The 72,089-nt window shown below is 48.5% G+C and overlaps 1 protein-coding gene and 1 long non-coding RNA gene across 2 annotated transcripts; one reads left to right on the top strand and one right to left on the bottom strand.

Annotated features, from left to right (window-relative positions):
- The first annotated feature begins 19,117 nt into the window (after window positions 1-19,117).
- LOC138667417 (uncharacterized) lies at window positions 19,118-21,596 on the top strand. The gene is made up of 2 exons (XM_069755633.1): window positions 19,118-20,283; window positions 20,680-21,596. Exons 1-2 carry the CDS (start codon window positions 19,840-19,842, stop codon window positions 21,478-21,480), a joined length of 1,245 nt encoding a protein of 414 aa, XP_069611734.1. The 5' UTR covers window positions 19,118-19,839; the 3' UTR covers window positions 21,481-21,596.
- A 618-nt stretch (window positions 21,597-22,214) lies between these two features.
- LOC138667416 (uncharacterized) lies at window positions 22,215-22,813 on the bottom strand. Its single transcript, XR_011318749.1, has 3 exons — window positions 22,754-22,813; window positions 22,414-22,500; window positions 22,215-22,331 (listed from the first exon to the last, which is right to left on the bottom strand). It is a non-coding gene; the product is annotated as an uncharacterized lncRNA (long non-coding RNA).
- Between the last annotated feature and the right edge of the window lie 49,276 nt (window positions 22,814-72,089).

Below are 72,089 nucleotides of genomic sequence, written 5' to 3'. Positions count from 1 at the left end.
ACATTCCCCGTGCACGCTACACAACAACATTGTGACCCTGCTGAAAGTCAGGTTGCTCTTCCCGCATACCATACCACCTTACACGGGGACAAAGAGGAAGGTGCAGATGAAAGTGCAGGTTCCTTCATCAGGTGGGGGGAGGAATACTAGTTGGTGACGTCACTGGCACAGGGCCTCTCATAGTACGCAAAAGTGTTGCTGCCGGTGGGAGGCGCCCCCGCCGTGCAAACACACCGCTGTACTTTGAGGGGCCCTGTGCCAGTGCCAATGCCAACGAGTGGGCCCCCCCTGCTTGCTCAGGATCACAGCACTTGCAAAGTTGAAATACTTACCTCTCCCTGCTCCACTGCCGTGACGTGGTCCAGATTTCCTGGGCCCACTAATTACTTGAACCAGCCCTACCCACCACAACTTTAGCCAAATGACCCCCAATTTCAAATGCCTGCCAATTATTATAAGGTAAATTACGCTTGATAAGCTTCATTAAGAAGAATGGATGGTTTTGACATTAAAATGGGCACTCTAGGTGTTTTCCTGGCCCCCACTCACTGCCGACTATGCTGCCCCATTGACTTGCATTGGGTTTCGTGTTTCGGTCGATCCCGACTTTACGTCATAATCGGCCGATTTCACTCGACCCGACTTTTGAGATAGTCGGGTTTCGCGAAACCCGGCTCGACTCTAAAAAGGTCAAGGTCGCTCAACTCTAATCCACACAATTCAATATTGTGTTCCTTTCTATCCTCACTGTGCTCTTACTTTAAAAAAAAAAAAAAAAGTAAGAAAGTGTTATTTTTTCTAACATTTTGGGGAGCCCAACCAAATCTGATTTTTGTGCTATTTTGGGTGGATTCCTTTTGATTGCACACAGGTGTAGGAGAGCTCTGCTAAACACCTGTTGTTCAAGGTGCAGGAATTCCACTATTTCACGTCACAAGGATCAGATAGAGCCTACAGAGGAGTGAAGATTTGTGTCCCCAACCATAAAAAGCTACATGTGTCCCATCCAGACGGAGGTCTGAGTATTTCAGTAAAGACACAGAGGACCATCCATTGACGGTTGGATCATTCCATAGGTGAGAAAATGGATTTTATTCATGATTATTCTAAGAAAAGTAATATAGAGTTTACGTTTGTTCATAGCCATACAGATGCACAATTATGGTCTAGTTTGTATAGCCAATGTGAAGCAGAGAATCTTAAAATTGATGAGAGGTTTTTCTCAGTAAAACAAGTTACAGAGAAAGCTTCAAAATGGAATGCACATGGTCCGAGTGTACAATAATTTAGTCTTTGAGAAAACTGAAACACAAATACATAAAGCATGTACTATCACACAAGACATTGGTCATACTGACACACAAGGTAACACACAAGAGTCTGACGGGGTTTACTTCGATTGTCCAAATTGTTTGATATTGTCAGAGCATAATGAACAATTGGAAGATCAAATTGATACTAGAGCAGAATTATTGTCCAAATTGCACCAAGATAAAAAAGGCTTCTGTTGTTACACGATCAAACAAACAGGAAGACAATGTCGCTGCATCATTTGTACCAGACACACAAAATCCAGCTGTTTCAGTAGAAGATTTACAAGCAGATGAACTACAACAGAAAAAATTCCATGACAGAGCTGCACGCATTAATCTGAAAATACATGATCAGTTAATGAAAATTGTAAAAGACATTCCAAACTTCAATGACAAGATGGCTGCCTTTTATAGTGCGGACATTTTTTAATCAAACACAGATAAGTTCAATCTTAATGATGAACAAAAATATAAGATATTCAAAGTATGGTTACCCTCACATATGGGAAAAAGGTTACAGACCACACCCAGATTAAATGATGATCAATTGACGCATAGCACAAAAGAAGACAGACTTAGACAATTATTGTTATTATTATTTATTGTTATAGCGCCATTTATTCCATGGCGCTTTACATGTGATGAGGGGTATACATAATAAAAACAAGTACAATAATCTTAAACAATACAAGTCATAACTGGTACAGGAGGAGAGAGGACCCTGCCCGCGAGGGCTCACAATCTACAAGGGATGGGTGAGAATACAGTAGGTGAGGATAGAGCTGGTCATGAAGCGGTTTGGTCGATCGGTGGTTACTGCAGGTTGTAGGCTTGTCCGAAGAGGTGGGTCTTCAGGTTCTTTTTGAAGAACAATCAATATTGTTTACAACCGGCGAAGCCACTCCTACAATTGATGTTCTGGAAAATGTACGAACTAATATTAATGATGAACCATTTGCATTTTTGGTAAAATTTGAACAGGCCTTTAGGATGGTGATGGCTCTTAGGCCTCATGCGGAGCCAACGTCCATGATCAGATTTTTTGTAAAAAAGTTCAAAAATTTAGATCCTGCCTCAGAGCAATTGGCTAGTGCTCAGCCATCATTACAAGAAGCAACAGTTTTTATTGACTAAAATAGCTGTAGTTCATGAGAAAGAAGTCAGCTGAAACCTAGACCCACAGGAACATCCAAGAACAGAGATTACATTGATCATAGAGGTAAAAATACTACACAAAGGAACAATATCCATTGTTATTTCTGTGGTATACCTGGACACTTAAAATGGCAGTGCAGAAAATTCTTGAGAGCAGACTCAGAGACAGGTACACAAGGAACAGGTAAGCTTGGAAGGGAAAATGGACTCATGCCAAAATCATCCACCAAACCGTCTGCACCTCCATTACATTCTTCTGCACTCGCTCAGACTGACAACAGACAAACGCAGTCACTAGGGTTGAGCGAAACGGGTCGTTCATTTTCAAAAGTCGCCGACTTTTGGCAAAGTCGGGTTTCATGAAACCCGATCCGACCCCTGTGCGGGGTCGGCCATGCGGTACGCGACTTTCGCGCCAAAGTCGCGTTTCAATGACGCGAAAAGCGCCATTTCTCAGCCAATGAAGGTAAACGCAGAGTGTGGGCAGCGTGATGACATAGGTCCTGGTCCCCACCATCTTAGAGAAGGGCATTGCAGTGATTGGCTTGCTGTCTGCGGCATCACAGGGGCTATAAAGGGGAGTTCCCGCCGACCGCCATGTTACTGCTGCTGATCTGAGCTTAGGGAGAGGTTGCTGCCGCTTCGTCAGAAGCAGGGATAGCGTTAGGCAGGGTCCATTAACCATCAAACCGCTTGTGCTGTAGCGATTTCCACTGCCCAACACCACCTCCGGTGTGCAGGGACAGTGGAAGCTACATTTTTTTTTTTTCCCCCTCAGCGCTGTAGCTCATTGGGCTGCCCTAGAAGGCTCCCTGATAGCTGCATTGCTGTGTGTACGCCGCTGTGCAAACCAACTGCTTTTTTCAAAGCACAAATCCTCTTGTTCCTTCCTTTCTGCACAGCTATCTTTTTGGTTTGTACACACTTTTTATTTAATTTGTGCATCAGTCCACTCCTTATTGCTGCCTGCCATACCTGGCTGAGATTACTGCAGGGAGATAGTAATTGAAGGACACTCCCTGTTTTTTTTTTTTTTTTGTGGGAGATTAAGATTGACATTTCTGCTAGAGTGCCATCCCTGTCTGTGTCATCTCTCACTCAGTGGGCCATAGAAAGCCTATTTATTTTTTTGCTTGATTTTGGTTATAAAATCTACCTGAAAAAATCACTACATCAATCAGTGGGAGAAAAATATTGGCCTCAGGGCTTGTGTGCCACTCTTGACTCCTGTGTGCATCATCACTCACTCAGTGGGCCATAGAAAGCCTATTTATTTTTTTGCTTGATTTTGGTTCTAAAATCTACCTGAAAAAAATCACTACATCAATCAGTGGGAGAAAAATATTGGCCTCAGGGCTTGTGTGCCACTCTTGACTCCTGTGTGCATCATCACTCACTCAGTGGGCCATAGAAAGCCTATTTATTTTTTTGCTTGATTTTGGTTCTAAAATCTACCTGAAAAAATCACTACATCAATCAGTGGGAGAAAAATATTGGCCTCAGGGCTTGTGTGCCACTCCTGACTCCTGTGTGCATCATCACTCACTCAGTGGGCCATAGAAAGGCCATTTTTTTTTTTTTGCTTTATTTGGGTTCTAAATTCTACCTGAAAAAATCAATAAATCAATCAGTGGGAGATTAATATTGGCCTTCGGGCTTGTGTGCCAGTCCTAAGCGTGCCATCTCTCTCTCTCGGATAGTGGGCCATAGAAAGCCTATTTATTTATTTTTTTTTTTATTGGGTTTATAAATTTTCCCTGGGAAAAAAAAAAAAGTGGGAGATTAATATTGGCCTCTGGGCTTGTGTGCCAGTCCTGAGCGTGCCATCTCTCTCACAAATAGTGGGCCATAGAAAGCCTATTTATTTATTTTTTTTTGGTTTTATAAATTCTCCCTTAAAAAAAAAAGGGAGATTAATATTGGCCTTTGGGCTTGTGTGCCAGTCCTAAGCGTGCCATCTCTCTCTGTCTCTCAGATAGTGGGCCATAGAAAGCCTATTTATTATTTTTTTTATTGGGTTTATAAATTTTCCCTGGAACAAAAAAAAAAAAGTGGGAGATAAATATTGGCCTCTGGGCTTGTGTGCCACTCCTGACTCCTGTGTGCGTCATCTCTCACTCAGTGGGCCATAGAAAGCCTTTTTTTGTTTTATTTGTTTTCTAAATTCTCCCTGAAAAAATCATTTTATTTTATTTGGTTTCTAAATTCTTCCTGAAAAAATCATTTTATTCTATTTTTTTTTTTCCTAAAGTCTCCCTGAAAAAAAAAAAAAAAAACAAATCAGTGGGAGATTAATATTGCCCTTTCTGCTTGTGTGCCAGTCTTGACTCCTGGGTGTGCCATCTCTCTCTCTCTCTCTCCAATTGTGGGCCATAGAAAGCCTATTATTTTTTTTAGCTTGATTTGGGTTCCAAAATCTACCTGAAAAAATCACTACATCAATCAGTGGGAGATAAATATTGGCCTCTGGGCTTGTGTGCCACTCCTGACTCCTGTGTGCGTCCTCTCTCACTCAGTGGGCCCTAGAAAGCCTATTTTTTGTTTTATTTGTTTTCTAAATTCTCCCTGAAAAAATCATTTTATTTTATTTGGTTTCTAAATTCTTCCTGAAAAAATCATTTTATTCTATTTTTTTTTTCCTAAAGTCTCCCTGAAAAAAAAAAAAAAAAAAAAAATCAGTGGGAGATTAATATTGCCCTTTCTGCTTGTGTGCCAGTCTTGACTCCTGGGTGTACCATCTCTCTCTCTCTCTCTCTCTCCAATTGTGGGCCATAGAAAGCCTATTATTTTTTTAGCTTGATTTGGGTTCCAAAATCTACCTGAAAAAATCACTACATCAATCAGTGGGAGATAAATATTGGCCTCTGGGCTTGTGTGCCACTCCTGACTCCTGTGTGCGTCATCTCTCACTCAGTGGGCCATAGAAAGCCTTTTTTTGTTTTATTTGTTTTCTAAATTCTCTCTGAAAAAATCATTTTATTTTCTTTGGTTTCTAAATTCTTCCTGAAAAAATCATTTTATTCTATTTTTTTTTTTCCTAAAGTCTCCCTGAAAAAAAAAAAAAAAATCAAATCAGTGGGAGATTAATATTTACATTTGTGCTTCAGTGACAGTCCTGCGTGTGTGGCATCTCTCTCATTTGTTGCCACCAACAACAGAGTGTGTAACATTGTGCCTGATTTTCGTTGTGGTCTCACTCACCTGTAAAGGGGTAGCTAAATCATACTGAAGTTATAGCTCACCGTGTAATTTGTGTGACAGCAACAAATACCGTTAGTTTGTTTACGTTTTTAAAACAATGAGGAAGTATGGTGGAAGAGGTCGTGGCCGGGGGCGTTCATTGTCAGCTGGTAATGAGGGTAGTGGTAGTGGTGGAGCATCAGCTGGTCGTGGGAAAAAAAATATTGCACCTAAGTCTGGAGCTGTGGAGCCAGGTTCGTCGTCTGGCTACACAAGGCCTCGAACGCTCCCTTTTCTGGGAGTAGGAAAACCGCTTTTAAAGCCGGAGCAGCAAGAGCAAGTTTTGGCTTATCTTGCTGACTCAGCCTCTAGCTCTTTTGCCTCCTCTCGTGAAACTGGTAAATGTCAAAGCAGCGCGTCGTTAGTGGATGTTCACGGTCAGGGACAAGTCGCTTCCTTGTCCTCTTCAGCAAAAACAACAACAGAGAAGAATGCAGCAGGCGACACAAAGGGTTACTCCATGGAGCTCTTTACACATACCGTCCCTGGCTTAGAAAGTGAAGCAGTTAACAGTCCATGCCCATTACAAGTTGAATCTGACATGGAGTGCACTGATGCACAGCCACAGCCAGACTACTATGCTGGTCCTTTGACTCAGACCACAACATTGCCCTCGCAGGGTGCTGATCAAGAATCAGACCCTGATGAGACTATGTTGCCCCATCACGAACGCTATACCACCGACCGACACGGTGACACAGACGAAGTTGCACACGAGCTACAAGAAGAGGTAATAGATGACCCAGTTCTTGACCCCGATTGGCAGCCATTGGGGGAACAGGGTGCAGGCGGCAGCAGTTCTGAAGCGGAGGAGGAGGGGCCGCAGCAGGCATCAACATCGCAACAGGTTCCATCTGCCGGGCCCGTATCTTGCCCAAAACGCGTGGCAAAGCTAAAACCTGTTGGAGGACAGCGTGGCCATCCGGTTAAAGCTCAGTCTGCAATGCCTGAAAAGGTATCCGATGCTAGAAAGAGTGCAGTCTGGCATTTTTTTAAACAACATCCAATTGATCAGCGCAAAGTCATCTGTCAATAATGTTCAACTACCTTAAGCAGAGGACAGAATCTGAAAAGTCTCAATACAAGTTGCATGCATAGACATTTAACCACCATGCATTTGCAAGCCTGGACTAACTACCAAACGTCCCTTAAGGTTGTAGCACCCTCGGCCAATGAAGCTAGTCAGCAACGCAACATCCGTTCCGGCAGTGTAGGGCCACCATTTTCCGCACCACCTGCAGTATCTGTGCAGGTTTCTTTGCCAGGCCAAAGCCGTCAGGGTCAGGGAATCACCAGTTTCGTAGTAGGAAACACTGCATCTAGGGCACCGGTGGCAACAATACCATCTCCCACCGTCTCTCAGTCTGCCATGTCCACCGGCACCCCCGCTAGTTCCACGATCTCCAGCTCTCCAGTCCAGCTCACCCTACATGAGACTATGGTTAGAAAAAGGAAGTACTTAGCCTCGCATCCGCGTACACAGGGTTTGAACGCACACATAGCTAGACTAATCTCGTTAGAGATGATGCCCTACCGGTTAGTTGAAAGCGAAGCTTTCAAAGCCCTGATGGACTACGCTGTACCACGCTACGAGCTACCCAGTCGACACTTTTTTTCCAGAAAAGCCATCCCGGCCCTCCACCAGCATGTTAAAGAGCGCATCGTCCATGCACTCAGGCAATCTGTGAGCACAAAGGTGCACCTGACAACAGATGCATGGACCAGTAGGCATGGCCAGGGACGTTACGTGTCCATCACGGCACACTGGGTAAATGTGGTGGATGCAGGGTCCACAGGGGACAGCAAGTTTGGGACAGTTCTGCCTAGCCCACGGTCTAGGAAACAATTGGTTGTAGCCGTTCGCACCCCCTCCTCCTCCTCTTCGTCCTCCTGCAGAAGCGAGAGCTCGTCCACAGACCGCAGTCGCACAACCACTCCATCCGCAGCTGCCACTGTTGCACACCAGGTCTCCCATTATGGGGCAGCTACTGGCAAACGTCAGCAGGCTGTATTGGCAATGAAGTGTTTGGGCGACAACAGACACACCGCGGAAGTTCTGTCCGAGTTCTTGCAGAAAGAAACGCAGTCGTGGCTGGGCACTGTAGATCTTGAGGCAGGCAAGGTAGTGAGTGATAACGGAAGGAATTTCATGGCTGCCATCTCCCTTTCCCAACTGAAACACATTCCTTGCCTGGCTCACACCTTAAACCTGGTGGTGCAGTGCTTCCTGAAAAGTTATCCGGGGTTATCCGACCTGCTCCTCAAAGTGCGTGGACTTTGCTCACATATCCGCCGTTCGCCCGTACACTCCAGCCGTATGCAGACCTATCAGCGTTCTTTGAACCTTCCCCAGCATCGCCTAATCATAGACATTGCAACAAGGTGGAACTCAACACTGCACATGCTTCAGAGACTGTGTGAACAGAGGCGGGCTGTTATGTTTTTGTGGGAGGATACACATACACGGGCAGGCAGTAGGATGGCAGACATGGAGTTGTCAGGTGTGCAGTGGTCGAAGGTACAAGACGTGTCAAGTCCTTCAGTGTTTTGAGGAATGCACACGGCTGGTTAGTGCAGACAACGCCATAATAAGCATGAGCATCCCCCTAATGCGTCTGCTGATGCAAAGTTTGACGCACATAAAGGATCAGGCGTCTGCAGCTGAGGAAGAGGAAAGCCTTGATGACAGTCAGCCATTGTCTGGCCAGGGCAGTGTACAGGACGAGGTAGCGGGCGAAGAGGAGGAGGAGGACGAGGAGGATGATGGGGATGATTATATTTTTAATGAGGAAGCTTTTCCGGGGCCACTGGAAATTGGTGGCGCGGCAAGGCCGGGTTCTGGTTTTTTGAGGGACACAAGTGACGTGGATTTGCCTGAAACTGCCCCTCAACCAAGCACAACCGCAGATTTGAGAACTGGAACTTTGGCCCACATGGCGGATTATGCCTTACGTATCCTCAAAAGGGACACACGCATAACTAAAATGATGAATGATGACGATTACTGGTTGGCCTGCCTCCTTGATCCTCGCTATAAAGGCAAATTGCAAAATATAATGCCACATGAGAACTTGGAACTAATATTAGCAACCAAACAATCAACTCTTGTTGACCGTTTGCTTCTGGCATTCCCTGCACACAGCGCCCGTGATCGTTCTCACACGAGCTGCAGGGGCCAGCAGACCAGAGGAGTTAGAGGGGCAGAAATCAGAAGTGGCGTTGGCCAGAGGGGTTTTCTGACCAGGTTGTGGAGTGATTTTGCTATGACCGCAGACAGGACAGGTACTGCAGCATCAATTCAAAGTGACAGGAGACAACATTTGTCCAGTATGGTTACAAACTATTTTTCATCCCTTATTGATGTTCTCCCTCAACCGTCATTCCCATTTGATTACTGGGCATCAAAATTAGACACCTGGCCAGAATTGGCAGAATATGCATTGCAGGAGCTTGCTTGCCCGGCAGCTAGTGTCCTATCAGAAAGAGTATTCAGTGCTGCAGGTTCAATACTAACAGAAAAAAGGACTCGTCTGGCTACCCAAAATGTAGATGATCTAACCTTCATTAAAATGAACCACAACTGGATTTCGAAATCTTTTGCCCCACCTTGCCCGGCTGACACCTAGCTTTCCTATGAAAAGGTCTTGCCTGTGGACTATTCTGAATGCCTTTTCCAATCTCGTAATTTTCTGCACCTGATTGTCCAGCATACGACATGTTTACACCTCACTAAATGGCCAAACTCCCCACACGGGGCCGTGGTATCGACACTTGGCGACAGCACCCGTGAGAGTGCAGTTTGTCTGAAGAGGTGGGTGAGCCCGCTTTTGGTCGACGGCACTGCCACTGGGTCCCTCCTAGTACAATAAAGTGTCTCTGGCGGTGGTGGTGCGCACCCAACATCAGACACACCGTTGTAATATGAGGGGCCCTGGGCCTGTACCGCCGGCCACAAGACAGTTTCCCCCCACCCCAGCTCAAACAGTGCTCTACCACTTGCAAAATTATCTCACAGCTCCACCAATGTTTAGTCTATGCGCTGACATCCTTCAATGCCTGCCACTGACAATACCATTGTATTGACATTTTTGTTATGTTAGGCCTTCGATGCCTGTCTGTGGTCACTCCTTCCACTAGGCCTCCACTGACCACACCACTGCTGCCCGTGTACCCCTGTAACCAATTTAAAATTGCCTACAGCCATGTGTTATTATTTTAGGCCTTCGATGCCTGTCTGCGGTGACTCCTTCCACTAGGCCTCCACTGACCACACCACTGCTGCCCGTGTACCCCTGGAACCAATTTAAAATTGCCTACAGCCATGTGTTATTATGTTAGGCCTTCGATGCCTGTCTGCGGTCACTCCTTCCACTAGGCCTCCACTGACCACACCACTGCTGCCCGTGTACCCCTGTAACCAATTTAAAATTGCCTACAGCCATGTGTTATTATTTTAGGCCTTCGATGCCTGTCTGCGGTGACTCCTTCCACTAGGCCTCCACTGACCACACCACTGCTGCCCGTGTACCCCTGGAACCAATTTAAAATTGCCTGCAGCCATGTGTTATTATTTTAGGCCTTCGATGCCTGTCTGCGGTCACTCCTTCCACTAGGCCTCCACTGACCACACCACTGCTGCCCGTGTACCCCTGGAACCAATTTAAAATTGCCTACAGCCATGTGTTATTATTTTAGGCCTTCGATGCCTGTCTGTGGTCACTCCTTCCACTAGGCCTCCACTGACCACACCACTGCTGCCCGTGTACCCCTGGAACCAATTTAAAATTGCCTACAGCCATGTGTTATTATTTTAGGCCTTCGATGCCTGTCTGCGGTCACTCCTTCCACTAGGCCTCCACTGACCACACCACTGCTGCCCGTGTACCCCTGGAACCAATTTAAAATTGCCTACAGCCATGTGTTATTATTTTAGGCCTTCGATGCCTGTCTGCGGTTACTCCTTCCACTAGGCCTCCACTGACCACACCACTGCTGCCCGTGTACCCCTGTAACCAATTTAAAATTGCCTACAGCCATGTGTTATTATTTTAGGCCTTCGATGCCTGTCTGCGGTGACTCCTTCCACTAGGCCTCCACTGACCACACCATTGCTGCCCGTGTACCCCTGGAACCAATTTAAAATTGCCTACAGCCATGTGTTATTATTTTAGGCCTTCGATGCCTGTCTGCGGTGACTCCTTCCACTAGGCCTCCACTGACCACACCACTGCTGCCCGTGTACCCCTGGAACCAATTTAAAATTGCCTACAGCCATGTGTTATTATTTTAGGCCTTCGATGCCTGTCTGCGGTCACTCCTTCCACTAGGCCTCCACTGACCACACCACTGCTGCCCGTGTACCCCTGTAACCAATTTAAAATTGCCTACAGCCATGTGTTATTATTTTAGGCCTTCGATGCCTGTCTGCGGTCACTCCTTCCACTAGGCCTCCACTGACCACACCACTGCTGCCCGTGTACCCCTGGAACCAACATCAGAAAATATAAAAATAAGTATTTTGCTTATAAAAAAGAAAATACTGGAGAGATATCAAATGCAGACATTTTAACATTAAAAACAAACACATACAACAAAAATCTGGTACAGTACTAAAAATGGCCACCAGCTACAATAACTTTCTCCTGCAAGTAGTTAACTGAAAGGTTTTTTCAATTTTAAACACAGATATGGCATCCACCGAGTGTTGTCCTGTCGCGTCTTCTTTATATTATTGCCAAGAAGATGCAAAACAATGAAAATAATAAAATCATTATTTACCAAAAAAATAGAGTAAGTCAAAACCACATTGCAAATAAACATTCATTACAAATAAAGAAGCAGGGCGCGTCCGAGGGTGAGTATATACCTAATAAGAATATAATCACCCTCGGACGCGCCCTGCTTCTTTCCGACAGCCTTCCTTCCTAAGAATCAGCCCTTCCGTGGTGTAGAGAGAGGGTTTGTTACACTCCAAGGTGTTCCCCAGGTTGCCTTTCCTGAGCTTCGATCTTCCGGCTCTCGTTTAGTAGTTGTTGGAAACTACGCTGCATTGGGCCTACAAATTGGGTATGGGGTGTAGAGAGATGGTGTGTTCCACTGTAGAGAGATGGTGTGTTCCACTCCAAGGTGTTCCCCAGGTTTCCTCGCCAATGCTTCGATCATCATGCTCTCGTTTAGTAGTTGTTGGAAACTACGCTGCATTAGGCCTACAAATTGGGTATGGGGTGTAGAGAGATGGTGTGTTCCACTGTAGAGAGATGGTGTGTTCCACTCCAAGGTGTTCCCCAGGTTTCCTTGCCAATGCTTCGATCATCATGCTCTCGTTTAGTAGTTGTTGGAAACTACGCTGCATTAGGCCTACAAATTGGGTATGGGGTGTAGAGAGATGGTGTGTTCCACTCCAAGGTGTTCTCCAGGTTGCCTTTCCTGAACTTCTATCTTCAGGCTCTCATTAAATTGTGGTTAAACGGAACAACTGCATTTGGCGTACTAGTTGGTTTGGGGCCTACTATCGGTGTCTGCCGCTCCTTGCTGTTCTCCTGGTTTCCTGTCCTGAAATTCCGTTTTCAGGCGCTCGTTAAGTAGTTGTTAATGTTAGACTGCATTTGGCCTACTAGTTGGGTTGGGGCCTACTATCGGTGTCTGCCACTCCTTGCTGTTCTCCTCCACTGAACAAAGCTGTGCCGCCTGTTTACTACTGTTGCCAATTTTGAACTGCATTTCGACTACTTACTGATTTGGGCCTACTCTCTGTGTCAGCCTCTCATTCCAGTTGTCCTCCACTGCAATGCCCCCTGATTAGTCCTGTGTTACCAATTTTGAACTGCATTTAGCCCACTTTATTCTTTGGGCCTATATCTGTGTTTCCTCCTCATCCTGCCCATTGCCCAGCCAGTGATAGATGAGTCTGCTGGTACATTGACCCATAACGCAACATTTCCCGTGCACGCTACACTGCAAGATTGTGACCCTGCTGAAAGTCAGGTCCCCCTTCCCGCATACCATACCACCTTACACGGGGACAAACAGGAAGGTGCAGATGAAAGTGCAGGTTCCTTCATCAGGTGGGGGGAGGAATACTAGTTGGCGACGTCACTGGCACAGGGCCTCTCATGGTACGCAAAAGTGTTGCTGCCGGTGGGAGGCGCCCCCGCCGTGCAAACACACCGCTGTACTTTGAGGGGCCCTGTGCCAGTGCCAATGCCAACGAGTGGGCCCCCCCTGCTTGCTCAGGTTCACAGCACTTGCAAAGTTGAAATACTTACCTCTCCCTGCTCCACTGCCGTGACGTGGTCCAGATTTCCTGGGCCCACTAATTACTTGAACCAGCCCTACCCACCACAACTTTAGCCAAATGACCCCCAATTTCAAATGCCTTCCAATTATTATAAGGTAAATTACGCTTGACAAGCTTCATTAAGAAGAATGGATGGTTTTGACATTAAAATGGGCACTCTAGGTGTTTTCCTGGCCCCCACTCACTGCCGACTATGCTGCCCCATTGACTTGCATTGGGTTTCGTGTTTCAGTCGATCCCGACTTTACGTCATAATCGGCCGATTTCACTCGACCCGACTTTTGAGATAGTCGGGTTTCGCGAAACCCGGCTCGACTCTAAAAAGGTCAAGGTCGCTCAACTCTAGCAGTCACCATATGCACCATTAATCACACAGATCAGAGAGATGACTGTGAAGGAGACTGAGTCCAGGGACAGAATTTCAAGTGCTTTTAATAAGGACATTGGTCTTCTCCCATCTCCTCCATCTTCTGACAATCACAGACTACTCCTGCACCCCATTCATTGGAATTTGTGACTCGTTGCATTGGATGACTGTAGAAGACCATTTATCAATTGAAATTTAGCAGGACAGAATGTTGTATTTCTTATTGATACAGGAGCTCAATTACGTGTTACAAATCTTGATTTGAAGCTACAACCAGATTCACCAGTTTGTACTATTGTTGGTTTTTGTGGAAAGTGGAACTACAGCAACCTTGGTTACCAATGTGACGTTGGAAATACCTAGTTCTTTCAAAACAGGAATTGACATTTGCTATGGTCGTGATTCTGAAAATATACTTGGCACAGATTTTGTGCAGAAATTCGGTTGGGTAGTCGATCTAGGAAATCAAGTGATCTGGGAAAGATTCTAATGGTTGTAAACCTGAAGTCATTGACCCTAGTGATTATAGCCATGTTGGAAGTATTTGCTTAAATTATGTTGTGTCAACAGATCATTTGTGGCCTGAAACTGGTGGTGATGAGGTATTGACAGAAATTGTACAGCTTTTTCCTTTTCTTTGGGCTCTGTTCAGGAATGAGGTTGGTACAATGAAGGATGTTGTTGTAAATGTGGAAGGGCGAGATCTTCCACCACAACGTCAGTATAAATTGCCTCCAGAATCAATTGATTCTATCAAATAAATAAGGCAGCACACTGTAACGCTAAAACATGCAAACATGAAAATTGAACTGCATTACTGCACTAGAAATATGATAAAATGAGAGCGTTTAGCGCTTAAAAATGGCCAATTCATGGGTACCTGGTAGCCACATTAGGGCATCTCTCGTATATCAGGTCCTAAACTTTCCTTTCCTCGCTGAGAATAAACGTCTTCATCTGAATGGGTACCTGTGAAACCTCTTAGACTAAATTTCTTTCTCTCTGTGGAAGAGTAATGTACCTGCTGTGATTAAAACACCTGTGGCTAAGAGGCAGAGTGCTCAGTCAGAAGGATAATGAATACAGATTTCAAAAAAGTTTAGGACCTGGTATAGGAGAGATGCCCTAATGTGGCTACCAGGTACACATGAATTGGCCAATTTATGCGCTAAACGCTCTCATTTTTTCATATTTCTAGTGCAGTAATGCAGTTCAATTTTCATGTTTGCATGTTTTAGTGCTACAGTGTGCTGCCTTATTTATTTGACTGTATATGAGTTGGTGACTCTAGGTTCAGCACCTGTTCACACTTAGTCTATGTTTGGATGTGATGGTCAGTTTTTTGAAATCTGTATTCATTAGCCTTCTGACTGAGCACTGACCTCTTGAAAAGAGTTGTCAGTACAAGTTTGCATTTACTTTCTTGGATGAACAATATCTGTTTTGTAGGTTACTTCAAGGAGCACATTTGTCACCTAGTGTTTTCCATCAGGCGTTGCAAAGGGTATTATCTAGATTTTCTAGACCAGATTGTATTTTGCAATATGTTGATGATATTCTGTTGTCTTCTGAGGATAAAGAATCACATGTTTCTCTTCTGACAGAATTGTTTGAGCTGCTGCATGATGCAGGGTTGAAATTGAACACCAAAAAGGTCAAATTGATGCAAACCAAGGTCAGGTTTTTGGGAGTGTTGTTGAGTCCAGGAAAAAGACAGCTACTACAGGAAAGAATAGAGGCAATTGGTTCTCTACCAATTCCAACATCACACAAGGCATTGTGACATTTCTTGGGTCTTAGGGTTAGAACTATTCAAGGGACTTCATTGACAATTTTGCAGACAAGGCCAGACCCTTGTATGATCTTTTAAAAGGTGAAAATAGTGATTACTTTGGTCCTTGGGGTGATGAACAACAAACTTCATTTGAACAATTGAAAATGAATTTACAAAAGTCACCTGCTTTGTCCACAGTAGATCCTCCGGCTCCATTTGCTTTGCAAGTACACACATCAGAGACATCTGTGTCTGCTGTGCTGCTACAGTTGTAGGGAGAAGAGTGGAGAATTTTGGGCTATTTTTCTAAGCTCTCACCTGTTGAAAGAGGTTTTGAGACCTGTGCAAGACACTTGGTAGAGGTGTACTTAGCAGTCAAAGCACCTGAACTAATTGTTGGGTTCAACAAAATCACTTTTCAAACTCCTCATTCTACACTAAAACTTCTCTTTGAGAATAATATCCCAGGTGTGTCACATCAGAGATTTGCTCATTGGTTATTGTCATTGTCTCCAAAACAAATTGAGGTAGATTATAAAGCCAAATATGTTCTTCCTCCGTTGATGCAATATGAAGGGCAAACTCATGATTGTTTACAGTCTTTTCATGATCCTAGTCCATCGCTTTTCAGACGGAACCCAGAGGCAACAGATGAACCAATTTTTGTAGATGGTTCCAGATTTTATGCAGATGGACACTACTATTCAGGATATGCCATTATTTATCCCAAAGGATCACAGGTTGTAAAACACAAATTACTGTGTAATTTTTCAGCTCAAAGGGCAGAGCTAGAAGTGATAAAAATGGTACTACAGCTGAACGAAGCTGATGATCAATGTCCCATTGTAATCTACAGTGATAGCTCCTATGTTGTGAGATCACTGACATATTATTTGCCAGTTTGGGGAAAAAGAGGCTATGTAGATTCTTCTAATAAGACCCTTGTACATAGTGACACACTGAAAACAATTTTTGTGATGGCATCAAAAACCCTAATGGTTTTGCTATTGTCAAAGTCCCTGCCCATAAAAAATTTGATGAATTATCTGTTGGAAATGCCACTGCAGATAGGTTAGCCAAAGAGGCAGCCCTGACAGGAGAAGAAGTGTTTCACCCTGAAACTTTAGAGATTTTAGCAGTTTAAAGAACAGACAGGCATATCCCTTCTTTTGTGGAAGAACAAGAAAAACACACATCTCTTGTTGCTTCCCGGGTTGATCCAAAACCTCCCTTTGTGAAAACAGGGTTTTGTGTCATGACTTAAACGGGGAGTTGCGTCCTGTTGTACCAAAAGTTCTACAGGTTGAGTTCACAAAATATAATCATGAAAGTTTGGGTCATTTGGGCCAACAGAAATTGTTAGATATTCTAAGAGAGAAATTTTACTGGGAAAAGATGGAAGACACAGTACAAAGTGTTGTCCAATCATGTCTCATTTGTACCCAAATTAATCCAAGACCAAAAGGACAGAAACAGCCACTACTTCGAACCGCACCTGCAGATGGTCCATGGTCTACACTACAAATTGACTACATTGGTCGGTTACCATCAGGTAAAAATGGTCTCAGGTATGTGTTGTGAATTCCGCTCTTGGGCTCCCTCCGGTGGTTTTAAGTGGAATGGCTGCTCCTTGGATTTAGCAGTCTGCAGCTGCTTCCACTGATTGTCTTTCTGCTCGGCTTTTATGCCTGGCTCTTCCCTTCAGCCAGTGTCACTTGTCAATGGTTCCTGGTTGGATTCACATCTCAGCTTGGATTTCCCTGATATCCTGACCAGTTCAGCAAAGATAAGTCCTTGCTTTGCTCTCTCGGTCCACATGTTGTGGACTTTATTTTTCTGTACATTCTATGTTTTGTCCAGCTTGTCAGTATGGATTTATTCAATTAAGCTGGAAGCTCTGGGAAGCAGATTTACCCTTCACACCTTTAGTCAGGTGTGGAGATTTTTGTAAACTCTGTGTGGATTTTTTTAGTTTTTAATACTGACCGCACAGTATTCCGTCCTGTCCTATCTATCTAGCTAGACTGGCCTCCTATGCTACATCCTGGTTTCATTCTATGTATGTCTTTTCCCTCTCCACTCACCATCATTACTTGTGGGGGGCTATCTATCCTTTGGGGATTTTCTCTGAGGCAAGATAGCTTTCCTGTTTCTATCTTTAGGGGTAGTTAGTTCTCAGGCTGTGACGAGGTGTCTAGGGAGTGACAGGAACATCCCACGGCTACTTCTAGTGTTGTGTTGAGCTTAGGAACTGCGGTCAGTACAGGTACCACCTCCTTCAGAGCTTGTCCCATGTTGCTCCTAAACCACCAGTTCATAACAGTACAAGTGGCCAAAAATGAATTAAATGCATCTCAAAAGAAGGAAAAAAAATTCTGAGCCATTTTTTTTTTCCGTGCTCTGTTTTGTCTTTTTTTTCCTCTTGATATCTGGGGGGTTCAGGATTTTGACTCTGGCATGGATGTTCAGGGTTTGTTTTCTCGTGTGGATCAACTTGCTGCAAGAGTACAGAGTATCCAAGATTATGTTGTCCAGACTCCGGCTTTAGAGCCTAAAATTCCTACTCCTGATTTGTTTTTTGGGGACAGATCTAAGTTTTTGAACTTTAAAAATAACTGCAAATTGTTTTTTGCTTTGAAACCCCGTTCTTCTGGTGATCCCATTCAGCAAGTTAAAATCATCATATCCTTGCTGCGTGGTGACCCTCAGGACTGGGCATTCTCCCTTGAATCAGGGGATCTGGCATTGCTGAATGTAGACGCATTTTTTCAAGCACTCGGATTATTGTATGACGAACCTAATTCTGTGGATCATGCAGAAAAAAAACTGTTGGCCCTGTGTCAAGGTCAGGAAGCAGCAGAATTATACTGCCAGAAATTTAGAAAATGGTCTGTGCTCACTAAATGGAATGAGGATGCTCTGGCTGCAATTTTCAGAAAAGGTCTTTCTGAAGCCCTTAAAGATGTTATGGTGGGCTTCCCTACACCTGCTGGTTTGAGCGAATCTATGTCTCTAACCATTCAGATTGATCGGCGTCTGCGCGAGCGCAAAGCTGTGCACCATATGGCAGTGTCCTCTGAGCAGAGTCCTGAGCCTATGCAATGTGATAGGGTTTTGACTAGAACAGAACGGCAGGAATTCAGACGTCAGAATAGGCTGTGTTTTTACTGTGGTGATTCTGCTTATGTTATTTCTGATTGCCCTAAGCGTACTAAGAGGGTCGCTAGGTCTGTTACCATCAGTACTGTACAGCCTAAATTTCTCTTGTCTGTGACCCTGATTTGCTCATTGTCGTCCTTTTCTGTCATGGCATTTGTGGATTCAGGCGCTGCCCTGAACTTAATGGACTTAGAATTCGCCAGGCGCTGTGGTTTTTCCTTGCAGCCTTTGCAGAGCCTTATTCCTTTGAGGGGCATTGATGCTACACCATTGGCCAAGGATACTCAGTACTGGACGCAGATGACCATGTACATGGCTCCAGCACATCAGGAAGATTGCCGTTTTCTGGTGTTGCATAACCTGCATGATGTTTTACTGGGCTTTCCATGGTTACAGGAACATAATCCGGTGCTGGATTGGAAAACTATGTCTGTGACTAGTTGGGGTTGTCAAGGGGTACATAGTGACGTTCCTTTGATGTCAATTTCCTCTTCCCCCTCTTCTGAGGTCCCTGAATTTTTGTCGGATTTCCAGGATGTATTTGATGAGCCCAAGTCCAGTTCCCTTCCACCACACAGGGACTGTGATTGTGCTATTGACTTGATTCCTGGCTGCAAGTTCCCTAAGGGCCGACTTTTCAATCTGTCTGTGCCAGAGCATGCCGCCATGCGGAGCTACATTAAGGAGTCTTTGGAGAAAGGGCATATTCGGCCATCTTCGTCACCATTGGGAGCGGGTTTCTTTTTTGTTGCTAAGAAGGATGGCTCCTTGAGACCCTGTATTGATTATCGTCTTCTAAGGGTACCGTCACACAGTGCAATTTTGATCGCTACGACGGCACGATTTGTGACGTTCGAGCGATATAGGTACGATATCGCAGTGTGTGACACGCTCCTGCGATCAGGGACCCCGCTGTGAATCGTACGTCGTAGCACATCGTTTGAAACTTTCTTTCGTCGTCTAGTGTCCCGCTGTGGCGGCATGATCGCATGGTGTAACAAAGGTGTGCACGATATTGTATACGATGTAAAGGGCGGAGGAGCTGGCTACGTAGGAGCGCTGAATTCTCCACCTCCCGTGTGCTGATTGGGCGGTACAATACTGTGCGCTCATTCGACAAAGGACTATTGTTCCCAGCGGATAAAACCGGAGCTCTCGAGCGCGCTATTCATTTCTCTCTGTAGCACGTGCTGTAAACAGAACTCCTAAATTCGCTGGATTCCCTGGACTTTTCTAACTACTAGACTTTTACCGCAAAAGGTATGTATAACGCTACAGCGTAGCATATGTTGCGCTTCAACGGGGATAAACGCTGGAGTGTGGTCGATTGTTCCTTTATGGAGAGTAGGGTAGGCCTGAGAACCTCAGGTACACAGCTGTAGCGTGGCCCAATTAATTAATCCTTTTACAGATCGAGATGGTTGACTGCCCCATTTAATACCAGTAGTAACATATATAGTTATTAGATCAATGGTCAGAACATTGTTTTGTAAGCACGTGTATTTATTGTACGTTTGTTTTCTTTTTAGGAACTATGCTCACTTCCGATGAGAGTTCTGTTGTTGCTGCTGCCCTGGTGTTTGAGGCAGCACGTCTCCAAGAGGAGAGACGTCCTAAACGAAAACGTCGCATGTGGACCCGGAGCTGGCTGCAGAAAAGATCCACATTGTCACACATGGGTCTCATAAGAGAGTTACGTGACAATAACCCTCATGATTTCCGAAACTACCTTCGGATGTCTGAGGAATCCTTCAAAATAATACTGTCTGCTGTTACGCCACTCATGCAAAGGTGTGATACGCCGATGCGTGCAGCCATGCCCGTGGATGAAAGGTTGGCGGTGACACTGCGGTTCCTGGCAACAGGAAGGTCTCTTCAGGATTTGCAGTTTTCCGCAGCTGTTTCCAGACCTTTCCTGAGCGTTGTGATTCCGGAGACATGCGAGGCCATTGTGCACAGCTTAAGGCATTATATGGAGGTACTACTATATTTTTTTGGCTGCTGTGTTATGTCGATATATTATACTAGCTATTTAACCCGTTCTACGCCCTGTTTGCGCGCATTTCTATTGGTATATGTTCTACATCCTATCATGTGCTGCTCCCATCCTGCGCCCCCATTCTGACATGTGCTGCTGTGATCCTGCGCCTCCATTCTGACATGTGCTGCTACCATTTTGCGGCTCCATTCTGATATGTGCACCCCCTCTGAGTCACCGAAGCCATCTGAAAAAATGGCTGCCTGCATACTCAGGGTTGTTGACTTTGTTATACTAATCCATACTGCGCCTCAATCACTGTAGGATGTCCACATGAGAGTGTATGTGCATAATATATTTTACCTAATTTGTACATGTTTCCTTCTCATCTTGCAGTTTCCCAAGACGGCGGATGACTGGAAGAGGATTGCTTCCGATTTTGATGAGCTGTGGCAGTTTCCAAACTGCGGTGGTGCATTAGATGGAAAGCATGTGCGCATCACGCAACCAGCCAACTCTGGATCCTTTTTTTTCAACTACAAAGGATATTTCAGTGTGATCCTCATGGCCCTTGTCAATGCGAACTATGAGTTTGTTGATGTGGATGTTGGCATGAATGGTCGAGTCTCCGACGGTGGTGTTTTTGAACACACTTCATTTGGGGAAAGCTTGAGGAACAATGAACTGCTGTTGCCACTAAATGAAGACACAAAAGCAAACCTAAATTTTGTCTTCATCGCTGATGAAGCTTTCCCTCTTCATCCACATTTGCTGAAGCCATTTGCACAGAGAACACTCACACCGGAGCGCAGAATCTTTAATTACCGGTTGTCGAGGGCCCGTCGTGTGGTTGAAAATGCCTTTGGGATTATGGAAAATCGGTTTAAAGTGTTCCACACAGCTATCAACTTGAAGCTGCCGTCTATAGACTTTGTGGTTTTGGCATGCTGTGTGCTCCATAATTTCCTGAGACGTCATGATACGAGCTCCTATTCTCCTCCTTCGTTTATTGATGCAGTCGACGCAAGAACCGGAGATATTGTGCCCGGGGAATGGCGTACACAACCGGATAATTTTACAGCTCTTCAAGCACTTGGATCTGGCAGACAGGCAGACGATGCAAGGGACTGTCGCGAAAAATACTGTCAGTACTTTAATGGTTCTGGAGCTGTACCCTGGCAGGATCGCGCCGTATAAAAAAATATTTTTTTTTGCTTTGCTGTCATATAAACCTCTCTAAATTACTTTAAATGTGATGCCTATAAAATGGTGCTGTTAACCCTTATAGCTTGGTAAACATTAAAGAAAGAATGCGAAGATTTTTTGTTTTTTTTGTAACAATTTCTTGGTTTTAAATTATTTAACAACAAAATATAACATAACCAAAAAAAAAAAAAAATTATCTCCTTCCACGGCCCAAGAGGTGTCGCAGCGTCACGCCCTGCTGCTCTACTTGAGTCTGGAGGAGCGCTGCTGTCTGCTGCAGGAGCGCTGCTGTCCGCTCCAGGCGCAATTGTCTCGCCAGGAGCTCTCTTACGGTGGGCGGTTCTGTGGATAGAAGAGGTTGGAGAACCAACGTTGATTCCGCTGAAAATACATCTCGACCTCTGGGGCAGGACCAAATTTTGTGTGTTGTAAATTTCTATTTGGTCTGGCACCACAGGGCGATGTTAATTTTATTAAATTTCACAGTTTTAGTTGTCTATTGTGACATCCAGCAGAAAACCACTCATATTATGTTGATACTTACGGAGAAGGGACGCCGATTCCTCATTGCCTGAACCAGAGCTGCTAATTTCCCACCCCAGCGATCTGGCCACTGCTGCAGCACCTAAAAGGAAATAATAACAGATCAGGTTAACTATGGAACACGCCGTTGGGAAGCGCTCGCTGTTTTGGTCACTTACGTATGTTATCTTCTGGTGAGAATGCCGCCGACCCGGGGGAGGAAGAGGAGTGTCGGAAGGGAGGTGTTGAGGGTGGTGTAGGGGTGCGAGGCCGTCTGCTGTCTGGTGGAGGCGTGGTAGGCCGCTGGGTCATTACTGCGTCTGTAATGTATTCAAATATTTCCGCTACCCTCTTATGTCCCGTATGCAGTTGAAAAACTGTAATCAATGATTGTTAACTTACGTGACGTCACGGACTGTGGGCTCCCGCTGGTGGTGGATGCTGTGGTGCTGCTGGCAATGGCAGGTACCTGTTGCCGCCGCTGTCTCTCTACACATAAAGTTAACAAACGCAATCTTTAAAAAAACATGTAGAGTGCTGCAGATCAAAGCTAACAATATACTGAAACATAAAATTTATATCACACTTCACAGGGGTGCGAGGGTGCATGGTCGCAACAGATGGTGGAGGCGTGGTAGGCCGCTGGGTCATTACTGCATCTGTAATGTCTTCAAATATTTCAGCTACCCTGTTATGTCCCGTGTGATGTTAAAAAAAATGCAATCAATGATTGTGAACTTACGTGATGTCCCGGACTGTGGGCTCCCACTGGTGTCTGAAGATGGTGTACTGGTGGCAATGGTCGGTCTCACTTGCCGCCGCTGTCTCTCTACACCTAAAGTAAAGAATCACAATGTTTACACACAAATGTTGAGTGCTCCAGATCAAAGCTTACAATATAATCAAACATAAAATAGAGATCACACTTTACAGGGGTGCGATATTCTGACATGTCTGTGGGCTCTGGTGTTCAATGGTCTTCCTGTCTTTGGAAAACGTATCATTTCATCAGTAGGCCAACCTCCTCCGATAATATTTTTGGCAAATTGAGAAACTAAAAATTACAGACATCTTAATAATTTCAAGATGGTGGTTGAGATTAGGGAACCCGACAAGTTTTCTCACGGACAACGCATATTCTGCTTGGAGAATAACTAAATTTTACAAAAACAGGGCATGTGTTTTAATGCATTTGAGGTCACGTTGGCAACCATGAGCGCAAGCCTCCCTCCCAAACCCCCCCCCCCCCCTCCTGACAGCGTGCATCTCCCAATCCCCCCATACTAGTACTTGCCTCGCCTTGCCTCCGCACGCAACTCAGCAAACATTTGTGGCGTTTTATAGCGGAGGTCAGCCCATTTTTTACGCAGCTGAAGCTGACTGCGGCAGACGCCAAACCTCCTCTCCATCATTCTGGCTATGTGGCCAAGCACTTCCCGCTTGTGGATGTGTGGGTGGGCAGGGCGGCTCTCCAGACCCTCATAATCCAGGGCATCCATCTGACCAATAAAAAAAAGGAGCTCTGGCTGCCCCAGAGGAGCAGAACGCATTCTCGCCGCCATTTTAGATGGAATGACCCTGAACAGCAACGCCCAGAGGAGGAGCTTGACTCCGCCGTCCTGCCGCCAGATCGGCATCGCAATAGCGTTGCCGTTTATGGACAGCGTCACATTTGTGACGGATGAGCGGTACGGAATGAACGCACATAGTAAATGCCGTTCGAAGGATGGTTATATAACGCCGGAGCGTCACGTAATGTACGCTCGTGGTCTATGACGGCGTGATGACGTTACAGCGTTCCGGCGTGCCTGCGCTAGCTTGTTTTGGATCCCTGACATCCTGATAATGGCTGCCAGTCGCCGTGATCCTCCTCTGGGCATCCCAGAGCTCAAGTTCCTTATTGGAACAATGGATCGGATGCAGTACGAGACAACTGGGCTGGTGCTGCACCGCAACCAGCACAAAGAGGAAGTTGTCCGTGTGGTGTCTGAGGGCCTCAGGAAGCGGTTTGGGATAACTCGCAGTAAGGCCCAGATTGTGAAAAAATGGGGCGATCTCAAGTTCAAAAGCCCAGAGCGCCTGCAGGAGCTTCGCAAGGAGATTCGCAGAGGTCAGTACGCAGGTACCCAAAAGTATGGCACGCAGAAGGGTTAATTGGGTGATTCATGGGAATGGGGGGTACGCTGCATGGATTTTCATAGGGCTTTGGGCCAGTATGAACGTTGCAGAGCCACTATGTGTCACAGCTATGGGACAGTTTGAACGTTGCAGAGCCACTATGTGGCACAGCTATGGGACAGTTTGAACGTTGCAGAGCCACTATGTGGCACAGCTATGGGACAGTTTGAACGTTGCAGAGCCACTATGTGGCACAGCTATGGGGCAGTTTGAACGTTGCAGAGCCACTATGTGGCACAGCTATGGGGCAGTTTGAACGTTGCAGAGCCACTATGTGGCACAGCTATGGGACAGTTTGAACGTTGCAGAGCCACTATGTGGCACAGCTATGGGGCAGTTTGAACGTTGCAGAGCCACTATGTGGCACAGCTATGGGGCAGTTTGAACGTTGCAGAGCCACTATGTGGCACAGCTATGGGGCAGTTTGAACGTTGCAGAGCCACTATGTGCCACAGCTATGGGACAGTATGAACGGTGAAAAGTACTATGTGGCACAGCTCTGTGCCCTCCGGGTCAACTGTCCCAGTGCCCTCCTGGTCAACGACAACTGATACTAGTAGGTTCCCACAATAATGTGATTTGGATTTGGTTGCAGGTCCCCTCCCCCCCCCCCCCGGCAGCCAGCGTTGCGATATATGCTAACAGACCGTTTTTGTTTTTTTTTTTTCCTTCACAGAGGCAAAGAGACAGCGCCGCCGCCACGAGGCATCCCGCGCAGCCTCTTCTGGATCTGTGCCCTCCGGGTCAACTGTCCCAGTGCCCTCCGGGTCAACGACAACTGATCCTAGTAGGTTCCCACAATAATGTGATTTGGATTTGGTTGCAGGTACCCTCCCCCCCCCCCCCCCGGCAGCCAGCGTTGCGATATATGCTAACAGACCGTTTTTTTTTTTTTTTCCTTCACAGAGGCAAAGAGACAGCGCCGCCGCCACGAGGCATCCCGCGCAGCCTCTTCTGGATCTGTGCCCTCCGGGTCAACTGTCCCAGTGCCCTCCGGGTCAACGACAACTGATCCTAGTAGGTTCCCACAATAATGTGATTTGGATTTGGTTGCAGGTCCCCTTCCCCCCCCTCCCCCGGCAGCCAATGTTGCCATATATGCTAACAGACCTTTGTTTTTTTTTTTTGTTTTTTTTTCCTTCACAGAGGCAAAGACACAGCGCCGCCGCCACGAGGCATCCCGCACAGCCTCTTCTGGATCTGTGCCCTCCGGGTCAACTGTCCCAGTGCCCTCCGGGTCAACGACAACTGATCCTAGTAGGTTCCCACAATAATGTGATTTGGATTTGGTTGCAGGTACCCTTCCCCCCCCCCCTCCCCCGGCAGCCAATGTTGCCATATATGCTAACAGACCTTTGTTTTTTTTTTTGGTTTTTTTTTCCTTCACAGAGGCAAAGACACAGCGCCGCCGCCACGAGGCATCCCGCACAGCCTCTTCTGGATCTGTGCCCTCCGGGTCAACTGTCCCAGTGCCCTCCGGGTCAACGACAACTGATCCTAGTAGGTTCCCACAATAATGTGATTTGGATTTGGTTGCAGGTCCCCTTCCCCCCCCTCCCCCGGCAGCCAATGTTGCCATATATGCTAACAGACCTTTGTTTTTTTTTTTTGTTTTTTTTTCCTTCACAGAGGCAAAGACACAGCGCCGCCGCCACGAGGCATCCCGCACAGCCTCTTCTGGATCTGTGCCCTCCGGGTCAACTGTCCCAGTGCCCTCCGGGTCAACGACAACTGATCCTAGTAGGTTCCCACAATAATGTGATTTGGATTTGGTTGCAGGTACCCTCCCCCCCTGCAGCCAGTGTTGTGATATATGCAAACAGACCTTTTTTTTTTTTTTTTGCCTTCACAGAGGCAAAGACACAGCGCCGCCGCCACGAGGCATCCCGCACAGCCTCTTCTGGATCTGTGCCCTCCGGGTCAACTGTCCCAGTGCCCTCGGGGTCAACGACAACTGATCCTAGTAGGTTCCCACAATAATGTGATTTGGATTTGGTTGCAGGTCCCCTTCCCCCCCCTCCCCCGGCAGCCAATGTTGCCATATATGCTAATAGACCTTTGTTTTTTTTTGTTTTTTTTTCACAGAGGCAAAGAAACAGCGCCGCCGCCGACAGCACGAGGCATTCGACACGGACTCTGATCCCGAAGTGCCCTCCGTGCTTCAACATCCTAGTAGGTTCCCACAATAATGTGATTTTGATTTGGTTGCAGGCCCCCTCTTTCACCCCCAACACTCCAACCCAGCCTCCCCCCCCGCAGTCAGTATTGCCATATATGCTGACAGTTTTGTTTTTTTCCTTCACAGAAGCAAAGACACATCGGGAGAATACTGTGTTATTAATGTTATGTTTTTTGACCCACAGCTGACGTCGGTGTGAACAAGGAGGATCTGGAAGCCGGTATAGAAAGGCTTATCCACACTATGGCGCGGATTCAGGAGCAGCAGAATGTGGCAATGGGGGAGCTGCAGAAGCTTCGGGAAATGTGCCAACAGTTGATGGCGGGGCCAAAATAGAAGCCAAGTGTCTGAACATTTTTTGTTGTGTGTTGTACAGCTAAAAAAAGTTTGTTAATTTAAAAATATATATATCCCACCTATCAAGATGTTGAGAGTGAAGTTAAATGAAAAGTTTTTATTATGAACCAATTCTTAACAACATTACAATTTAAAAATCCGTAAGAAAACCAAACAAATAAAATCACAAATCGTGATACACCGAATCTTCGTTCCGAACATGAAGGTGCCTGATGGGCGAAGAAATGTGTGACGGCATTGTCGGGTATGAGTTTTGGTGTGACGGGCCAAAGTGGGACACGGGGAAATTGGGCCGTACTGGAGTTTGTGGTCAATAGGGTGGACAATATGCGGACTCTGGCCGCTCGATTGGACGGGAAGAAACCAACCGTGTGTTTTCATCCAAACTGCCATCCAATCCCTTACTAACAGCCTCAAAAATAAGACGCTCGGTTAAAGTTCGCTGCCTTGCTTCCATTGTAGAAAGTTTATCAGCGATGTACAGTCCAAAACCCTCCAAAGCAGGGCTGGTTTTGCGCATCAACACCTTTTTGGCCATGCTCAACAGTTCATGGGAGACGTCCGAGGTGGCTTTCCGCTTCCTCGAACCCTGCCTCCATTGACTCCGTGCAGGTGCAGCCTCCACTATTTCACTTGTGGAGCAGTCCTGTGCATTGTCTTGTGCACTGTCCTGTCCACTGTCCTGTGCACTCTCCTCCTAGGGAGAAAATAAAAAAGGAAATTATTAAAAACAAAAAAGAAACGAGGTACACCAGCCTAACCGCATAAAAAATATATATTCGTATACATGTGAAAAGTAGCTATATATAGATGGTATGGGTTAAGAATGTCGCCATTTAATACTTTTCTGCGACAGAGTTATGGTCTGTACATAAAAAAGTTAAAACTTCGAATTCATGGTATAATCAGATGGAGAAAAAGCTGAAAAATAATATCGAATTATAGGCCACATTGGTGAAACAGTGCTGCAAAGATGTACTTACTGGTTGCCCTTGTGAGTCCAGCTCGACGTGGTTCAGAGGTACTGTCGGTTCCACGGGTGCCAACAACCGCAAACAAGTTGATGACCGTGGCACCTCTTGGTCCCGAAGAAAATTCAGGTAATCAAAATACCATAGCTTCGGGACATAAACCTCTTCTGTTGAAGAGCCAGACTTGGAACTGTGAAGGACCTTATTGAGCTCCTTCCTCCAGACCGTGCGCAGCGCCTGAATTTTCTTCTTTACTACAGTTTCTGTGGCTTGCTCTTCCGGTGCATGGAGATTGTATAATTCGATGAGCTTGGAATATCCTGCCTTACGCTTTTCCCTGTTAGAATACTCAGGCGATTTTATTTTCCAAAGGCATGGGAAAGACTGGTAGATCTCCAGGAACTCGCGTATAAATTCTACACGATTTGACATCTGTAAAAATAACAACAAATAAAGTTAGGCGTTTGACAAATAGTACATTAAAACAGCAACAGCGAAAGGTGGACAAAAAATAAAAAAAACCTCACAGTGGTGCAAACGCCACTTTGAAAAAAAGCATTAATTTTCCCATATGCCACGCCCTATGCCACCACCCACTTCACTACAGCAGTCACACAAAGCACTCATGCCGACCATACATTGTTCCATCTGCCACGCCCTAGGCCACCATAACCCACAACAGCGAACCACCACATACATACAAGCAGCTGCACAAAGCGCTCTTGCTGACCACACATTGTTCCATTTGCCATGCTCTAGCCCACCATAACCCACAACAGCGAACCACCACATACATACAAGCAGCAGCACAAAGCGCTCATGCTGACCAAGCATTTTTCCATTTGCCATGCTCTAGCCCACCAGTCACAACAGCGTACCACGAAGTGCTCCCGTCGACCATACAGCGTACCATCTGCCACGCTGTAGCCCTCCAGTCACAACAGCGTACCATCCGCTTCGCTTCAGCGGCGGAACGAAGTGCTCCTGCCGACCATACAGCGTACCATCTGTCACGCTGTAGCCCTCCAGTCACAACAGCGTACCATCCGCTACGCTTCAGCGGCAAAACGAAGCACTCATGCTGACCATACAGCGTTACATCCACCACGCCCAAGCGGTTTACATACCTCGAAGCTGCGGTGCAAAGCGTGGTATATTCTGAGAAGTACAAAAATCCGATGTCCAGGTCCACCAAGTGTCCAAGTACGAAGTGAAGAAAGGAAATTTTGAACGCAGTGAGGTGGCATTGGGAACAATAGCGCTCAGGTGACAAATTTTCCAACCAATTGTGTGCACAGAACCTTTGGCCTATCAGCACACTAGCTAGCAGCACAACACGCCCCTAGTGAACAACGTCACGCATAGATTATGCAAAATTTGATCTGAATCGTCTTGTGTGACATGACCGTACGGCTGTCCTATACGATTTCTTCATCGCAAATACGTCATGAAATTATCGCTCCAGCGCCGTGCATCGTGAAGTGTGACCGCAGTCTACGATGTTGGAGCGATAATTAAGCGACGATGTAACGTCACAAATCGTGCCGTCGTAGCGATCTAAATTGCACTGTGTGACGGGACCCTTAATAAGGAAGAAAAAGAAGACTGACAGCACTCACTTATTGGGGCGCCAGGTCCGCATCCAGGGAACCTTCCTGGATCATCCACATAGTCCAAAGAGAAACAAAAGACCAGCGCTCCATCCGGATGTAGTATTCCAACGTGCAAACTTTATTGAGCCATGTAACAGCGACGTTTCGACCCGGAGGTCTTTATCAAGCATACCTAAACATGCAGTGGAGCGGCCTTAAATAGCGTGGATGCCACACATTGCACCAATCACCATCAGGTCAGCCCCCTGTCACATAATGTTACATATAAATAACAAAACACATATCAAATACATATTATCTAAAAGTCCACCACCGCAGATACAAACACCATAGAGGAAACATGGAAAAGATCTATATTCAATACAGTACATACACTGTTTACCATTACATCCACCAATAAGATGGATGCATCAGACGTTGCTATAGAGATGTAAACCAATCGCAGATAAAACAAACTCCACCAATACCTAACTGTTGTAAACGGCGCCTAAAATCACAGATAGCCTATCAGATAGTCCCGGTTATACAAGTATACACTCAACCACCAACCGGCCACCCTGTAACATGCTGAACCACCCACGTCATATCCCGTTCTAATCTCCACAGATCACCAAGCCGATCACCGGAGCCGGCGATATCAGCGTCATCAAAGTTACACGCATGCGTACATCATGCCGCAAGAACACATCTCAGGAAGCAGGGGAACCAACCAGCGGAAGTAACCGCCCACCACTACAGTCACATGACTTGAGGGAAACTTGTATCCAAGGCAACATAAACAAAAACACTCCTAGGCTGCCTAATCCAGCGCAACCCAGTCGAGCGTCCTCTATGTAGCCCCCGCATGAGAGAGAGAGTACCCGCAGCCGGCACTGCCAGTGCACTGCCACCCGACAGGGCAACCCGCAGGTCAGCGCGCGTACCTCCACACATAACAGAAGCGCAATGAGGGCACAATCAGGAGCATAAATATTAATCACCTTACTATAATAAGGAGCCAAATGTCGGCTATAAAGGACAAAAAGACGCCCAACCATATATGTTCTAAAATCTCTATCCTGAAATATGAGATATAGTGGAATTGAGTAATCTGAAATATAGTGGAATTCAGTAGTCTAAACAAAAGCTCAAATCCCGTCCTCCATTGTCCAAGGTGCATCCACTCTCCAGTGCCTATACCTAAATAACCACCTATGGGAAGATAGAAAAAAAAAAAAGAGAAAAAAAGAAAAAAAAGAAATAAAACATAAAAACCAAACCTCGGAGTGGAACATGTAAAAGATACTATTTAAAATTACACCGATACGAGCTGCACGCATCTCATCAATACACTAGAACTATACCACACAGGTCTGTAGATTGAAATCTAGGTTCAAACCACCCGGTTGTAAAGATCCCAGCAAAAATATCCACTTCAACTCCTTCTGTTTCAGCAAATGCAATCTGTCACCACCCCTCCTCAGGGTCGGCACACTGTCAATGACCCTAAATCGTAACTGATTGACAGAGTGCTTGTGTTCCAGGAAGTGTTTCGGGACAGGCAACTCAGTCAGGCCAGTTCTCACAGTACTCTTGTGTTTGATTATTCGAGCTCTAACCTCCATGGTCGTCTCACCAACATAGGTGAGCCCACACGGACATACAATCATATATACCACCCAACTGGATGTACAAGTGTACCTCTCTTTAAGGAAAATCTTTCTGCCAGTATGGGGATGGCAGAAGAATTCACCCTTTAAAATGTTGTTACAGCAGGAGCAACCCAAACACGGAAAATTCCCATGTTTGGCCACCCTGAGAGTACTCTGCACCGAGGATTTAGAAGTCCCCACATCAGAGTGAACCAACCTGTCCCTAAGATTACGCCCCCTTCTATAGGACATCAGTGGGTACGTCACAAAACTAGGGATCGATGGAAGACCCCGTTGTAAAAGTGACCAGTGTTTCCTAATCACTCTACCAATCTGGTTGCTTGCTGGATTATAAGTGGTCACAAATGGGATCCGATCACTCACCCGTTTCACCCGTGTCTTTTTGCGAACACTTTCACGAGAGCAATTCAAGGTTTTCTCCTTAAATCTCACGACCTCCCTACCAGGATATCCCCTCTGCAAAAACTTTGAGCACATCTCCTCCAGACGTAGGTTAACCTTATCCTCATCAGACACAATCCTCCGAACCCGCAACAACTGACTCCATGGCAATGAGTTTAACATCCGCCTCGGATGGTTGCTATCGAACATCAGCAAACTATTCCTGTCAGTTTCCTTAACAAAAATATCAGTTCTCAACCTACCCATCTCCTTGTATACCAAAGTATCCAGGAACTGAACCTGAGTCATAGAATGTGTGAGGGTAAATTGAAATTCAGAGTGTATCTGATTCAGATAAGTCTGGAAATCCAGCAGTTCTTGTAGACTACCTTCCCAAATGACAAAAATATTGTCAATATAGCGCCACCAGGCTCTGACGTGGCGCCAGAGGATAGAACTGTACACAAACTTGTCCTCGAGCACCGCCATAAAGATGTTAGCATAAGTGGGGGCCACATTGGACCCCATGGTGGTGCCCCTCAACTGCAGGAAAAAATCGTCCCCAAAGAGGAAAAAATTCCTCCTGAGGACGAACTCCAACAGTGTGAGGACAAGCTGTGCACACTCGGGGGCCACGTCAGAGCCTGATAGCATACAAGAGACCGCATCCAAGCCCTTCTCATGTTCTATAGATGTGTATAACGATACAACATCAAAGGATGCCAGAACCGTCGTCTCTGTAACATTAACCTCCTCAATCTTATCCAAAAAATCGTTGGTATCTTTCACATACGACCTAGCTGAAACTGCAAAGGGACGTAATATCCGATCCAGAAAAATGGCTGTTTTGTTAAACAATGAGCCCCGGCCCGAAACAATCGGGCGACCCGGGGGATTACACAAACACTTATGGATTTTAGGCAACACATATATTACTGGTGTGACAGGAAAATCAACAATCAAAAATTCTGACAGCTTATGGTCAATGAGTCCCATGGAAAGGGAATCACTGACCACAAGCTGTAATTCTCTCTGAAATCCAGATGTCGGATTGCCAGGCAATTTTGCATATACAGAATCATCAGCCAACTGCCGCTGTATCTCAGCTTTATATTTCACACTGTCCATAACAACAACCGCTCCGCCCTTATCGGCTGGTTTGATGGTTATTGATGGGTTCCCGGCCAATGATTCCAAAGTCACTCTTTCCCTATAGGACAAATTCTGAACTGACCGAGGTCTAAAGTCTTTTCTTATCCTTTCAATATCCTTCTGTACTAGCTCGATATACGATTCCACAAAATGGTTCTTGCCAGGAGGTTGAAAGGAACTCCTATTATACAGACCTACTTCACGCAACGTAAAGCCACGAGTAGGAGTCTCACACCTTGTACTACTACCATCCACCCTATCTGAAAAATAGGAGGATAGTCTCAGTCTCCTAAAAAAAGCATGTAAGTCAACCTCCAAACCAAACCAGTCCGGATTGTTCGATGGACAAAAAGAAAGTCCCTTGGATAAGACTTTAAGTTCAATGTCAGACAAAATAATAGATGAAATATTGACCACCAACTCCTTACTGGTTACTGATTGTCCTTCGTGTTCCTCGTCCTCATTGTGGTGTTCCGCCCCACACGTTGTACCCGGGCTGTGCTGCCATTTCCTGTGTTTGCGACCACCCCTCCGGCCGCGCCTCCTGGAGTAGTTATGTCCATCCTTGCTTTCCCTAAAAAATGATGTTCGTCCTTCTTGGCTCCTCCCAAACTGGAGTCATCCGTCGATTCGGAGTCAGCCGTAGTAAAGCCAAAGTTAGACTGATTCTTATTCTGTATTTTCTTACGTCTCCTTGGTGTCATCGGTCTCTTCCTCCCACTGTTGGAATACTGATTAGAGGTAGATTGCCAAGAGAATACATGGCCCATTTTGTAATCATCAGCATCGCGGAACCATTTGGTGCGCTTAGTGGTCTCTATGTCATTTCTAAACTTAGACAGATTCTCACCCATCTTAGTTTCCAGGAGCCCCCAATCCTGTGCTGTCAGTTGCATCTTTAATTGCTCCTCCAAACCAGCAATGTTCTGTTTAATGACAATAGTCTCAGCCTTCAGAAATTCTATGTTCAACAACATAATGTCGAACGCATACTTATTCGAGATCGACTCAAATTTTGTACAGAACTGGACATTGTCCGGAAGTAAAGTCGGTCTTAAATGTGGTCGCAGCCCACGTGGAATTCTACGGACCTTAAAATATTCAGTCAAGGTTACAATATGTAATTCAAATGAGATCAATCTCCGTTTCTCATTTTCCAATTTTCTCCTCAACATCTCCGTAGTCGGTTTGCTCAAGAAAGCAGTGTCCATATTGGTATCTGATAAAATCCGTACAGCATCGTCGTCGGTGTAAGAAAAAGTCATGGCATTACCCAGATCACCCACATCTGGGTTAACAATTGTATCTATCTTGGAAATAGGGTGCCCGTCAATCCAGGTTCAAGCAATATAACGAAGAAAAAGAAGACTGACAGCACTCACTTATTGGGGCGCCAGGTCCGCATCCAGGGAACCTTCCTGGATCATCCACATAGTCCAAAGAGAAACAAAAGACCAGCGCTCCATCCGGATGTAGTATTCCAACGTGCAAACTTTATTGAGCCATGTAACAGCGACGTTTCGACCCGGAGGTCTTTATCAAGCATACCTAAACATGCAGTGGAGCGGCCTTAAATAGCGTGGATGCCACACATTGCACCAATCACCATCAGGTCAGCCCCCTGTCACATAATGTCACATATAAATAACAAAACACATATCAAATACATATTATCTAAAAGTCCACCACCGCAGATACAAACACCATAGAGGAAACATGGAAAAGATCTATATTCAATACAGTACATACGCTGTTTACCATTACATCCACCAATAAGATGGATGCATCAGACGTTGCTATAGAGATGTAAACCAATCGCAGATAAAACAAACTCCACCAATACCTAACTGTTGTAAACGGCGCCTAAAATCACAGATAGCCTATCAGATAGTCCCGGTTATACAAGTATACACTCAACCACCAACCGGCCACCCTGTAACATGCTGAACCACCCACGTCATATCCCGTTCTAATCTCCACAGCTCACCAAGCCGATCACCGGAGCCGGCGATATCAGCGTCATCAAAGTTACACGCATGCGTACATCATGCCGCAAGAACACATCTCAGGAAGCAGGGGAACCAACCAGCGGAAGTAACCGCCCACCACTACAGTCACATGACTTGAGGGAAACTAGTATCCAAGGCAACATAAACAAAAACACTCCTAGGCTGCCTAATCCAGCGCAACCCAGTCGAGCGTCCTCTATGTAGCCCCCGCATGAGAGAGAGTACCCGCAGCCGGCACTGCCAGTGCACTGCCACCCGACAGGGCAACCCGCAGGTCAGCGCGCGTACCTCCACACATAACAGAAGCGCAATGAGGGCACAATCAGGAGCATAAATATTAATCACCTTACTATAATAAGGAGCCAAATGTCGGCTATAAAGGACAAAAAGACGCCCAACCATATATGTTCTAAAATCTCTATCCTGAAATATGAGATATAGTGGAATTGAGTAATATGAAATATAGTGGAATTCAGTAGTCTAAACAAAAGCTCAAATCCCGTCCTCCATTGTCCAAGGTGCATCCACTCTCCAGTGCCTATACCTAAATAACCACCTATGGGAAGATAGAAAAAAAGAAAAAGAGAAAAAAAGAAAAAAAAGAAATAAAACATAAAAACCAAACCACGGAGTGGAACATGTAAAAGATACTATTTAAAATTACACCGATACGAGCTGCACGCATCTCATCAATACACTAGAACTATACCACACAGGTCTGTAGATTGAAATCTAGGTTCAAACCACCCGGTTGTAAAGATCCCAGCAAAAATATCCACTTCAACTCCTTCTGTTTCAGCAAATGCAATCTGTCACCACCCCTCCTCAGGGTCGGCACACTGTCAATGACCCTAAATCGTAACTGATTGACAGAGTGCTTGTGTTCCAGGAAGTGTTTCGGGACAGGCAACTCAGTCAGGCCAGTTCTCACAGTACTCTTGTGTTTGATTATTCGAGCTCTAACCTCCATGGTCGTCTCACCAACATAGGTGAGCCCACACGGACATACAATCATATATACCACCCAACTGGATGTACAAGTGTACCTCTCTTTAAGGAAAATCTTTCTGCCAGTATGGGGATGGCAGAAGAATTCACCCTTTAAAATGTTGTTACAGCAGGAGCAACCCAAACACGGAAAATTCCCATGTTTGGCCACCCTGAGAGTACTCTGCACCGAGGATTTAGAAGTCCCCACATCAGAGTGAACCAACCTGTCCCTAAGATTACGCCCCCTTCTATAGGACATCAGTGGGTACGTCACAAAACTAGGGATTGATGGAAGACCCCGTTGTAAAAGTGACCAGTGTTTCCTAATCACTCTACCAATCTGGTTGCTTGCTGGATTATAAGTGGTCACAAATGGGATCCGATCACTCACCCGTTTCACCCGTGTCTTTTTGCGAACACTTTCACGAGAGCAATTCAAGGTTTTCTCCTTAAATCTCACGACCTCCCTACCAGGATATCCCCTCTGCAAAAACTTTGAGCACATCTCCTCCAGACGTAGGTTAACCTTATCCTCATCAGACACAATCCTCCGAACCCGCAACAACTGACTCCATGGCAATGAGTTTAACATCCGCCTCGGATGGTTGCTATCGAACATCAGCAAACTATTCCTGTCAGTTTCCTTAACAAAAATAAAAACAGCCATTTTTCTGGATCGGATATTACGTCCCTTTGCAGTTTCAGCTAGGTCGTATGTGAAAGATACCAACGATTTTTTTGGATAAGATTGAGGAGGTTAATGTTACAGAGACGACGGTTCTGGCTTCCTTTGATGTTGTATCGTTATACACATCTATAGAACATGAGAAGGGCTTGGATGCGGTCTCTTGTATGCTATCAGGCTCTGACGTGGCCCCCGAGTGTGCACAGCTTGTCCTCACACTGTTGGAGTTCGTCCTCAGGAGGAATTTTTTCCTCTTTGGGGACGATTTTTTCCTGCAGTTGAGGGGCACCGCCATGGGGTCCAATGTGGCCCCCACTTATGCTAACATCTTTATGGCGGTGCTCGAGGACAAGTTTGTGTACAGTTCTATCCTCTGGCGCCACGTCAGAGCCTGGTGGCGCTATATTGACGATATTTTTGTCATTTGGGAAGGTAGTCTACAAGAACTGCTGGATTTCCAGACTTATCTGAATCAGATACACTCTGAATTGCAATTTACCCTCACACATTCTATGACTCAGGTTCAGTTCCTGGATACTTTGGTATACAAGGAGATGGGTAGGTTGAGAACTGATATTTTTGTTAAGGAAACTGACAGGAATAGTTTGCTGATGTTCGATAGCAACCATCCGAGGCGGATGTTAAACTCATTGCCATGGAGTCAGTTGTTGCGGGTTCGGAGGATTGTGTCTGATGAGGATAAGGTTAACCTACGTCTGGAGGAGATGTGCTCAAAGTTTTTGCAGAGGGGATATCCTGGTAGGGAGGTCGTGAGATTTAAGGAGAAAACCTTGAATTGCTCTCGTGAAAGTGTTCGCAAAAAGACACGGGTGAAACGGGTGAGTGATCGGATCCCATTTGTGACCACTTATAATCCAGCAAGCAACCAGATTGGTAGAGTGATTAGGAAACACTGGTCACTTTTACAACGGGGTCTTCCATCGATCCCTAGTTTTGTGACGTACCCACTGATGTCCTATAGAAGGGGGCGTAATCTTAGGGACAGGTTGGTTCACTCTGATGTGGGGACTTCTAAATCCTCGGTGCAGAGTACTCTCAGGGTGGCCAAACATGGGAATTTTCCGTGTTTGGGTTGCTCCTGCTGTAACAACATTTTAAAGGGTGAATTCTTCTGCCATCCCCATACTGGCAGAAAGATTTTCCTTAAAGAGAGGTACACTTGTACATCCAGTTGGGTGGTATATATGATTGTATGTCCGTGTGGGCTCACCTATGTTGGTGAGACGACCATGGAGGTTAGAGCTCGAATAATCAAACACAAGAGTACTGTGAGAACTGGCCTGACTGAGTTGCCTGTCCCGAAACACTTCCTGGAACACAAGCACTCTGTCAATCAGTTACGATTTAGGGTCATTGACAGTGTGCCGACCCTGAGGAGGGGTGGTGACAGATTGCATTTGCTGAAACAGAAGGAGTTGAAGTGGATATTTTTGCTGGGATCTTTACAACCGGGTGGTTTGAACCTAGATTTCAATCTACAGACCTGTGTGGTATAGTTCTAGTGTATTGATGAGATGCGTGCAGCTCGTATCGGTGTAATTTTAAATAGTATCTTTTACATGTTCCACTCCGTGGTTTGGTTTTTATGTTTTATTTCTTTTTTTTCTTTTTTTCTCTTTTTCTTTTTTTCTATCTTCCCATAGGTGGTTATTTAGGTATAGGCACTGGAGAGTGGATGCACCTTGGACAATGGAGGACGGGATTTGAGCTTTTGTTTAGACTACTGAATTCCACTATATTTCAGATTACTCAATTCCACTATATCTCATATTTCAGGATAGAGATTTTAGAACATATATGGTTGGGCGTCTTTTTGTCCTTTATAGCCGACATTTGGCTCCTTATTATAGTAAGGTGATTAATATTTATGCTCCTGATTGTGCCCTCATTGCGCTTCTGTTATGTGTGGAGGTACGCGCGCTGACCTGCGGGTTGCCCTGTCGGGTGGCAGTGCACTGGCAGTGCCGGCTGCGGGTACTCTCTCTCATGCGGGGGCTACATAGAGGACGCTCGACTGGGTTGCGCTGGATTAGGCAGCCTAGGAGTGTTTTTGTTTATGTTGCCTTGGATACAAGTTTCCCTCAAGTCATGTGACTGTAGTGGTGGGCGGTTACTTCCGCTGGTTGGTTCCCCTGCTTCCTGAGATGTGTTCTTGCGGCATGATGTACGCATGCGTGTAACTTTGATGACGCTGATATCGCCGGCTCCGGTGATCGGCTTGGTGAGCTGTGGAGATTAGAACGGGATATGACGTGGGTGGTTCAGCATGTTACAGGGTGGCCGGTTGGTGGTTGAGTGTATACTTGTATAACCGGGACTATCTGATAGGCTATCTGTGATTTTAGGCGCCGTTTACAACAGTTAGGTATTGGTGGAGTTTGTTTTATCTGCGATTGGTTTACATCTCTATAGCAACGTCTGATGCATCCATCTTATTGGTGGATGTAATGGTAAACAGCGTATGTACTGTATTGAATATAGATCTTTTCCATGTTTCCTCTATGGTGTTTGTATCTGCGGTGGAGGACTTTTAGATAATATGTATTTGATATGTGTTTTGTTATTTATATGTGACATTATGTGACAGGGGGCTGACCTGATGGTGATTGGTGCAATGTGTGGCATCCACGCTATTTAAGGCCGCTCCACTGCATGTTTAGGTATGCTTGATAAAGACCTCCGGGTCGAAACGTCGCTGTTACATGGCTCAATAAAGTTTGCACGTTGGAATACTACATCCGGATGGAGCGCTGGTCTTTTGTTTCTCTTTGGACTATGTGGATGATCCAGGAAGGTTCCCTGGATGCGGACCTGGCGCCCCAATAAGTGAGTGCTGTCAGTCTTCTTTTTCTTCGTTATATTGCTTGAACCTGGATTGACGGGCACCCTATTTCCAAGATGGATACAATTGTTAACCCAGATGTGGGTGATCTGGGTAATGCCATGACTTTTTCTTACACCGACGACGATGCTGTACGGATTTTATCAGATACCAATATGGACACTGCTTTCTTGAGCAAACCGACTACGGAGATGTTGAGGAGAAAATTGGAGAATGAGAAACGGAGATTGATCTCATTTGAATTACATATTGTAACCTTGACTGAATATTTTAAGGTCCGTAGAATTCCACGTGGGCTGCGACCACATTTAAGACCGACTTTACTTCCGGACAATGTCCAGTTCTGTACAAAATTTGAGTCGATCTCGAATAAGTATGCGTTCGACATTATGTTGTTGAACATAGAATTTCTGAAGGCTGAGACTATTGTCATTAAACAGAACATTGCTGGTTTGGAGGAGCAATTAAAGATGCAACTGACAGCACAGGATTGGGGGCTCCTGGAAACTAAGATGGGTGAGAATCTGTCTAAGTTTAGAAATGACATAGAGACCACTAAGCGCACCAAATGGTTCCGCGATGCTGATGATTACAAAATGGGCCATGTATTCTCTTGGCAATCTACCTCTAATCAGTATTCCAACAGTGGGAGGAAGAGACCGATGACACCAAGGAGACGTAAGAAAATACAGAATAAGAATCAGTCTAACTTTGGCTTTACTACGGCTGACTCCGAATCGACGGATGACTCCAGTTTGGGAGGAGCCAAGAAGGACGAACATCATTTTTTAGGGAAAGCAAGGATGGACATAACTACTCCAGGAGGCGCGGCCGGAGGGGTGGTCGCAAACACAGGAAATGGCAGCACAGCCCGGGTACAACGTGTGGGGCGGAACACCACAATGAGGACGAGGAACACGAAGGACAATCAGTAACCAGTAAGGAGTTGGTGGTCAATATTTCATCTATTATTTTGTCTGACATTGAACTTAAAGTCTTATCCAAGGGACTTTCTTTTTGTCCATCGAACAATCCGGACTGGTTTGGTTTGGAGGTTGACTTACATGCTTTTTTTAGGAGACTGAGACTATCCTCCTATTTTTCAGATAGGGTGGATGGTAGTAGTACAAGGTGTGAGACTCCTACTCGTGGCTTTACGTTGCGTGAAGTAGGTCTGTATAATAGGAGTTCCTTTCAACCTCCTGGCAAGAACCATTTTGTGGAATCGTATATCGAGCTAGTACAGAAGGATATTGAAAGGATAAGAAAAGACTTTAGACCTCGGTCAGTTCAGAATTTGTCTTATAGGGAAAGAGTGACTTTGGAATCATTGGCCGGGAACCCATCAATAACCATCAAACCAGCCGATAAGGGCGGAGCGGTTGTTGTTATGGACAGTGTGAAATATAAAGCTGAGATACAGCGGCAGTTGGCTGATGATTCTGTATATGCAAAATTGCCTGGCAATCCGACATCTGGATTTCAGAGAGAATTACAGCTTGTGGTCAGTGATTCCCTTTCCATGGGACTCATTGATCATAAGCTGTCAGAATTTTTGATTGTTGATTTTCCTGTCACACCGGTAATATATGTGTTGCCTAAAATCCATAAGTGTTTGTGTAATCCCCCGGGTCGCCCGATTGTTTCGGGCCGGGGCTCATTGTTTAACAAAACAGCCATTTTTCTGGATCGGATATTACGTCCCTTTGCAGTTTCAGCTAGGTCGTATGTGAAAGATACCAACGATTTTTTGGATAAGATTGAGGAGGTTAATGTTACAGAGACGACGGTTCTGGCATCCTTTGATGTTGTATCGTTATACACATCTATAGAACATGAGAAGGGCTTGGATGCGGTCTCTTGTATGCTATCAGGCTCTGACGTGGCCCCCGAGTGTGCACAGCTTGTCCTCACACTGTTGGAGTTCGTCCTCAGGAGGAATTTTTTCCTCTTTGGGGACGATTTTTTCCTGCAGTTGAGGGGCACCGCCATGGGGTCCAATGTGGCCCCCACTTATGCTAACATCTTTATGGCGGTGCTCGAGGACAAGTTTGTGTACAGTTCTATCCTCTGGCGCCACGTCAGAGCCTGGTGGCGCTATATTGACAATATTTTTGTCATTTGGGAAGGTAGTCTACAAGAACTGCTGGATTTCCAGACTTATCTGAATCAGATACACTCTGAATTGCAATTTACCCTCACACATTCTATGACTCAGGTTCAGTTCCTGGATACTTTGGTATACAAGGAGATGGGTAGGTTGAGAACTGATATTTTTGTTAAGGAAACTGACAGGAATAGTTTGCTGATGTTCGATAGCAACCATCCGAGGCGGATGTTAAACTCATTGCCATGGAGTCAGTTGTTGCGGGTTCGGAGGATTGTGTCTGATGAGGATAAGGTTAACCTACGTCTGGAGGAGATGTGCTCAAAGTTTTTGCAGAGGGGATATCCTGGTAGGGAGGTCGTGAGATTTAAGGAGAAAACCTTGAATTTCTCTCGTGAAAGTGTTCGCAAAAAGACACGGGTGAAACGGGTGAGTGATCGGATCCCATTTGTGACCACTTATAATCCAGCAAGCAACCAGATTGGTAGAGTGATTAGGAAACACTGGTCACTTTTACAACGGGGTCTTCCATCGATCCCTAGTTTTGTGACGTACCCACTGATGTCCTATAGAAGGGGGCGTAATCTTAGGGACAGGTTGGTTCACTCTGATGTGGGGACTTCTAAATCCTCGGTGCAGAGTACTCTCAGGGTGGCCAAACATGGGAATTTTCCGTGTTTGGGTTGCTCCTGCTGTAACAACATTTTAAAGGGTGAATTCTTCTGCCATCCCCATACTGGCAGAAAGATTTTCCTTAAAGAGAGGTACACTTGTACATCCAGTTGGGTGGTATATATGATTGTATGTCCGTGTGGGCTCACCTATGTTGGTGAGACGACCATGGAGGTTAGAGCTCGAATAATCAAACACAAGAGTACTGTGAGAACTGGCCTGACTGAGTTGCCTGTCCCGAAACACTTCCTGGAACACAAGCACTCTGTCAATCAGTTACGATTTAGGGTCATTGACAGTGTGCCGACCCTGAGGAGGGGTGGTGACAGATTGCATTTGCTGAAACAGAAGGAGTTGAAGTGGATATTTTTGCTGGGATCTTTACAACCGGGTGGTTTGAACCTAGATTTCAATCTACAGACCTGTGTGGTATAGTTCTAGTGTATTGATGAGATGCGTGCAGCTCGTATCGGTGTAATTTTAAATAGTATCTTTTACATGTTCCACTCCGTGGTTTGGTTTTTATGTTTTATTTCTTTTTTTTCTTTTTTTCTCTTTTTCTTTTTTTCTATCTTCCCATAGGTGGTTATTTAGGTATAGGCACTGGAGAGTGGATGCACCTTGGACAATGGAGGACGGGATTTGAGCTTTTGTTTAGACTACTGAATTCCACTATATTTCAGATTACTCAATTCCACTATATCTCATATTTCAGGATAGAGATTTTAGAACATATATGGTTGGGCGTCTTTTTGTCCTTTATAGCCGACATTTGGCTCCTTATTATAGTAAGGTGATTAATATTTATGCTCCTGATTGTGCCCTCATTGCGCTTCTGTTATGTGTGGAGGTACGCGCGCTGACCTGCGGGTTGCCCTGTCGGGTGGCAGTGCACTGGCAGTGCCGGCTGCGGGTACTCTCTCTCTCATGCGGGGGCTACATAGAGGACGCTCGACTGGGTTGCGCTGGATTAGGCAGCCTAGGAGTGTTTTTGTTTATGTTGCCTTGGATACAAGTTTCCCTCAAGTCATGTGACTGTAGTGGTGGGCGGTTACTTCCACTGGTTGGTTCCCCTGCTTCCTGAGATGTGTTCTTGCGGCATGATGTACGCATGCGTGTAACTTTGATGACGCTGATATCGCCGGCTCCGGTGATCGGCTTGGTGAGCTGTGGAGATTAGAACGGGATATGACGTGGGTGGTTCAGCATGTTACAGGGTGGCCGGTTGGTGGTTGAGTGTATACTTGTATAACCGGGACTATCTGATAGGCTATCTGTGATTTTAGGCGCCGTTTACAACAGTTAGGTATTGGTGGAGTTTGTTTTATCTGCGATTGGTTTACATCTCTATAGCAACGTCTGATGCATCCATCTTATTGGTGGATGTAATGGTAAACAGCGTATGTACTGTATTGAATATAGATCTTTTCCATGTTTCCTCTATGGTGTTTGTATCTGCGGTGGTGGACTTTTAGATAATATGTATTTGATATGTGTTTTGTTATTTATATGTGACATTATGTGACAGGGGGCTGACCTGATGGTGATTGGTGCAATGTGTGGCATCCACGCTATTTAAGGCCGCTCCACTGCATGTTTAGGTATGCTTGATAAAGACCTCCGGGTCGAAACGTCGCTGTTACATGGCTCAATAAAGTTTGCACGTTGGAATACTACATCCGGATGGAGCGCTGGTCTTTTGGGACCCTTAATAAGATCACGGTCAAATTCCAATACCCCTTGCCTTTGATTTCTGATTTATTTGCTCGGATTAAGGGGGCTAGTTGGTTTACTAAGATTGACCTTCGAGGGGCATATCATCTTGTTCCTATTAAACAGGGTGACGAATGGAAAACTGCATTTAATACGTACGAAGGCCATTTTGAATACCTTGTGATGCCATTCGGGCTCTCTAATGCTCCATCTGTGTTCCAATCTTTCATGCATGATATTTTCCGCAATTATCTTGATAAATTCATGGTTGTATATTTGGATGATATTTTGATTTTTTCCGATGATTGGGAGTCTCATGTGAAGCAGGTCAGGATGGTATTCCAGATCCTTCGTGATAATGCTTTATTTGTGAAGGGGTCTAAGTGCCTATTCGGAGTTCAGAAGGTCTCTTTTTTGGGTTTTATTTTTTCTCCCTCGTCTATGAAAATGGATCCTGTTAAGGTCCAAGCCATTCATGACTGGATTCAACCCACATCTGTGAAGAGCCTTCAGAAATTTTTGGGCTTTGCTAATTTCTATCGCCGTTTCATTGCCAACTTTTCCAGTGTGGTTAAGCCCCTTACTGATTTGACGAAGAAAGGCGCTGATGTGACGAATTGTTCCTCTGCGGCTGTTGAAGCCTTTCGGGACCTTAAACGCCGATTTACTTCTGCCCCTGTGTTGCGTCAGCCGGATGTTTCTCTTCCTTTTCAGGTTGAGGTTGACGCTTCTGAGATTGGGGCAGGGGCCGTTTTGTCTCAGAAGAATTCTGATGGTTCTTTGATGAAACCGTGTGCTTTTTTTTCCAGAAAGTTTTTGCCTGCGGAGCACATTTATGACGTCGGCAATCGTGAGTTGTTGGCTATGAAGTGGGCATTTGAGGAGTGGCGACATTGGCTTGAGGGAGCCAAGCACCGCATTGTGGTCTTGACTGATCATAAGAATCTGATTTACCTCGAGTCGGCCAAGCGGCTGAACCCTAGACAGGCTCGATGGTCCCTGTTTTTCTCCCGTTTTGATTTTGTGGTCTCGTATCTTCCGGGATCTAAGAATGTTAAGGCTGATGCCCTCTCTAGGAGTTTTTTGCCTGATTCTCCTGGAGTCCTTGAGCCGGTTGGCATTCTTAAGGAAGGGGCGATTCTTTCTGCCATCTCCCCTGATTTGCGACGGGTGCTTCAGGAATTTCAGGCTGATAAGCCTGACCGCTGTCCAGTGGGGAAGCTGTTTGTTCCTGATAGATGGACAAGTAGGGTAATTTCTGAGGTTCATTGTTCAGTGTTGGCTGGTCATCCTGGGATTTTTGGTACCAGAGCTTTGGTTGCTAGGTCCTTTTGGTGGCCTTCCTTGTCGCGGGATGTGCGTGCTTTTGTGCAGTCCTGTGGGACTTGCGCCCGGGCCAAGCCTTGCTGTTCCCGCGCTAGTGGGTTGCTTTTGCCTTTGCTGGTCCCTGAGAGGCCCTGGATGCATATTTCCATGGATTTTATTTAGGATCTTCCTGTTTTCCTGACTTTCGTCCCTACTAATTGTTTTAATTATTTCACAGCCATGAAGGACACACAACTGTTCCTCAGGAAGGTCATCCTACGGAAATTACATTTTAAATCTCAGGACGACTTTAATCCTGACACAACGTTGGAACAGGAGGCATTGACCACACTTGAGGAACTGGCGGAGGAGGCGGATCCAGCAGTTACAGGTACCTTTCCTGCTTCTGTCACACGTAGATGTACCACGTTTCCCCCCTTTTCACTCTGTCCCCAAATTGACATCTTTAATAGATTGGTATTAGAAGACTTGAAGAAAGTCTCAAGTGACAAGAGGGGTAACAACTTAACGCCCGCACAATGTAAGGCTATAAAAGAACTGAAGGCTATGCATGATGTAGTTATAAAACCGGATAAGGGGGGGAACGTGGTCATCTGGCCGACGGCGAAGTATGAAAGGGAGGCCTTTCGTCAGCTGAGAGATCGTGAAGCCTATTCCCCTTTGTCGTGTAATCCATTATCCAGATTCTCGGGTGAGTTATTTGAGATTCTGGACCGGGCCCTGACATGGGGTATCATACCAAAAAAGGTATTTGAGGGTTTGTTTGTAGAACATCCGATAGTCCCTACCTTCTACCTCCTGCCGCAGGTTCATAAAGATCCAGTTACACCCCCGGGGCATCCGATTGTCTCGGGCATAGGGGGATTGTGCGACCCTGTCTGTAAATTTATCGAATACTATCTGCAACCTTTGGTGGAGTCGCTCCCCTCCTATGTCCGGGACACGACGGACGTCCTGGGGAAAATGGACGGCCTTATTTTGGAACCAGATATGGTTTTTGCCACTATCGATGTAGAGTCTCTTTACACCAGCATCCAACATGAAGACGGTCTGGAGGCAGCTGAATTATTTCTGGGTATGAGCAACCTGGACCCCTCGATGCAAGCCCTGATCCTGGAACTATTACAGTTTGTTTTAACACATAATTTTTTTCTATTCAAAGATCGTTTTTTTTTACAGAAACGCGGCACTGCCATGGGCGCGGCGTGTGCGCCCTCGTACGCTAACCTCTCTCTCGGATTGTGGGAGAGGGAGGTTTTTGGCGGGGGCGCGTGCGCCGCTTCCCATGTGCAGTGCTGGTACCGTTATATTGATGATGTGTTGATGATCTGGCAGAGCCCGAGGCGGCACTCGTGGATTTCATCCGCGGCCTTAATCAGAATAATCGTAATATCAGGCTGACCCACAGGATAGCGAGAGGTGTTATTGACTTCCTGGACATTAAAATCATGAGGTGTGAGGATGGGGAGATACAGACCGACGTTTTCCGAAAGGAGACGTCGGTCAATGCTCTCCTACACTCTACCTCGGCACATACAAGGTCCACTATACGAGCTATACCGGTGGGTCAGTTCCTTAGAATGAAAAGGATCTGTTCCGCGGATGAGATCTTCGAGAGGCAGGCTCGGGACCTTGCCGGATGGTTCCAGGATCGGGGCTATAGTAATAGAGTCATCAAGAAGGGATATCTAAGGGCCAGAGGGTCGTCCAGGAATCAGCTGCTCTGCAGACCGTCTAGATCTACCTTATCTAAAAGAACTCAGCCGTTGAGATTTATCTCCACCTATAACAATAGGTGGGAGGATATTAGGGAGATCTTACAGAGACATTGGTCGGTATTAAAAACGGAACCAACTCTGAATAAAATTTTGCCTGATCGCCCCCTCCTTACTGCAAGAAGGGGGAAGAGCCTTAAAGACCAGTTGGTAAGGAGTCATTATGCCCCTGTTACTCCCAGTATTTTCGGATCAGGACCTCAGAGATGGGGTTGCTACCCTTGTGGGTCGTGCAAGGCTTGTAATAATATCATTAGAGCTACGAGCTTTTCGGCGGCAGGGGGAGGTAGGGACTATCGCATTACGAGCTATATATCCTGCAGCACCACTTTTGTAGTGTATTACGCTACCTGTGCGTGTAATTTAATTTATGTTGGCCTTACATCCCGTGAGCTCCGTGTCAGGGTCCGGGAACATGTGAGGGGCATTATAGCGGCAAAAGATGCGCCTGAGGTCTCGGAACTTAATACCATTCCAAGGCACTTCAGGCTTCACCATGCTTGCAACCCGGCATCTTTTAAGGTGCGCGGGATCGATAGGGTACACGCTGGGAGTAGAGGAGGAGGCCTTAAACGTATCCTGGCACAAATGGAATGCCGTTGGATTGTTGCACTGGGTACCATGGTCCCTAATGGTCTAAACGAGCAGTTGTCCTTTGTCCCTTTTCTATAGGCGTAGGGGCTATTTCCTCTGTTCCTATATTTTTATTCTGATTGTTTTTAATTGTTTTGTTCTTTCTTTGTTTTTTTCAGTTTTTTTATTTTTACATTTTGTCCATACTGTTGTCACCTATATTTATACGAGTCTGGAACAAGTGGCTGTTGTCCGAGTTATTGGCCTGCAGAATGTAACATCTGGAAGATATGGAGCGCACTGCATTAACATAACACCTCCCGACATGATGAGATGTGGACGCTGAAAAAACAGCATTTGGAACACTCCATTAAACCTCCGAATGTTCGGTTATTAGTAGTGTTGAGCGATACCTTCCGATATCGGAAAGTATCGGTATCGGTTTGGATCGGCCGATATTCAAAAAATATCGGATATCGCCGATACCGATACCCGATCCCAATGCAAGTCAATGGGACCAAAATATCGGAATTAAAATAAACCCTTTCTTTCCTTGTAGGTTCATTCTACATGAAGGAAAACAACTAAGAATAATGTAGGATGTATGGGGGAGGTGGCGGAGACATTAAAGGCAATGAGGATTAGTCCAATCAAATAGAATAGCATGTTTTTTTTTTTTTTTAAAGACGTTCGGATTGAAAAAGATATTGACTATGTAAATTTTTTTTATTTTGTCAGATATTGATGTTTCACTATTCCACGCCCTTCCCCTTCTTTTTTTTCTTTTTTTTTTTTTCTTTTCCCACACTTTCATCTTCATCATCATCAGCATCTTTGACATCAACTTCTTCACCTTATTCATCTTCTTCTTCATCTTCTACCTATTTTTTTTTTTTATTACATTCTTCATATTCATTTTCTTCAACTATTATTATTATTCCTATTCTACATATTCTTTTTATTCCACTGTTATTATTCTTCCTATTCTACTTCTTCATCATATTCTCATTTGTGACAGGCATTCCCGTAGTTGTTATCTATAAAAGTTGGAAGATTACACCTTCCGTTCTGCCAGTCACAAAAGTTACATTTGTCCGCGTTCAGTTTGGCCTGCAGCATCAGGCTTTATCCAGGGGCACCACGAGGAGGAACGGACTCACCCCCATACACTGCTTAGTCTTCTTCTGCATATAATTTAGATAATATCTTTTGCTCTGATATTAAGTCTTATGCTTAATGTTCTTCTGCTCTTTGTTCTGCAGCCTCTTGTTCTTCTGCTTCTCGGTCTTCCATGTTGTCGTCTCCAGGGTCGTCGTCTCCAGTGTCGTCATCTCCGCCGTCGTCGTCTCAGCCGTCGTCGTCTCCGCCGTCGTCGTCTCCGCCGTCGTCGTCGTCGTCATCGGGGTGGTCTTCCGGGTCGTCGTCATCGGGGTGGTCTTCCGGGTTGTCGACGTTAGGGTCTTCAACTTGGAAATGTAGCAGAAGGTACAAGAAGGCTGAGAAAATGCCAAGAACCAGCTGATGGAACTGGAACTCGGATGGCTACCCGAAGGTTCAAGAGCCTATGGAACTACCGAGGACCAGCTGACGTTACTGGAACCCGGTTACTAAGCAGGAGGTACCCGTGCTAAAAAGCACTACCAAGGACCGCCTGACGTTGGCGGAACTCGGATACCCAGAAGGAGGCACCTAAGCCAAAGGCTCTGCCCGGAACCAGATGACGTTACTGGAACCAGGATGGGGAGCAGAAGGTACAAGAGCAAAAGACACTGCCGAGAACCAGCTGACGGTACTGGAACCCGGATGGGTAGCCGAATGTCCAAGAGCCAATGGAACTACCAAGGACCAGCTGACGTTACTGGAACCCGGTTACTAAGCAGGAGGTACCCGTGCCTGAAAGCACTACCAAGGACCACCTGACATTGGTGGAACTTGGATACCCAGAAGGAGGCACCTAAGCCAAAGGCTCTGCCCGGAACCAGCTGACGGTACTGGAACCAGGATGGGGAGCAGAAGGTACAAGAGCAAAAGACACTGCCGAGAACCAGCTGACGGTGCTGGAACCAGGTGGTGGACCCGAAGGCCCACAGGAGAGGAGAGAACAGCTAGGCCGCGAGGCAGCCGCAGTTACCGAACCCCAACAGTCCTACAGGGGGAGCTGGGCCTACTGGCACTACAGAACCAGCCTTGACTACCAGTTCACGCAGCCCACATAGGAAGCTCCTAAACTGGAGGCACCCTGGAGTTGGCTAACTCGACCGCCCCACGACGGGGCAAGCATAGGCGTCTCAGTGAAGTTGACACAACCCGGAAACAGCTGACGGTGCTGAAACCAGGCTTGGCACGAGGGAGTACCTGTGACAAGAACACTGCCGAGAACCAGCTGGCGGTGCTGGAACCCGGATGCGTTGCCCCAGTGTGCAAGAGCCAATGGCACGACCGAGGACCAGCTGACGGTGCTGGAACCCGGTTACTAAGCTGTAGGTGCCCGCGCTTAAAAGCACTACCAAGGACCGCCTGGCGTTGGCGGAACTCGGATACCCAGGAGGAGGCACCTAAGCCAAAGGCTCGGCCCGGAACCAGCTGACGGTGCTGGAACCAGGTGGTGGACCCCAAGGCCCACAGGAGAGGAGAGAACAGCTAGGCCGCGAGGCAGCCGCAGTTACCGAACCCCAACAGTCCTACAGGGGGAGCTGGGCCTACTGGCACTACAGAACCAGCCTTGACTACCAGTTCACGCAGCCCACATAGGAAGCTCCTAAACTGGAGGCACCCTGGAGTTGGCTAACTCGACCGCCCCACGACGGGGCAAGCATAGGCGTCTCAGTGAAGTTGACACAACCCGGAAACAGCTGACGGTGCTGAAACCAGGCTTGGCACGAGGGAGTACCTGTGACAAGAACACTGCCGAGAACCAGCTGGCGGTGCTGGAACCCGGATGCGTTGCCCCAGTGTGCAAGAGCCAATGGCACGACCGAGGACCAGCTGACGGTGCTGGAACCCGGTTACTAAGCTGTAGGTGCCCGCGCTTAAAAGCACTACCAAGGACTGCCTGGCGTTGGCGGAACTCGGATACCCAGGAGGAGGCACCTAAGCCAAAGGCTCGGCCCGGAACCAGCTGACGGTGCTGGAACCAGGTGGTGGACCCCAAGGCCCACAGGAGAGGAGAGAACAGCTAGGCCGCGAGGCAGCCGCAGTTACCGAACCCCAACAGTCCTACAGGGGGAGCTGGGCCTACTGGCACTACAGAACCAGCCTTGACTACCAGTTCACGCAGCCCACATAGGAAGCTCCTAAACTGGAGGCACCCTGGAGTTGGCTAACTCGACCGCCCCACGACGGGGCAAGCATAGGCGTCTCAGTGAAGTTGACACAACCCGGAAACAGCTGACGGTGCTGAAACCAGGCTTGGCACGAGGGAGTACCTGTGACAAGAACACTGCCGAGAACCAGCTGGCGGTGCTGGAACCCGGATGCGTTGCCCCAGTGTGCAAGAGCCAATGGCACGACCGAGGACCAGCTGACGGTGCTGGAACCCGGTTACTAAGCTGTAGGTGCCCGCGCTTAAAAGCACTACCAAGGACCGCCTGGCGTTGGCGGAACTCGGATACCCAGGAGGAGGCACCTAAGCCAAAGGCTCGGCCCGGAACCAGCTGACGGTGCTGGAACCAGGTGGTGGACCCCAAGGCCCACAGGAGAGGAGAGAACAGCTAGGCCGCGAGGCAGCCGCAGTTACCGAACCCCAACAGTCCTACAGGGGGAGCTGGGCCTACTGGCACTACAGAACCAGCCTTGACTACCAGTTCACGCAGCCCACATAGGAAGCTCCTAAACTGGAGGCACCCTGGAGTTGGCTAACTCGACCGCCCCACGACGGGGCAAGCATAGGCGTCTCAGTGAAGTTGACACAACCCGGAAACAGCTGACGGTGCTGAAACCAGGCTTGGCACGAGGGAGTACCTGTGACAAGAACACTGCCGAGAACCAGCTGGCGGTGCTGGAACCCGGATGCGTTGCCCCAGTGTGCAAGAGCCAATGGCACGACCGAGGACCAGCTGACGGTGCTGGAACCCGGTTACTAAGCTGTAGGTGCCCGCGCTTAAAAGCACTACCAAGGACCGCCTGGCGTTGGCGGAACTCGGATACCCAGGAGGAGGCACCTAAGCCAAAGGCTCGGCCCGGAACCAGCTGACGGTGCTGGAACCAGGTGGTGGACCCCAAGGCCCACAGGAGAGGAGAGAACAGCTAGGCCGCGAGGCAGCCGCAGTTACCGAACCCCAACAGTCCTACAGGGGGAGCTGGGCCTACTGGCACTACAGAACCAGCCTTGACTACCAGTTCACGCAGCCCACATAGGAAGCTCCTAAACTGGAGGCACCCTGGAGTTGGCTAACTCGACCGCCCCACGACGGGGCAAGCATAGGCGTCTCAGTGAAGTTGACACAACCCGGAAACAGCTGACGGTGCTGAAACCAGGCTTGGCACGAGGGAGTACCTGTGACAAGAACACTGCCGAGAACCAGCTGGCGGTGCTGGAACCCGGATGCGTTGCCCCAGTGTGCAAGAGCCAATGGCACGACCGAGGACCAGCTGACGGTGCTGGAACCCGGTTACTAAGCTGTAGGTGCCCGCGCTTAAAAGCACTACCAAGGACCGCCTGGCGTTGGCGGAACTCGGATACCCAGGAGGAGGCACCTAAGCCAAAGGCTCGGCCCGGAACCAGCTGACGGTGCTGGAACCAGGTGGTGGACCCCAAGGCCCACAGGAGAGGAGAGAACAGCTAGGCCGCGAGGCAGCCGCAGTTACCGAACCCCAACAGTCCTACAGGGGGAGCTGGGCCTACTGGCACTACAGAACCAGCCTTGACTACCAGTTCACGCAGCCCACATAGGAAGCTCCTAAACTGGAGGCACCCTGGAGTTGGCTAACTCGACCGCCCCACGACGGGGCAAGCATAGGCGTCTCAGTGAAGTTGACACAACCCGGAAACAGCTGACGGTGCTGAAACCAGGCTTGGCACGAGGGAGTACCTGTGACAAGAACACTGCCGAGAACCAGCTGGCGGTGCTGGAACCCGGATGCGTTGCCCCAGTGTGCAAGAGCCAATGGCACGACCGAGGACCAGCTGACGGTGCTGGAACCCGGTTACTAAGCTGTAGGTGCCCGCGCTTAAAAGCACTACCAAGGACCGCCTGGCGTTGGCGGAACTCGGATACCCAGGAGGAGGCACCTAAGCCAAAGGCTCGGCCCGGAACCAGCTGACGGTGCTGGAACCAGGTGGTGGACCCCAAGGCCCACAGGAGAGGAGAGAACAGCTAGGCCGCGAGGCAGCCGCAGTTACCGAACCCCAACAGTCCTACAGGGGGAGCTGGGCCTACTGGCACTACAGAACCAGCCTTGACTACCAGTTCACGCAGCCCACATAGGAAGCTCCTAAACTGGAGGCACCCTGGAGTTGGCTAACTCGACCGCCCCACGACGGGGCAAGCATAGGCGTCTCAGTGAAGTTGACACAACCCGGAAACAGCTGACGGTGCTGAAACCAGGCTTGGCACGAGGGAGTACCTGTGACAAGAACACTGCCGAGAACCAGCTGGCGGTGCTGGAACCCGGATGCGTTGCCCCAGTGTGCAAGAGCCAATGGCACGACCGAGGACCAGCTGACGGTGCTGGAACCCGGTTACTAAGCTGTAGGTGCCCGCGCTTAAAAGCACTACCAAGGACCGCCTGGCGTTGGCGGAACTCGGATACCCAGGAGGAGGCACCTAAGCCAAAGGCTCGGCCCGGAACCAGCTGACGGTGCTGGAACCAGGTGGTGGACCCCAAGGCCCACAGGAGAGGAGAGAACAGCTAGGCCGCGAGGCAGCCGCAGTTACCGAACCCCAACAGTCCTACAGGGGGAGCTGGGCCTACTGGCACTACAGAACCAGCCTTGACTACCAGTTCACGCAGCCCACATAGGAAGCTCCTAAACTGGAGGCACCCTGGAGTTGGCTAACTCGACCGCCCCACGACGGGGCAAGCATAGGCGTCTCAGTGAAGTTGACACAACCCGGAAACAGCTGACGGTGCTGAAACCAGGCTTGGCACGAGGGAGTACCTGTGACAAGAACACTGCCGAGAACCAGCTGGCGGTGCTGGGACCCGGATGCGTTGCCCCAGTGTGCAAGAGCCAATGGCACGACCGAGGACCAGCTGACGGTGCTGGAACCCGGTTACTAAGCTGTAGGTGCCCGCGCTTAAAAGCACTACCAAGGACCGCCTGGCGTTGGCGGAACTCGGATACCCAGGAGGAGGCACCTAAGCCAAAGGCTCGGCCCGGAGCCAGCTGACGGTGCTGGAACCAGGTGGTGGACCCCAAGGCCCACAGGAGAGGAGAGAACAGCTAGGCCGCGAGGCAGCCGCAGTTACCGAACCCCAACAGTCCTACAGGGGGAGCTGGGCCTACTGGCACTACAGAACCAGCCTTGACTACCAGTTCACGCAGCCCACATAGGAAGCTCCTAAACTGGAGGCACCCTGGAGTTGGCTAACTCGACCGCCCCACGACGGGGCAAGCATAGGCGTCTCAGTGAAGTTGACACAACCCGGAAACAGCTGACGGTGCTGAAACCAGGCTTGGCACGAGGGAGTACCTGTGACAAGAACACTGCCGAGAACCAGCTGGCGGTGCTGGAACCCGGATGCGTTGCCCCAGTGTGCAAGAGCCAATGGCACGACCGAGGACCAGCTGACGGTGCTGGAACCCGGTTACTAAGCTGTAGGTGCCCGCGCTTAAAAGCACTACCAAGGACCGCCTGGCGTTGGCGGAACTCGGATACCCAGGAGGAGGCACCTAAGCCAAAGGCTCGGCCCGGAACCAGCTGACGGTGCTGGAACCAGGTGGTGGACCCCAAGGCCCACAGGAGAGGAGAGAACAGCTAGGCCGCGAGGCAGCCGCAGTTACCGAACCCCAACAGTCCTACAGGGGGAGCTGGGCCTACTGGCACTACAGAACCAGCCTTGACTACCAGTTCACGCAGCCCACATAGGAAGCTCCTAAACTGGAGGCACCCTGGAGTTGGCTAACTCGACCGCCCCACGACGGGGCAAGCATAGGCATCTCAGTGAAGTTGACACAACCCGGAAACAGCTGACGGTGCTGAAACCAGGCTTGGCACGAGGGAGTACCTGTGACAAGAACACTGCCGAGAACCAGCTGGCGGTGCTGGAACCCGGATGCGTTGCCCCAGTGTGCAAGAGCCAATGGCACGACCGAGGACCAGCTGACGGTGCTGGAACCCGGTTACTAAGCTGTAGGTGCCCGCGCTTAAAAGCACTACCAAGGACCGCCTGGCGTTGGCGGAACTCGGATACCCAGGAGGAGGCACCTAAGCCAAAGGCTCGGCCCGGAACCAGCTGACGGTGCTGGAACCAGGTGGTGGACCCCAAGGCCCACAGGAGAGGAGAGAACAGCTAGGCCGCGAGGCAGCCGCAGTTACCGAACCCCAACAGTCCTACAGGGGGAGCTGGGCCTACTGGCACTACAGAACCAGCCTTGACTACCAGTTCACGCAGCCCACATAGGAAGCTCCTAAACTGGAGGCACCCTGGAGTTGGCTAACTCGACCGCCCCACGACGGGGCAAGCATAGGCGTCTCAGTGAAGTTGACACAACCCGGAAACAGCTGACGGTGCTGAAACCAGGCTTGGCACGAGGGAGTACCTGTGACAAGAACACTGCCGAGAACCAGCTGGCGGTGCTGGAACCCGGATGCGTTGCCTTGCCTATTAAAGATTGTCCTCCTAGAGCCCCAACTAGCGGTGTTGGAGCAAAGGGTAAGCAGGGGGAGATGAGTGTAGGCCGAAGCCTGCACTGGAGGCAGCTTTGTGTCTGCGTTGCGTTTGCAGGACACTTTGCCGGCTACACACTGGGGGAACAGCTGGCGTTGCTGAACCCCACTAACACAATGGCGTGTGTTTTTATCTGTGCAGCTAGCACTTGGGGCAAAAACTAGCGATGTTAGAGCCCGTGTTGAAGCAGGAGGAGGAGGAGAGGAGCAGAGTGTAGGCGGAAGCCTAGTTGAACCAATTTCAAAGGAAACCTTTAACCCCCCCCTCAGGTGTTACAAAGTACAAGAGACACACCTTGTGCAGTATTAATGCTGCACAAGTGAAAGGTTGCTCTATTAATTTGTCTACTTGCACACGCTGAATGAAAGACATACACAATTTACCCCATTCTACAGTCAAACTGTAGTGGATGCGTGACTTGGTTTTTTGATGAGACGCAGCACAGGTGTCCAAAATAACGCCTTGGTGCTTGGCGCAGCTTCCTGAGCGTTGTTATTTGCTGTACAGGAGTCTGCGCTCTTGTGTTATCCCTTGGCAATGCCCTGTTAGCGCTGCCCATCTTATGACATCATTTCATGTTGGCCGGTGCGGTTAACGATGGCCATAAATCCCAGACCCACAGTGTCTTTTCATAAAGCCACACTGCGGTGCTGGGATTCGTGGCCTTGAGCAGTAAATATTTTGGCCGCTCACACACGTCCTTACACCTGCTTCAGACTGGGCGGCCTCTGCTGATCCCTTCTCGCATGCCGCGGCCATGAGGCTGCACAGTCTGAAGAAGGCGGAAGGAGATGAGTTAAGACAGGCGAAGATATGCACTGCTCGTGGCCATCAATCACACCCTCGCAGTCAAAATAATTAAGACAACGAGGAGCATTTTATTCAGGCAGGGCGGACGAACAGGCGCAAGTAGCCAACCAATGATGTCAGAAGACGGGAAGCGCTACCAAGGGGGGTGCTGCGTATCATTAGAAAGGAAAGTCACACCTCAGGGACAGTGGAATGGTCTCAAAGAGACACATTTTGTACGTGTTGAGTTCCACGTGGGCAAGGAGAAAACATCAGCCACCTTGTACAAATGCAGCAGTACTGCTGTACAAGGTGGCTGTTATACATAGAAACACCTGGGGGTGGGGGCCAGGCTCCCTTCAATTTCAGTTCATGTGCCTGCGTGGCGTTTGCAGGTCACGTTGCAAGCTGCACAGCAGGGGAACAGCTGGCGGTGCTGAACCCCACTAACACATTGGCTGGTGTTTTTCTCTGTGCAGCTAGCATTTCCGGGCAAAAACTAGCGGTGTTTGAGCCCAAGGTCAGCAGGAGGAGGAGGAGAGGAGCAAAGTGTAGGCCGAAGCCTGCACTGGTGGCAGCTTTTGGTCGGTTGTGCCAGCGTGGCTTGTGCTGGACACGATGCCGGCTACACAGCGGGGGAACAGCTGGCGGTGCTGAACCCCACTAACACATTGGCTGGTGTTTTTCTCTGTGCAGCTAGCATTTCCGGGCAAAAACTAGCGTTGTTAGAGCCCAGGGTCAGCAGGAGGAGGAGAGGAGCAGAGTGTAGGCCGAAGCCTAGTTGAACCAATTTCAAAGGTTACCTTTAACCCCCCCTCAGGTGTTACAAAGTACAAGAGCCACTCCTTCTGCAGCATTAATGCTGCACAAGTAAAAGGTTGCTCTATTAATTTTTCTACTTGCACAAGCTGAATGCAACACGTAGACTATTTAGCCCATTATACTGTTAATCAGTAGTGGAGGCGTGACTTGTCTTTTTAAAGAAAAGCAGCACAGGTGTCGAAAACAACACCTTTTTGCATGGGCGCAGCTTCCTGAGCGTTGTTAGTTGCTGTACAGGAGTCTGCGCTCTTGTGATCCTTTGGCCATGCGCTGTGAGCGCTTCCTGTCTTATGACCTCATTTCATGTTGGCCGTTGCGGTTAGCGATAGACATGAATCCCAGACCCACAGTGTGTTTTTAAAAAATCACACTGCGGTGCTGGGATTCGTGCCCTGGTGCACTAAATATGTTTGCCGCTCACACATGTCCTTACACCTGCTTCAGACTGGGCGGCCTCATCTGATCCCTTATCGCCTGCCGCGGCCATGAGGACACCCAGTCTGAAGAAGGCGGAAGGAGATGAGTGAACACAGGCAAACATATCCACTGCACATGCCCATCAATCACACCCTCGCTGTCCAAAAAAATAAGACACCGTGGGGCGTTGTTTCGAGCAGGGGAGATGCACAGGCGCAGCCAGCTAACCAATGATGTCAAAAGACGGGCAGCGCTAACAAGGGTGGTGCTGCGTGTCATTACAAAGGAAAGTCACACCTCAGGGACATTGTAATGGTCTCTAATGAGACACATTTTGTACGTGTTGAGTTCCACGTGGGCAAGGAGAAAAAGTCAGCCACCTTGTACAAATGCAGCAGTACTGCTGTACAAGGTGGCTGTTATACATAGAAACACCTGTGGGTGGGGGGCAGGCTCCCTTCAATTTCAGTTCATGTGCCTGCGTGGCGTTTGCAGGTCACGTTGCAAGCTGCACAGCAGGGGAACAGCTGGCGGTGCTGAACCCCACTAACACATTGGCTGGTGTTTTTCTCTGTGCAGCTAGCATTTCCCGGGCAAAAACTAGCGGTGTTTGAGCCCAAGGTCAGCAGGAGGAGGAGGAGAGGAGCAAAGTGTAGGCCGAAGCCTGCACTGGTGGCAGCTTTTGGTCGGTTGTGCCAGCGTGGCTTGTGCTGGACACGATGCCGGCTACACAGCGGGGGAACAGCTGGCGGTGCTGAACCCCACTAACACATTGGCTGGTGTTTTTCTCTGTGCAGCTAGCATTTCCGGGCAAAAACTAGCGTTGTTAGAGCCCAGGGTCAGCAGGAGGAGGAGAGGAGCAGAGTGTAGGCCGAAGCCTAGTTGAACCAATTTCAAAGGTTACCTTTAACCCCCCCTCAGGTGTTACAAAGTACAAGAGCCACTCCTTCTGCAGCATTAATGCTGCACAAGTAAAAGGTTGCTCTATTAATTTTTCTACTTGCACAAGCTGAATGCAACACGTAGACTATTTAGCCCATTATACTGTTAATCAGTAGTAGAGGCGTGACTTGTCTTTTTAAAGAAAAGCAGCACAGGTGTCGAAAACAACACCTTTTTGCATGGGCGCAGCTTCCTGAGCGTTGTTAGTTGCTGTACAGGAGTCTGCGCTCTTGTGATCCTTTGGCCATGCGCTGTGAGCGCTTCCTGTCTTATGACCTCATTTCATGTTGGCCGTTGCGGTTAGCGATAGACATGAATCCCAGACCCACAGTGTGTTTTTAAAAAATCACACTGCGGTGCTGGGATTCGTGCCCTGGTGCACTAAATATGTTTGCCGCTCACACATGTCCTTACACCTGCTTCAGACTGGGCGGCCTCATCTGATCCCTTATCGCCTGCCGCGGCCATGAGGACACCCAGTCTGAAGAAGGCGGAAGGAGATGAGTGAACACAGGCAAACATATCCACTGCACATGCCCATCAATCACACCCTCGCTGTCCAAAAAAATAAGACACCGTGGGGCGTTGTTTCGAGCAGGGGAGATGCACAGGCGCAGCCAGCTAACCAATGATGTCAAAAGACGGGCAGCGCTAACAAGGGTGGTGCTGCGTGTCATTACAAAGGAAAGTCACACCTCAGGGACATTGTAATGGTCTCTAATGAGACACATTTTGTACGTGTTGAGTTCCACGTGGGCAAGGAGAAAAAGTCAGCCACCTTGTACAAATGCAGCAGTACTGCTGTACAAGGTGGCTGTTATACATAGAAACACCTGTGGGTGGGGGGCAGGCTCCCTTCAATTTCAGTTCATGTGCCTGCGTGGCGTTTGCAGGTCACGTTGCAAGCTGCACAGCAGGGGAACAGCTGGCGGTGCTGAACCCCACTAACACATTGGCTGGTGTTTTTCTCTGTGCAGCTAGCATTTCCGGGCAAAAACTAGCGGTGTTTGAGCCCAAGGTCAGCAGGAGGAGGAGGAGAGGAGCAAAGTGTAGGCCGAAGCCTGCACTGGTGGCAGCTTTTGGTCGGTTGTGCCAGCGTGGCTTGTGCTGGACACGATGCCGGCTACACAGCGGGGGAACAGCTGGCGGTGCTGAACCCCACTAACACATTGGCTGGTGTTTTTCTCTGTGCAGCTAGCATTTCCGGGCAAAAACTAGCGTTGTTAGAGCCCAGGGTCAGCAGGAGGAGGAGAGGAGCAGAGTGTAGGCCGAAGCCTAGTTGAACCAATTTCAAAGGTTACCTTTAACCCCCCCTCAGGTGTTACAAAGTACAAGAGCCACTCCTTCTGCAGCATTAATGCTGCACAAGTAAAAGGTTGCTCTATTAATTTTTCTACTTGCACAAGCTGAATGCAACACGTAGACTATTTAGCCCATTATACTGTTAATCAGTAGTGGAGGCGTGACTTGTCTTTTTAAAGAAAAGCAGCACAGGTGTCGAAAACAACACCTTTTTGCATGGGCGCAGCTTCCTGAGCGTTGTTAGTTGCTGTACAGGAGTCTGCGCTCTTGTGATCCTTTGGCCATGCGCTGTGAGCGCTTCCTGTCTTATGACCTCATTTCATGTTGGCCGTTGCGGTTAGCGATAGACATGAATCCCAGACCCACAGTGTGTTTTTAAAAAATCACACTGCGGTGCTGGGATTCGTGCCCTGGTGCACTAAATATGTTTGCCGCTCACACATGTCCTTACACCTGCTTCAGACTGGGCGGCCTCATCTGATCCCTTATCGCCTGCCGCGGCCATGAGGACACCCAGTCTGAAGAAGGCGGAAGGAGATGAGTGAACACAGGCAAACATATCCACTGCACATGCCCATCAATCACACCCTCGCTGTCCAAAAAAATAAGACACCGTGGGGCGTTGTTTCGAGCAGGGGAGATGCACAGGCGCAGCCAGCTAACCAATGATGTCAAAAGACGGGCAGCGCTAACAAGGGTGGTGCTGCGTGTCATTACAAAGGAAAGTCACACCTCAGGGACATTGTAATGGTCTCTAATGAGACACATTTTGTACGTGTTGAGTTCCACGTGGGCAAGGAGAAAAAGTCAGCCACCTTGTACAAATGCAGCAGTACTGCTGTACAAGGTGGCTGTTATACATAGAAACACCTGTGGGTGGGGGGCAGGCTCCCTTCAATTTCAGTTCATGTGCCTGCGTGGCGTTTGCAGGTCACGTTGCAAGCTACACAGCAGGGGAACAGCTGGCGTTGCTGAACCCCACTGACACATTGACTGGTGTTTTTCTCTGTGCAGATTGCATGTCCGGGCAAAAACTAGCGGTGTTAGAGCCCAGGGTCAGCAGGAGGAGGAGGAGAGGAGCAAAGTGTAGGCCGAAGCCTGCACTGGTGGCAGCTTTTGGTCGGTTGTGCCAGCGTGGCTTGTGCTGGACACGATGCCGGCTACACAGCGGGGGAACAGCTGGCGGTGCTGAACCCCACTAACACATTGGCTGGTGTTTTTCTCTGTGCAGCTAGCATTTCCGGGCAAAAACTAGCGGTGTTTGAGCCCAGGGTCAGCAGGAGGAGTAGAGGAGCAGAGTGTAGGCCGAAGCCTAGTTGAACCAATTTCAAAGGTTACCTTTAACCCCCCCCTCAGGTGTTGCAAGGTACAAGAGCCACACCTTGAACAGCATTAATGATGCACAAGTCAAAGGTTGCTCTATTTAATTTTGCTCCTTGCACACGCTGAATTAAACACGTACACTATTTAGCCCATTATACTGTCAAACAGTAGTGGAGGCGTGACTACTAGTCTTTTTAAGGAGACGCAGCACAGGTGTACAAATTTACACCTAGGTGCTGTGCGCAGATTCCTTACCGTTGTTATTTGCAGTACAGGAAACTGCGCTCTTGTGTTATCCCTTGGCAATACCCTGTTAGTGCAGGCCGTCTCATGACCTCATTTCATGTTGGCCGGTGCGGTTAACGATGGCCATAAATCCCAGACCCACAGTGGCTTTTCCTAAAGTCACACTGCGGTGCTGGGATTCGTGGCCTTGTGCAGTAAATATGTTCGCCGCTCACACATGTCCTTACACCTGCTTCAGACTGGGCGGCCTCAGCTGATCCCTTATCGCATGCCGCGGCCATGAGGCCGCACAGTCAGAAGAAGGCGGAAGGAGGGGAGTGAAAACAGGGGAACATATGCACTGCTCGTGCCCATCAATCACACCCTCGCAGTCAAAATATATGAGACAACGGGGGGCGTTGTGTCGGGCAGGGGGGACGCACAGGCACAGCCAGCCAACCAATGATGTCAGGAGACGGGCAGCGCTAACAATGGGGGTGCTGCGTGTCATTAAAAAGGAAAGTCACACCTCAGGGACATTGTAATGGTCTGTAATGAGACACATTTTGTACTTGTTGAGTTCCACGTGTGCAAGGAGAAAAAGTCAGCCACCTTGTACAAATGCAGCAGTACTGCTGTACAAGGTGGCTGTTATACATAGAAACACCTGGGGGGGTGGGGGGCAGGCTCCCTTCAATTTCAGTTCATGTGCCTGCGTGGCGTTTGCAGGTCACGTTGCAAGCTACACAGCAGGGGAACAGCTGGCGTTGCTGAACCCCACTGACACATTGACTGGTGTTTTTCTCTGTGCAGATTGCATGTCCGGGCAAAAACTAGCGGTGTTAGAGCCCAGGGTCAGCAGGAGGAGGAGGAGAGGAGCAAAGTGTAGGCCGAAGCCTGCACTGGTGGCAGCTTTTGGTCGGTTGTGCCAGCGTGGCTTGTGCTGGACACGATGCCGGCTACACAGCGGGGGAACAGCTGGCGGTGCTGAACCCCACTAACACATTGGCTGGTGTTTTTCTCTGTGCAGCTAGCATGTCCGGGCAGAAACTGGCGTTGTTTGAGCCCAGGGTCAGCAGGAGGAGGAGAGGAGCAAAGTGTAGGCCGAAGCCTGCACTGGTGGCAGCTTTTGTTCTGTTGTGCCAGCGTGGCTTGTGCTGGACACGTTGCCGACTACACAGCAGGGGAACAGCTGGCGGTGCTGAACCCCACTAACACATTGGCTGGTGTTTTTCTCTGTGCAGCTAGCATTTCCGGGCAAAAACTAGCGGTGTTTGAGCCCAGGGTCAGCAGGAGGAGTAGAGGAGCAGAGTGTAGGCCGAAGCCTAGTTGAACCAATTTCAAAGGTTACCTTTAACCCCCCCCTCAGGTGTTGCAAGGTACAAGAGCCACACCTTGTGCAGCATTAATGCTGCACAAGTAAAAGATTGCTCTATTTGTTTTGCTCCTTGCACACGCTGACTAAAACACGTACACTATTTAGCCCATTATACTGTCAAACAGTTGTGGAGGCGTGACTTGTCTTTTTAACGAGACGCAGCACAGGTGTCAAAATTTGCACCTAGGTACTGGGCGCAGCTTCCTGAGCGTTGTTATTTGCTGTACAGGAGTCTGCGCTATTGTGATCCCTTGGCCATGCGCTGTGAGCGCTTCCTGTCTTCTGACCTCATTTCATGTCGGCCGTTGCGGTTAGCGATGGACATGAATCCCAGACCCACAGTGTGTTTTTAAAAAATCACACTGCGGTGCTGGGATTCGTGCCCTGGTGCACTAAATATGTTTGCCGCTCACACATGTCCTTACACCTGCTTCAGACTGGGCGGCCTCATCTGATCCCTTATCGCCTGCCGCGGCCATGAGGACACCCAGTCTGAAGAAGGCGGAAGGAGATGAGTGAACACAGGCAAACATATGCACTGCACATGCCCATCAATCACACCCTCGCTGTCCAAAAAAATAAGACACCGAGGGCCGTTGTTTCGAGCAGGGGAGATGCACAGGCGCAGCCAGCTAACCAATGATGTCAAAAGACGGGCAGCGCTAACAAGGGTGGTGCTGCGTGTCATTACAAAGGAAAGTCACACCTCAGGGACATTGTAATGGTCTCTAATGAGACACATTTTGTACGTGTTGAGTTCCACGTGGGCAAGGAGAAAAAGTCAGCCACCTTGTACAAATGCAGCAGTACTGCTGTACAAGGTGGCTGATATACATAGAAACACCTGTGGGTGGGGGGCAGGCTCCCTTCAATTTCAGTTCATGTGCCTGCGTGGCGTTTGCAGGTCACGTTGCAAGCTACACAGCAGGGGAACAGCTGGCGTTGCTGAACCCCACTGACACATTGACTGGTGTTTTTCTCTGTGCAGATTGCATGTCCGGGCAAAAACTAGCGGTGTTAGAGCCCAGGGTCAGCAGGAGGAGGAGGAGAGGAGCAAAGTGTAGGCCGAAGCCTGCACTGGTGGCAGCTTTTGGTCGGTTGTGCCAGCGTGGCTTGTGCTGGACACGATGCCGGCTACACAGCGGGGGAACAGCTGGCGGTGCTGAACCCCACTAACACATTGGCTGGTGTTTTTCTCTGTGCAGCTAGCATGTCCGGGCAGAAACTGGCGTTGTTTGAGCCCAGGGTCAGCAGGAGGAGGAGAGGAGCAAAGTGTAGGCCGAAGCCTGCACTGGTGGCAGCTTTTGTTCTGTTGTGCCAGCGTGGCTTGTGCTGGACACGTTGCCGACTACACAGCAGGGGAACAGCTGGCGGTGCTGAACCCCACTAACACATTGGCTGGTGTTTTTCTCTGTGCAGCTAGCATTTCCGGGCTAAAACTAGCGGTGTTTGAGCCCAGGGTCAGCAGGAGGAGTAGAGGAGCAGAGTGTAGGCCGAAGCCTAGTTGAACCAATTTCAAAGGTTACCTTTAACCCCCCCCTCAGGTGTTGCAAGGTACAAGAGCCACACCTTGTGCAGCATTAATGCTGCACAAGTAAAAGGTTGCTCTATTTGTTTTGCTCCTTGCACACGCTGGCTAAAACACGTACACTATTTAGCCCATTATACTGTCAAACAGTTGTGGAGGCGTGACTTGTCTTTTTAACGAGACGCAGCACAGGTGTCAAAATTTGCACCTAGGTACTGGGCGCAGCTTCCTGAGCGTTGTTATTTGCTGTACAGGAGTCTGCGCTATTGTGATCCCTTGGCCATGCGCTGTGAGCGCTTCCTGTCTTCTGACCTCATTTCATGTCGGCCGTTGCGGTTAGCGATGGACATGAATCCCAGACCCACAGTGTGTTTTCAAAAAATCACACTGCGTGGCTGGGATTCGTGGCCTTGTGCAGTAAATAGGTTTGCCGCTTACACATGTCCTTACACCTGCTCCAGACTGGGCGGCCTCAGCTGATCCCTTATCGCCTACCACGGCCAGGAGGCCGCACAGTCTGAAGAAGGCAGAAGGAGATGAGTTAAGACAGGCGAACATATGCACTGCTCGTGCCCATAAACCACACCCTCGCTGACAAAATAAATATGACAACGAGGGGCGTTGTTTCTAGCAGGGCGGATGCACAGGCGCAGCCAGCTAACCATGATGACAAAAGACGGGAAACGCTACCAAGGGGGGTGCTGCGTATCATTACAAAGGAAAGTCACACCTCAGGGACAGTGGAATGGTCTCAATGAGACACATTTTGTACGTGTTGAGTTACACGTGGGCAAGGAGAAAAAGTCAGCCACCTTGTACAAATGCAGCAGTACTGCTGTACTAGGTGGCTGTTATACATAGAAACACCTGGGGGGGTGGGGCCAGGTTCCCTTTTAATTTCAGTTCCTGTGCCTGCATGGCGTTTGCAGGTCACGTTGCCGGCTACACAGCAGGGGAACAGCTGGCGTTGCTGAACCCCACTAACACATTGGCTGGTGTTTTTCTCTGTGCAGCTAGCACTTCCGGGCAAAAACTAGCGGTGTTTGAGCCCAGGGTCAGCAGGAGGAGGAGAGGAGCAGAGTGTAGGCCGAAGCCTGCACTGGTGGCAGCTTTTGTTCTGTTGTGCCAGCGTGGCTTGTGCTGGACACGTTGCCGACTACACAGCAGGGGAACAGCTGGCGGTGCTGAACCCCACTGACACATCACCTAGTGTTTTTTCTGTGTAGACAACACTTCCAGGTGGCAACTGACAGTGTTGAAACCCAGGGAATCAAAGAGGAGCAGAGTGTAGGCCGAAGCCTGCAGTGGAGCAAGTTGAAAGGGAACCTTTAACCCCCCCCCCCCCCCAGGCATTTGTTGCTGAAAGAGCCATCTTGTACAGCAGTAATACTGCACATGGAAAATGGTGGCTCCGAAAATTATGCTCCTTGCAAACGCTGAAGTACACACTCATATAATGTGTCCCCTCACACCGTCAAACCATCCCGGAAGTGGGACTTTCCTTTGTAATGTGACACAGCACAGCCGTCATTCCAACCCCCTTGGTGCCGGGCACCACCTCCTCAACGTTGTTTGGTTCTGTCACGGAGCCCGCACTGTAATGTTATCCCTTGGCCATGCACAGTTAGCGGTGCCCGTCTTCTGGCATCATGTAGGTGTCAGGCTGGCAGTGCCTGTGCGTCCAAGCTGCCCGAGATCCAACCTTGCAGTGTCATCTAATGTAGTCCCACTGCGGGCCAGGGATCCATGGGCATGCGCAGTGCATATCATCGCCTCTCACTCACCTCCTTCCTGCTTTTTCAGACTGTGCGGCGTCACGGCCGTGGCATGCTATTAGGGATCAGCTGACGCCGCCTAGTCTGAAGAAGCGTGAAGAAGGGGAGTGAGAGGCTAGTATATGCACTGCGCATGGCCATGGATACCAGGCCCACTGTGGGATCACATTAGACGACACTGCGAGGTGTGATTTCGGGCAGCGTGGACGCACAGGCGCAGCCAGGACGACAACAAATGATGTCAGAGGACGGGCAGCGCAAACTGTGCATGGCCAAGGGATAACATAACAGCGCAGGGTCCATGACGGAATCAAACAACGCTAAGGAGGCAGCGCACGGTGCCAAGGGGGTAGCAATGACGGCTGTGCTGCGTCACATTACAAAGGAAAGTCCCACCTCCGGGACGGTTGGACGGTGTGAGGGGACACATTACATGAGTGTGTAGTTCAGCGTTTGCAAGGAGCATAATTTCAAGAGCGACCTTTCCCTTGTGCAGTATTAGTGCTGCACATGGTGGCTCTTTCAGTAACAAACGCCTAGGGGGGGGGGGGACAGGTCCCCTTACATTTTAGTTGTGCCAGCGTGGCGGTCGCATGACACGTTGCCGGATACACAGCTGGGGATCAGCTGACGTTACTGAACCCCAATAACAGAGGAGCGACTGTTGACTGTGCACACAGCACTTCCAGGCACCAACTGGCGGTGTTAGAGCCCAGGGACAGCAGGAGGAGCAGATTGGAGGTATTGCCGCACACACAGCTGGGGATCAGCTGACGTTACTGAACCCCAATAACAGAGGAGCGACTGTTGACTGTGCACACAGCACTTCCAGGCACCAACTGGCGGTGTTAGAGCCCAGGGACAGCAGGAGGAGCAGATTGGAGGTATTGCCGCACACACAGCTGGGGATCAGCTGACGTTACTGAACCCCAATAACAGAGGAGCGACTGTTGACTGTGCACACAGCACTTCCAGGCACCAACTGGCGGTGTTAGAGCCCAGGGACAGCAGGAGGAGCAGAGGAACAGAGTGTAGGCCGAAGCCTGATTGGAGCAAGTTGAAAGGAAACCTTTAACCCCCCCCCCCAAGACGTTTGTAGCTGAAAGAGCCATGTTGTGCAGCATTAAGGATGCAAAAGGAAAAGGTTGCTCTTTTAATTATGCTCCTTGCAAACACCGAAGTAAACACTAAAAATGTGTCCCTTTATACCGTTAAACCGTTCCGGAGGTGCGAATTTCCTTCGTAATGGGACACAGCACAGCTGTCATTCCTATCCCCTTGATGCCGTGCGCTGCCTCCTCAGCGTTGTTTTAAGCTGTCACGGAGCCTGCGCTGTTCTGTTAGCCCTTGGCCATGCCCAATTAGCGCTGCCTGTCTTCTGACATAATTTGGTGTCAGGCTGTCAGTGCCTGTGCGTCCACGCTGCTCCAGATCCCACCTCGCAGTCTCATCTAACGTAATCCCACTGCGGGCCTTGGAACCATGGGCATGCACAGTGCATAACCTCGACTCTCACTCCCCTCCTTCCCTCTTCTTCAGACTGTGCGGTGTCACGGCCGTGGCATGCTAGGGATCAGCTGACGGCGCACAGTCTAAAGAAGGCGGAGGGAAATGAGCGAGAGCCCGAGGGGAAGATATGCACTGCGCATGCCCATGGATCCCAGGCCCGCAGTGTGACTCAATCAGAAGACACTGCGAGGCGGGATCTCGGGCACCGCGGCCGCACAGGCGCAGCCAGCCTGACACCAAATTATGTCAGAAGACAGGCAGCGCAAATAGGGCATGCCCAAGGGATAACAGAACAGCGCAGGCTCCGTGACAGCTTAAAACAACGCTGAGGAGGCAGCGCATGGCACCAAGGGGGTAGGAATGACGGCTGTGCTGCGTCACATTACGAAGGAAAGTCCCAGCTCCGGGACGGTATAACGGTATCAGTGAACACATTTTATAAGTGTTAAGTTCTGCGTGTGCAAAGAGCTAAAAAAAAAGAGCTACCTTTTCCTTGCGCAGCATTACTGCTGCACAAGATGGCTCTTTCAGTAACAAACGACGGGGGGGGGGGGGGACAGGTTCCCTTACATTTAGGTTGTTGTGCCAGCGTGGCGGTCGCAGGACACATTGCCGGCTACACAGCTGGGGATCAGCTGACGTTACTGAAACCCAATAACACTGGGTCGTATGTTTTTACTGTGCAGCCTGCACTTCTGAGCCGCAACTGGCGGTGTTGGAGCCCAGGAATAGCAGTTCAGGTGGTAGAAAGATGAACACAGCAGGAGACCTGGATGACACCCAATTACTTAATCAGGCAGAGGAGTGGCAAATTCCTGCGAGATCCAGGCCTGGTTCATTTTCAGGAAAGTAAGCCGGTCAACGTTATCGGAGGATAGTCGCATGCGACGGTCTGTTAGTACACCACCTGCGGCACTAAAGACACGTTCCGATAAGACACTAGCCGCAGGGCAAGCCAGCACCTCCAATGCATACTGGCTTAGCTCTGGCCATGTATCCAGCTTAGAGACCCAAAACTTGAACGGGGAAGAGCCGTCTGGGAGTACAGTAAGAGGGCAAGCCATGTAGTCTGTCACCATCTGACGGAACCGTTGCCTCCTGCTGACTGGAGCCGCCGGTGATGGTGTAGACATTTGGGGCGGGCACACAAAAGTGTGCCAGAGTTGTGCCATACTGGGCTTGCCTTGGGCAGAGGCACTGCTTCTGCTCCCTCTTTGGGCAGAGCCTCCCCCACTGCCTCGACGCACTGTGCTGCTTTGTAAAGCACTAGCAGCACTCCTCTCAGTTGGACAGGAGAAGATGATGGAATTCACCAGTGTGTCGTGGTACTCCCGCAATTTACGCTCCCGGGTCAACGCAGGGATGAGGTTTTGGACGTTGTCCCGGTAGCGAGGATCGAGGAGGGTGAACACCCAATAATCAGGCATGTTGAGAATGTGGTCGATGCGGCGGTCGTTTCTCAGGCACTGCAGCATGAAATCCACCATGTGCTGCAGAGTGCCAACCGGCCCAGAAACGCTGTCCCCTGCTTGAGACATGATCTCTGCCCGCTCGTCATCACCCCACCCTCGCTGTACACACTGACCACTGGACAATTGTGTCGCTCCCTCCTCTGGACGGAGCTCTTCCTCCTCCATTGACTCCTCCTCATCCTCCTCACAAATTGGCCCCTGCGTACCCCTTTGTGAGGAACCACGTGGCGCTGACTCTCCAGAAGCTGATGGAAAAGGTGACTCCTCATCCTCCACCTCTTCCACCACATCATCCCTTAACCCTTGCAAAGTTTGCTGAAGCAGGCAGATAAGGGGGACAGTCATGCTGACTAGTGCATCATCTGCACTTGCCATCCGCGTGGAATAATCAAAAGGACGCAAAACCTGGCAGACGTCCTTCATAGTGGCCCACTCTGTGGTTGTGAAGTCTGATCGGCGCTGACTGCGACTTCTTTGCGCCTGATGCAGCTGGTACTCCATAACTGCTTGCTGCTGCTCACACAACCGCTCCAACATATGTAACGTGGAATTCCACCGGGTAGGTAGGTCACATATGATGCGGTGTTCCGGAAGGCGGAATCGGCGCTGCAGAGCAGCAATGCGGGATCTGGCCAAGCTGGAACGCCGCAAGTGAGCACACTCTAGGCGGACCTTGTGCAGCAGGGCATCAGGATCCGGATAGTCCCTCAGAAAACTCTGCACAACCAAATTGAGCACATGTGCCAGACATGGGATGTGAGTGAGGTTGCCAAGGGCCAAAGCTGCCACCAGATTTCGGCCATTGTCACACACTACCATGCCTGGCTGGAGATTCGCTGGCAGTAACCACACATCGCTCTCCTGCTTTATGGCATTCCAGAGCTCCTGCGCTGTGTGGCTTCGATGCCCCAATGAAACTAGTTTCAAGACGGCCTGCTGACGTTTGGCCACGGCTGTGCTCATGTCGGTCATAGGTAAACGTTCACGGGTCCATGTGGGGGTGGACTGTGACGGATCCTGCAGAGAGGAATCAGAGGAACTGGTGTAAGAGGAGGAGTCGATGCGTACAGACTGGATTCCTGCAATCCTTGGAGTGGGCAGGACACGTCCTGCGCCACTCGCACGATCTGTATCTGGCTCAACAACATTAACCCAATGGGCAGTGAGGGAAACATATCGCCCCTGTCCATGCTGACTGGTCCACGCATCGGTGGTGAGGTGGACCTTGCTACTGACGGCGTTCAGTAGCGCATGTTTTATGTTTGCCTCAACATGCCTGTGCAGGGCAGGGACAGCCTGCCTGCTGAAGTAAAAGCGGCTGGGCACCTTGTACTGTGGGACTGCCAATGCCATCAAGTCACGGAAGCTGTCAGTCTCCACCAGCCTGAACGAGAGCATTTCCAGGGACAACAGTTTGGCAATGCCTGCATTCAGAGCCTGTGCTCGGGGGTGGTTGGCCGAGAATGCCCGCCTTTTCTCCCATGCCTGTACTACCGATGGCTGTAGAGTAGACTGGGAGTGTGAGGATGACTGGGAAGGTGGTGCTGTGGGTGGAATTACACAAGGTCTCTGGGAGGAAGCCAAACCAGCTGTGCGTGAGCTGGAGGAAGAGGCAACACGAGCTGAAGAGGTGGTAGCTGCCGCTGTTGGTTGGCCTACATCTTCAGTGTGTTTCTGTAACTCCACCGCGTGCCTGGTCCGCACATGTTTCCACATATTTGTGGTATTGAGGTTGCTGACATTTTTCCCTCTTTTTACTTTATGATGACACAGCTTGCATTTGACAAAACAAATGTCATCTGCAACTGTGTCAAAAAAGGACCAGGCACTGCAAGTCTTGGGAGCGCCCTTTTTGGCTTTGGAAAGAGACAGGCTCCTAACGGGTGCCAAAGTGGAGGCTACAGGCTCCGCAGTCTTCCCCCTCCCTCTCCCTCTTTGGCCCGTAAGAGGAAGCTCTTCCTCTGAGCTGCTCCCACCACCTTCCTGTTCCTCACGCCACGATGGGTCAAGGACCTCATCATCTCCACTACCCTCTGCCACCAACTGCTCCTCCTGGGTAGTCTCAGCAGCACAGTACGCACGAGAAAGCGGCACCTGAGTTTCATCATCAGATGCGTACTGCGCTGTGGTCACCGGAGGCACTGGCCCACCTGCCTCTTCAGAGTCAGAGAGAAAAAGGTGTTGGGCATCACTGCACACTGCCTCTTCTTCCATTTCTCCAATGCTGCTTGGCTGGCCCCCTGTTTCCAAGCCAAGAGATTCAGAGAACAGAAGTAGAGACGGCTCCTGTCCTGGGCTCTCTGACTGCCTGGCCAATTTGGCAGGTGGTGAAGAGACAGATGGCTGCTCTCCAGTGCTCTGTGCCTGAGAGGATGTGGCACTAACTGAAGTCGATGCCGAGGCGTTAGCTGCCATCCACCCGACAACGGCTTCAATTTGGTCTTCACGCAGCAGCGGTGCACGGCGCTCTCCGACAAAGCTGCGCATGAAGGACTGTTCCCTGCTGAAACTAAGTGACGACGAGTCACCGGCGCCCGCAGCAGGCACAGAATCACCACGTCCTCTCCCTGCTCCTCTCCCTGCTCCGCGCCCACGCCCACGTGCCTTACTCCCTGCCCTCTTCATCTTGGTTGACAGATAAAGATAAGCAGAAAAGTACTAAGGCCTTAGTGTGCTTATTCCTGTAATGCTCCTCCTAACAGGTGTAAGAAACACTAATGTTGTAAATTGTGGACTAAACTTTATTATTTTTCAAATGTGGCCTACACAAGTGTAAGTTGTGTTTGGTGAACTTAACCTTTTTTTTGGTGCAGATCGGGCTACAGAGCTAGTTTAAATCACACGGAGACCGTGCAGACAGCCGTAAACGGCGCTGCAAGGCCAAGAAACCCTCCTCTAGGTTATCCTATATAGTGTTTTTCCACTATTTAGCTGGATACAAGTGGAAAGACACTAATAGGAATTTTTTTTTTCAAATTTTAAACTGGCTGCACTATTTGAAAAAAAGGAAATTGTTTTTCAAGGTATGAGGCAGTAACGCACCCTGAGCTGAATCCAACCGGCTATGGCTGCACACAGACTACAGGGCGAGCTGCGCTCACACAAAGACCGTGCAGACAGCCGTAAACAGCGCTGCAAGGCCCCAAAAAAACCCTCTAGGTTATCCTATGTAGTGTTTTTCCACAATTGAGCTGGAGACTGGTGGAAAGACACTAATAGGAATTTTTTTTTTTTCAAATTTTAAACAGGCTGCACTATTTGAAAAAAAGGAAAATTTTTCTCAAGGTATGAGCCAGTAACGAACCCTGAGCTGAATCCAACCGGCTATGGCTGCACACAGACTACAGGGCGAGCTGGGCTCACACGGAGACCGTGCAGACAGCCGTAAACGGCGCTGCAAGGCCAAAAAACCCTCCTCTAGGTTATCCTATATAGTGTTTTTCCACTATTTAGCTGGATACGAGTGGAAAGACACTAATAGGAATTTTTTTTTCAAATTTTAAACAGGCTGCACTATTTGAAAAAAAGGAAAATTTTTCTCAAGGTATGAGCCAGTAACGAACCCTG

Source organism: Ranitomeya imitator, chromosome 2 (assembly GCF_032444005.1).
Source record: "Ranitomeya imitator isolate aRanImi1 chromosome 2, aRanImi1.pri, whole genome shotgun sequence".
Classification (NCBI taxonomy): domain Eukaryota; kingdom Metazoa; phylum Chordata; class Amphibia; order Anura; family Dendrobatidae; genus Ranitomeya; species Ranitomeya imitator.
The sequence above is the reverse complement of the archived record's forward strand: the minus strand, read 5'-3'. Positions and strand labels throughout refer to the sequence as shown.

Coding starts and splice junctions, on each gene's coding strand:
- LOC138667417 (XM_069755633.1), top strand. CDS start 19,840: ATGCTCACTTCCGATGAGAGTTCTGTTGTTGCTGCTGCCCTGGTGTTT. Junction 20,284..20,679: donor GCTTAAGGCATTATATGGAG/GTACTACTATAT, acceptor CTCATCTTGCAG/TTTCCCAAGACGGCGGATGA.